General features: G+C 42.6%; 2 long non-coding RNA genes across 2 annotated transcripts; one reads left to right on the top strand and one right to left on the bottom strand.

Annotated features, from left to right (window-relative positions):
- The first annotated feature begins 27,223 nt into the window (after window positions 1–27,223).
- On the top strand, window positions 27,224–28,104 carry LOC145865709 (uncharacterized). The gene is made up of 3 exons (XR_014383067.1): window positions 27,224–27,598; window positions 27,708–27,788; window positions 27,940–28,104. It is a non-coding gene; the product is annotated as an uncharacterized LOC145865709 (long non-coding RNA).
- Window positions 27,598–28,469, bottom strand: LOC145865711 (uncharacterized). Its single transcript, XR_014383068.1, has 2 exons — window positions 28,288–28,469; window positions 27,598–28,139 (listed from the first exon to the last, which is right to left on the bottom strand). It is a non-coding gene; the product is annotated as an uncharacterized LOC145865711 (long non-coding RNA).
- Between the last annotated feature and the right edge of the window lie 43,620 nt (window positions 28,470–72,089).

The raw sequence follows: 72,089 nt of genomic DNA on the forward strand, positions 1-72,089 counted from the left end.
AAGACTCTCGTTAATCTAACCACACTGTCCGATTTCAAAAAGGCTTTACAACGAAAGCAAAACATTAGATTATGTCAGCAGAGTACCAAGCCAGAAATAATCAGACACCCATTTTTCAAGCTAGCATATAATGTCACAAAAACCCAGAAGACAGCTAAATGCAGCACTAACCTTTGATGATCTTCATCAGATGACACACCTAGGACATTATGTTATACAATACATGCATGTTTTGTTCAATCAAGTTCATATTTATATCAAAAACCAGCTTTTTACATTAGCATGTGACGTTCAGAACAAGCATACTTCCGGGGAATTTACTAACAATTTACTAAATTACTCACGATAAACGTTCACAAAAAACATAACAATTATTTTAAGAATTATAGATACAGAACTCCTTTGTGCATTCGAGGTGTCCGATTTTAAAATAGCTTTTTCGGTGAAAGCACATTTTGCAATATTCTCAGTAGATAGACAGGCATCACAGGGCTAGCCATTTAGACAGCGACCAAGTTTAGCACTGACCAAAGTCAGATTTACTATTACAAAAGTTTGATTACCTTTGTTGTCTTCGTCAGAATGCACTCCCAGGACTGCTACTTCAATAACAAATGTTGGTTTGGTCCAAAATAATCCATCGTTATATCCGAATAGCGGCGTTTTGTTCGTGCGTTCCAGACACTATCCGAAATGGTAAATCAGGGTTACGAGCATGGCGCAATTCGTGACAAACAATTTCTAAATATTCCATTACCGTACTTCGAAGCATGTCAACCGCTGTTTAAAATCCATTTTTATGCCATTTTTCTCGTAAAAAAGCGATAATATTCCGACCGGGAATCTCCTTTTAGGTAAACAGAGGAAAGAAAACAAAGCATTCGGTCGACGCGGGCACGCGCGTGAGTCTCACAGTACTGTAACCAGCCACTACCCAAACGCGCTACTTTGTTTCAGCCAGAGCCTGCAAAGCCACGATTCAGCTTTTTGCCGCCTCCTGAGAGCCCATGTGAGCCGTAGGAAGTGTCACGTAACAGCAGCGATCCTTTGTAATGGATAGAGATGGCAAAGAAGGCCAAGAAATGGTCAGACAGGGTACTTCCTGTACAGAATCTTCTCAGGTTTTGACCTGCCATTTGAGTTCTGTTATACTCACAGACACCATTCAAACCGTTTTAGAAACTTTGGAGTGTTTTATATCCAAAGCCAATAATTATATGCATATTCTAGTTACTGGGCAGGAGTAGTAACCAGATTAAATCGGGTACGTTTTTTATCCAGCCGTGTCAATACTGCCCCCTAGCCCTAACAGGTTAAGCCTGCCCACACCATAACCCCACTGCCACCATAACCCCATCACCACCTCTGTTCACAATATTGACATCACCAACCCACTCGCCCACATGATGCCATACACGTGCGGTTTTGAGGCCAGTGGGATGTACTGCCAAATTCAAAAAAATAAATGTTAAAGGCGGTTTATGGTAGAGAAATTAATATAAAATTATCTGGCAACAGCTCTGGTGGACTTTGCTGCATTCAGCATGCCAATTGTACACTACCTCAAAACTTGATACATATGTGGCATTGTGTCGTGTGACAAAAATGCACATTTTAGAGTGGCCAATAATTGTCCCCAGCACAAGGTGCACCTGTGTACCCAAGGGCGGGTAAAATCAAGCCCTGCCCGACGCAAGGGTGGACATGGAGGCGAGTGCACCCATATCTATCAGGACCTGCACACACACCGCTCACAGCATGAAATCAAACCTCAAAACATACAGTAAATTGAGAAAAGCAAAACATACAATAATCCCATCCCCACCCCTGATTGGAGGACCTCAAACATTTATACTCTACATTTGTGTATATTATTCTTCCAACACTCATCAATTCCACCCTTCAGACAGCCATAGATCAACCAATCTTCCCCAATAAATTGTCATTCTACCATTTCCTCTCGCAATACATCCCTCCATTCTCCCATGGTGTCCCACTAGGGATTTGAACCTCCCCATCTGCAACACTTCTGCCAAAATTGCCCCAAAAATAAACACTTTACCCAAGAGCACAATGATTGACTGTCTGTAGTCCTCCAAATCTCCCAGCAATACAGTTTGCAGGTCTAACCACACCCTGATATTATGGCTTAACATCAATTCCTGGACTCCAAAAACAAACCACCGATGGACAGTACCAAAATAGATGCTCTATTGATTCTGTTTACGCATGCGGAGTCTATTTTTTGCTCACTTAACTTGAAAAAACATTATCTTGGAGTCGGTAACACCATGAATAGATATGTAAACTGTGATATCACTACATAATTAATCCATGTATTTTTCCCATAGATGGACTGATGTTTCTCTTTCCATGATTTCATGATCATATCTATTTTGCAAAGTTTTCTATCAAAATTGATAGTTGCAAGATCATTCAAATTTTCAGAAACGTGCACAACAAGCATATCAACTGCACCAGTGGAGGCTCCTCAGAGGAGGAAGGGGAGGACCATCCTCCCCAGAACATTTTTTTAAACATTTCAAAAGTGATCCTTTTAAGATAAAACTATACTAAATATAATCACATGTCACCAAATAATTGATTAAAACACACAATTTTGCAAAGAAGGTCTACAGTAGCCTCAACAGCACTCACCATGGTGTAGCCGGAGGACAGCTAGCTTCTGTCCTCCTCTGGGTGCATTGACTTCAACACTAAACCTAGGAGGCATACAGTAATTATGCCAACTTCTGGAGGATGTGCTCCAACCTATCAGAGCTCTTGCAGCATGAACTGACATGTTGTCCACCCAATCAAAGGATCAGATAATTAATCTGTTCCTGAAAGCATAAGCTACAGCTAGCTAGCACTGCTGTGCATAACATGTGGTGAGTAGTTGACTCATAGAGAGAGAAAGACAACAGTTCAACAGTTTTGAACAAGCTAATTTCTGCCAAAATGAAGGAGAAGCACTTAGCTAGCAAATGCACCAAGGTATTTTAGCCTACTGAAACACCCTGCTCAAAAAGAGAGATGCTATGTTAGCCAGCTGTCTATGATAGAGCTCCAGATCCTCTGTGGAGATGGGAGAACGTTCCACAAGGACAACCATCTCTGCAGCACTCCACCAATCAGGCCTTTATGGTAGAGTGGCCAGAGAGAAGACACTTCTCAGTTTAAGGCACATGACAGCCCGCTTGGAGTTTGCCTAAAGTCACCCAAATGACTCTTAGACCATGAGAAACAAGATTATCTGGTCTGAAACCAAGATTGAATTCTTTGTCCTGAATGCCAAGTGCCACTTTTGGAGGAAACCTGGCACCATCCCTACGGTGAAGCATGGTTGTGGCAGAATCATGCTGTGGGGATGTTTTTCAGCGGCAGGGACCAGGAGACTAGTCAGGATCAAGGGAACAATGAACAGAGCAAAGTACAGAGAGATCCTTGATGAAAACCAGTTCCAGAGCGCTCAGGACCGCATGCTGGGGTGAAGGTTCACCTTCCAACAGGACAACAACCCTAAGCACACAGCCAAGACAATGCACGAGTGACTTCGGGACAAGTCTCTGAATGTCCTTGAGTGGCCCAGCCAGAGCATAGACTTGAACCCGATCTCACATCTCTGGAGAGACTTGAAAATAGCTGTGAAGCGACTCTCCCAATCCACCCTGACAGAGCTTGAGAGGATCTGCAGAGAAGAATGGGAGAAACTCCCCAAATACAGATTTGCCAAGCTTGTAGTGTCATACCCAAGAAGACTCGAGGTTGTAATCACTGCCAAAGGTTCTTCAAAAAAGTACAGAGTAAATGGTCTGAATACTTACATAAATGTGATATTTCCATTTTTTATTAAAAAAAAATGTGGTGGAAAAAAACTATTGAATCCATTTTAGAATAAGGCTGTAACATAACAAAATCAGGAAAAAGTCCAGGGGTCTGAATAATTTCCTAATGCACGCTATATACCATATTAGGTTTGTGTTGCTTTTGGGAGAGCAACAAAAACAAATGATAGCAGGTATTGGGAACCCCGGCCAAATTATTACTGTTCAGATGTGCTAACCTCAACCCCACACTAAATTAGTGTATTAGTTTACCCAGGCGCAAGGAATTTTAATAGCGTGTATTTTTAAGCATCTCAATATCTCATATACCAGTGTGAGCGAACAGCCTCAGAGTAGAAAAGTCTCTAAAGTGTGCATCTTCCACAGCCCAATAAGAGATTACCTTAACAAGACCTTCACTTGTGCGAGATGGCAGAGTGCTCATGCCACTGGCATGAGCTTCGGACTGGGCTTGTTGAGTTGGCTACTTGCGCAAGAAGGCAGAGCGGCTAACCGTGCCTTCTTAAAAATTTAAATAATATGAGTCGCCTGCACATTAATGCAGATGACCATTGGCTTCCCTGAAAACAAGTATTGACATAAGGAGTAATACGAGTCTGTTAGAGGTCATCATGCTGGATGGGGATGGTGATGGAGGCTCAGGCATCCCTTCCAGTGATGTGAAGCTGACCTTGGACCTGGTGCCAGTAAGGATGGTCTTCATAGATGTGGTAAGACCCTCCCTTCTTGATATGTGTTCCCCTGTAGCATTCCCGGTCTTCGCTCCACTTTCTCTATGGGCCCTCTCCGGCCATAATCTCCTCCCACATCCACTTTTCCCGATAGTCCATATTATTATCCCGTTGCTCCTTACCCCGCTGCTTGGTCCTTGGTTGGTGGGAGATTCTGTCACATACTTCTTCGTCAGAAGATAAAGAGAAATCATTGTCAGACCAATACGCAGCGAGATCGTATGTACTCATCTTCTTTATTAAGGAAAAGAAGGGAAAACAAAATAAACACGTACACAAAACACAATGACGAATAACAGTCTGGTAAGGCACAAGGCTATACACAGAACAATCTCCCACAAACTCCAAACACAAACACATACCTAATTATAGGACTCTCAATCAGAGGCAACAAGAAAACACCTGCCTCCAATTGAGAGTCCAACGCCCAATACCTAAACATAGAAATACTAAACTAGAAAGAACATAGAAATACAAACACATGGAACATAACCCAAAACCTGGAAATAATACATCAAACACCCTTCTAAACAAACCACCACCCCGAACCACATAAAACAAATACCCTCTGCCACGTCCTGACCAAACTACAATAACAAATAACCCCTATTACTGGTCAGGACGTGAGTATACTGTGATCAATTTCTGTGATCAATTTCTGGTAGTTAAAACGTCAAAAAGCATATTTTTACTTATGGAACTCTGAGGTCGTCCCATTGTTTCCTATAGTTAAAACAGGGGTATGTGTGTCTGATTCGCCAAATATCTCAATATGTATCTTTTGGATTTTTTTTCGAGCCAGACACCATTTTAACCTCTTGACGGTCGCCTAGGATAGGGGGCGCCACAGCGCATTTTGAAAATAATTCGTGCCCATTTTACCTACTACTCAAACTCAGAAGCTAGGATATGCATATAATTAATACTTGTGGATAGAAAACACCCTAAAGTTTCTAAAACTGTTTGAATGGTGTCTGTGAGTATAACAGAACTCATATGGCAGTCAAAACCCCGAGACAGATGGAAACAGGAAGTGGAATTCTGAATTGCGAACTCAACTTCATCACGTTGCCTATTAATCACACCGTGAGCTATGGTTCATTGAGCACTTCCAATTGCTTCCACTAGATGTCCCCAGTCTTTACAAAGTGATTTGAGACTCCTACTGTGAAAACTGACAGAATGACACGCTGTGGAACGTGGTCACATGGAGAGGGCCATCACCATTATGATGCCGGCGCCCCTGGTTACCCTCCCCTTTCGAAACGTTTTGAAACACAATGCAATCATCCTCCTTGAATCTTATTGGCTCTCTTGTTGAAAAACGCCCTGAAGATTTATGTTATACAACGTTTGACATGTTTGAACGAACCTAAATGGAAAAAAAATGCATTTTCTCGAAATGGCTGTCCCGTGGCCGACGGAGCATTTGGATCAGCTTTCAGACGCGCTAACAAGAACAAGCTCTTGGAACATAAAGGAGTAATTTTTTCGAACGAAAATACATTTGTTGTGGACCTGGGATTCCTCCTGGAAGTGCTTTCTGATGAAGACAACCAAAGGTAAGGGATTATTGACAATAGTATACAAGACTAGATGTGATATGCGATTGTTCCAAGATGGCGCTGACCTGTAACGTTAGCCTATTTTTCAGAGTATCGCATCCAGTATCATCGCAAAGTATGATTACCCAGTAAAGTTAATTTTAAATCTGGCATTACAGGTGCTTTCAAGAGATATTCATCTATAAATCTTAGAATGACAATATTACATTTTAAAAATGTTTTCGAATAGTAATTTAGTAAATTGTAGCTCTGTTTCATCGGATGCATTTGAGGGAAAATAGTTAGTCAACGTTACGCACCGATGTAAAATGCTGTTTTTATATATAAATATTAACTTTATCGAAACAAAAGAATGCATGTATTGTGTAACATGATGTCCTAGGTGTGTCATCTGATGAAGATTGTCAAAGGTTAGTGCTGCATTTAGCTGTTTTTTGGTTATTTGTGATGCATGTGGTTGGTCGGAAAATGGCTATGTGCCTACTTTTACGATATACTCCTCTAACATAATCTAATGTTTTGCTTTTGCTGTAAAGCCTGGATCGGCGATGGCTAGAAGGCCAGTGACGTTGACCACCGAACGTCGCCCGAACAAGGAGAGGGACCGACTTCGCCGGAAGTCATGACAATAAGGGTTAATCTTCTAAGCATTTGTAAGTGCATTTATGAATGGTTAACTGGAGGTAAATATTGGCTCACTATTTGGCAAACACTAACCAGTTATTGCAGTAATTTGTCTAATGTGATATAACCATTTATTAATTAAGTGATAATGCCAGAGAAGCTGATGTTTGGAGGATATATTGGCATGGGTGTTTGTCATGACTTTACTTTCATTAATATGATGACTGTTATTTATTTAATCCACTAACTATGTTTAATTGTTATCCGATTAAATTAATCAGGTAACAATTAACTCATTAGGATTTGGGGCACCACAGAAGAAGTTGTTTAGAGAGTTACCATCTCCCAAATTAAACTATATAAGGTATTTTACCTATAACATCGATAAACAGTCATCTTATTAATCATTACTTCTTATCAAATACTCATTATGAACGATCATAACCTTCTTGGATAAGCAAAACCCCCAGCATTGCTCATTATTCAGTACTACACAAATTGGTTTAATTCTTTATTGACTAGCTCAATAAATAATAACATAGAATACACACACACACTTACATGAGACAAAGTTCCCTAGCAGACTGACAAAGTATGGCAGCTTATACACAATGAATGAAGAGGGGTCGGGGGGAGAGAGAGAGAGAAAAATTACACTTATCGTGGATACATTCGAGGACTGTCCTCACATTAATCATATATATACCTTGCATACGAATCGCTGCCCGTTTGGAATAAGAAATCATGAATGTATTTACTTGTTGAATGCCGTTCGTTTGCCGTTTATCTCTGTCGCAACCAAGCCTTCTTGGAAAGGGTTTCGATTAGGTCTCCTGTGGGTGTAAGGCTCTGATTGTCCACAAAAGGTCACAATGTCCTTCTTCATAGTTGTCTGGTCTCCATGGGGTGTTTCCTCAGAACAGCTACTTAACTGTACCAGTGATTATCTGAGAGGGGAGTTCTCTCTCCACCTCGGGTAGATAGAGTTTGAACCCCTTTACACGCGCAGCTGCAGACTGGCGGTGTCCTGGTCTGGTAGCTGAATTCATTTTCTTCACCTCGTGTTGAGGTTGAAAGTTTCAACCATTTCAAATGTGTAGCTCCCCGTCTCACGTTTCCTGGTCTAAAGATTGATTCCTTCTTCCAAGCCTTTATGCACTCTTGGTCAAAAGGGGCGTTCCATCATGCTGACAAGCTCTCTGACCTTCCTATCTTAACAAAAATACTTTCCTAATTTTCCTTATTATATAGACAACGTATTGGATGAAAACAGGGTATCTTTTCCAAGTTACAGTATCTCATCCATACAGTTTTTAATGACATCACAACATGAAAACAATATGACAATAGTTTTCTACTTCTCCCCACTGACCATTTCCCACATTCTTTATGTGAGGATTACTGTTCCATTATCCACGTTTGGACGTTAGAGTTTTGGGGTGGACAAAAGTTTCTCTAGACAAAGGCATTCCTTTAGTTGATACTAAAGGGTAGAGAGAAAGTTTTCTCCTGTGTAAATTTACAACCGTGTGTGGAGGTGTCAAAGCCCCCTCCGTTCCCTCCTCCCCCCTTTGCGGGTGGGAGAGGGTCTGGTTATTGTCAGTCAATGCCCAGCTGATCTGACCCATTGTGATCCTCACAGGACAGACATGACATGTTGTTAGGCCTGAGATGAAGTCGAGGGCCGGCAAACCATGCCAATATATTCTCCAAACACTGGCTTCGAGGGCATTATCACTTTTATACAATGGTTTACCAACATAATCAAATAATGATTGCCATATTTTCATTAAAAACGTTATTTTGATACATTTATTCATACTATTTCACACACATCTAGGGTTGCTACCCAAGCTGGTTGGTCGTTCGTTCAATCGGTTCGGTTTCCAGAGACGTAACCCAATTGTTCTTTTTGTTCTGTATCTATGGGATGCTCGACAGTTGTTCGTTCTAAATGTTCTATTGCCATATTGGCTGGCAATGGTCTTATCCCTTGCTTGCTAGCTCGCCAACTACAGCTAACTTACAGTCACGTCAAACTTTGCAGCCAGAATAACAACATTTGAATTTAAGCTGTTTTATAGTGACATTTATTTGGATACAGTACATCCATAACAATGAGCTAATGATGTGTGATTTCACCTGGCATAGAAAATGTGCTCTCTCGTCAGGATACTGTTGTTCAAGAACTAGCCAACCTCACAGCTAACACAATCACTTCAAACTGAAGCTGGAAAGAATTCAAACTAGCTGTACTTTATTTAGTTTTCTATTAATAGTTATTTGTATATATCCATAAAAATTATGCTGATTCATGATTTTGACCGGCTGAGAAAAGCTGCCTACCTGTCTGTCTCATCCTGATTCCCGACACATTCATTATTATGGGACAGCTGGAGATCCAATTTGAATATTGAAACAATGTTACAACTGTCGGAGAGACAGACAGCAAGATTTATACAAATCTCCACTGTTGAACACTGAATGTTAGTTTTACATTTTTTTTTAGATAATGTCTAGATGCCTTTTATAGTATTTCAAGTTTATAAATTGCCTGGCTTGGCTTATGAGACAGTGGATTGGCATTCAGATGGACAGAGTAAATAGGCCTTTTGATGTCATAGTTTTCGCCGGTGGTAATTTATGGAATAGACACTGGCTGGAATGTGATTTTAACCAATCAGCATTCAGAATTAGATCCACCGCTATGTATAATGGTTTATAATGCATTTGCAAATTATCAAATAATTGTTAAAAATGTAATTATAACCCCTTTACAAATCAAACTTATTGTAAAGTGTTACCAGACATTCTAAGGTTTGTATCATTCACAAATAAAGTTGCCAAATAAATCTAGCGTATAGGACCTGTTTCAAATTATCACTTTTACGCTCAACACAGCTACTTCATATGCACACTAGCTCTGGAATGGGAAAAATATCCTTTCTATTTTATTCAGGTAAATTCAATTATCATCTTCTTAACATAAAACCATATAATATAAAATAATGGCACGGGACGTATAACCATATCTTATCTGTTAAATGAGTGTCATGAGCGTCGTAAGGATTGGACCAAGGCGCAGCGGGTAAAGTGCTCATCTTCTTAATTTACTTAAAGACGAAACAGTCCCATAAGGCTCCCAGGCTATACAGGAAAACAACCACCCACCAAAACACAAGTGAAACAAACACAACTAAATATGGCCTCCAATTAGAGACAACGACAACCAGCTGCTTCTAATTGGAGGTCATTGCCAAAAACCCAACATAGAAATAGAAAACTAGATATAAACATAGAAATAGATAACATAGAACCTAAACCCCAAAACACCGAAACACACAAAACAAACACCCCCTGCCACTCCCTGACCAAACTACAATGACAAATAACCCCGTTTACTGGTCAGGACGTGACAATGAGCAAGCCTACAGCCTACATATATAAGGGCTCAGGGCCAGACCCAGATGCAGACATGGGAGGCAGATGGTTTGAGTATTTGATATTTATTAGTTCCAAAAAGGGTAGGCAAGAGAATGGTCGTGGACAGGCAAACGGTCAAAACCAGATCAGAGTCCAGGGGGTACAGAGTGGCAGGCAGGCTCGAGGTCAAGGCAGGGAGACTGGTCAGGCAGGCGGGTACGTAGTCCAGAAAACAGGCAAGGGTCAAAACCGGGAGGACTAGCAAAAGAGAGAATAGCAAAAGCAGAAGCACGGGAAAAACACACTGGTTGACTTGAAACAGACAAGACGAACTGGCACAGAGAGACAGGAAACACAGGGATAAATACACTGGGGGAAAAAAGCGATACCTGGAGGGGTGGAGACAATCGCAAGGACAGGTGAAACAGATCATGGTGTGACAGTACCCCCCCTCCTAGGGGCGCCACCTGGCGTCCTATCCGGGTGCATACCTGGCTGACCGGGGTGTCGGCAGTGTAAATCGGCAATGAGGGCCGTGTCCAGGATGTCTTTAGCAGGAACCCAGCACCTCTCCTCCGGGCCATAACCCTCCCAGTCAACCAGGTACTGGAAACCCCTGCCCCGTGGTCGAACCCTCAGGAGGCGTCTCACCATATACCCTGGCTGGCCATCGATGACCCGGTGGGAGGGATGGGCCTAGAAACAGAAGACAGGGGACTTAATCCTGGACACATGAAAAGTGGGGTGAACACGGACGATACGGGGCAACAACAGATGGACAGTAGTGGGACTAATGACTCTAGAAATGGGGAAAGGGCCAATGACGATGGATTATTTTTGACCAAAGCAACATTTGTTATTGAAGTAGCAGTCCTGGGAGTGCATTCTGACGAAAACAACAAAAGGTAATCAAACTTTTATAATAGTAAATCTGATTTTGGTGAAGGCTAAACTTGCCGGGTGTCTAAATAGCTAGCCCGTGATGGCTGGGCTATGTACTTAGAATATTGCAAAATGTGCTTTCACCAAAACGCTATTTTAAAATCGGACATATCGAGTGCATAGAGGAGTTCTGTATCTATAATTCTTAAAATAATTGTTATGCTTTTTGTGAACGTTTATCGTGAGTAATTTAGTAAATTGTTAGTAAATTCCCCGGAGGTTTGCGGGGGGTATGCTAGTTCTGAACGTCACATGCTAATGTAAAAAGCTGTTTTTTGATATAAATATGAACTTGATTGAACAAAACATACATGTATTGTATAACATAATGTCCTAGGGTTGTCATCTGATGAAGATCATCAAAGGTTAGTGCTGCATTTAGCTGTCTTCTGGGTTTTTGTGACATTATATGCTAGCTTCAAAAATGGGTGTCTGATTATTTCTGGCTTGGTACTCTGCTGACATAATCTAATGTTTTGCTTTCGTTGTAAAGCCTTTTTGAAATCGGACAGTGTGGTTAGATTAACGAGAGTCTTGTCTTTAAATAGCTGTAAAATAGTCATATGTTTGAGAAATTGAAGTAATAGGATTTTTAAGGTGTTTGAAAATCGCGCCACAGGATTCAACTGGCTGTTACGTAGGTGGGACGAATTCGTCCCGCCTGCCCTAGAGAGGTTAACAGACTGCACTTAACACTTTCATCATGCACATTTTGAGGCTATAGCATCTTAGCCTGTTAGGGCTAGGGGTCAGTATTGACACGGCTGGATAAAAAACATACCCGATTTAATCTGGTTACCACTCCTACCCAGTAACTAGAATATGCATATACTTATTACATATGGATAGAAAACACCCTAAAGTTTCTAAAACTGTTTGAATGGTGTCTGTGAGTATAACAGAACTCAAATGGCAGGTCAAAACCTGAGAGATTCCTTTACAGGAAGTGGCCTGTCTGACCATTTCTTGAACTTCTTTTCCATCTCTATCTTTTACTAAGGATCTCTGCTCTAACGTGACACTTCCCACGTCGTCCATAGGCGCTCAGAGCCCGGGAAAAAACAGAATGTCGTCATTCCAGCCCCAGGCTGAAACACATTATCGCCTTTCTCAAGTGGCCGATCAAGGGACTCTGGGCTTATGCGCGTGACCCGACCGCCCCCGCCTTTGTGATTTTTTCCTCTGTTTGCCGAAAAGGAGATTCCCTGTCGGAATATTATCGCTTTTCTACGAGATAAATGGCGTAAAAATGGATTTTAAACAGCGGTTGACATGCTTCGAAGTACGGTAATGGAATATTTAGAATTTTATTGTCACGAATTGCGCCATGCGCGCGACACTTCTTTACCATTTCGGATAGTGTCTGGAACGCACGAACAAAACGCCGCTATTCGGATATAACGATGGATTATTTTGGACCAAACCAACATTTGTTATTGAAGTAGCAGTCCTGGGTGTGCATTCTGACGAAGACAACAAAAGGTAATCAAACTTTTATAATAGTAAATATGATTATGGTGAGTGCTAAACTTGCCGGGTGTCTAAATAGCGAGCCCGTGATGCCTGGGCTATGTACTTAGAATATTGCAAAATGTGCTTAAACCAAAAAGCTATTTTAAAATCGGACATATCGAGTGCATAGAGGAGGTCTGTATCTATAATTCTTAAAATAATTGTTATGCTTTTTGTGAACGTTTATCGTGAGTAATTTAGTAAAATGTTAGCGAATTCCCCGGAAGTTTGCGGGGGGTATGCTAGTTCTGAACGTCACATGCTAATGTAAAAAGCTGGTTTTTGATATAAATATGAACTTGATTGAACAAAACATGCATGTATTGTATAACATAATGTCCTAGGGTTGTCATCTGATGAAGATCATCAAAGGTGAGTGCTGCATTTACATTTACATTTTAGTCATTTAGCAGACGCTCTTATCCAGAGCGACTTACAAATTGGTGCATTCACCTATAATATCCAGTGGAACAACCACTTTACAATAGTGCATCTAAATCTTTTAAGGGGGGGGGTTAGAAGGATTACTTTATCCTATCCCAGGTATTCCTTGAAGAGGTGGGGTTTCAGGTGTCTCCGGAAGGTGGTGATTGACTCCGCTGTCCTGGCGTCGTGAGGGAGCTTGTTCCACCATTGGGGTGCCAGAGCAGCGAACAGTTTTGACTGGGCTGAGCGGGAACTGTGCTTCCTCAGAGGTAGGGAGGCGAGCAGGCCAGAGGTGGATGAACGGAGTGCCCTTGTTTGGGTGTAGGGCCTGATCAGAGCCTGAAGGTATGGAGGTGCCGTTCCCCTCACAGCTCCGTAGGCAAGCACCATGGTCTTGTAGCGGATGTGAGCTTCGACTGGAAGCCAGTGGAGAGAGCGGAGGAGCGGGGTGACGTGAGAGAACTTGGGAAGGTTGAACACCAGACGGGCTGCGGCGTTCTGGATGAGTTGTAGGGGTTTAATGGCACAGGCAGGGAGCCCAGCCAACAGCGAGTTGCAATAATCCAGACGGGAGATGACAAGTGCCTGGATTAGGACCTGCGCCGCTTCCTGTGTGAGGCAGGGTCGTACTCTGCGAATGTTGTAGAGCATGAACCTACAGGATCGGGTCACCGCCTTGATGTTGGTGGAGAACGACAGGGTGTTGTCCAGGGTCACGCCAAGGCTCTTAGCACTCTGGGAGGAGGACACAAGGGAGTTGTCAACCGTGATGGCGAGATCATGGAACGGGCAGTCCTTCCCCGGGAGGAAGAGCAGCTCCGTCTTGCCGAGGTTCAGCTTGAGGTGGTGATCCGTCATCCACACTGATATGTCTGCCAGACATGCAGAGATGCGATTCGCCACCTGGTTGTCAGAAGGGGGAAAGGAGAAGATTAATTGTGTGTCATCTGCATAGCAATGATATGAGAGACCATGTGAGGATATGACAGAGCCAAGTGACTTGGTGTATAGCGAGAATAGGAGTGGGCCAAGAACAGAGCCCTGGGGGACACCAGTGGTGAGAGCACGTGGTGCGGAGACAGATTCTCGCCACGCCACCTGGTAGGAGCGACCTGTCAGGTAGGACGCAATCCAAGCGTGCGCGGTGCCGGAGATGCCCAGCTCGGAGAGGGTGGAGAGGAGGATCTGATGGTTCACGGTATCAAAGGCAGCAGATAGGTCTAGAAGGATGAGAGCAGAGGAGAGAGAGTTAGCTTTAGCAGTGCGGAGAGCCTCCATGACACAGAGAAGAGCAGTCTCAGTTGAATGCCCAGTCTTGAAACCTGACTGATTAGGATCAAGAAGGTCATTCTGAGAGAGATAGCAAGAGAGCTGGCCAAGGACGGCGCGTTCAAGAGTTTTGGAGAGAAAGGAAAGAAGGGATAATGGTCTGTAGTTGTTGACATCGGAGGGATCGAGTGTAGGTTTTTTCAGAAGGGGTGCAACTCTTGCTCTCTTGAAGACGGAAGGGACGTAGCCAGCGGTCAAGGATGCGTTGATGAGCGAGGTGAGGTAGGGGAGAAGGTCTCCGGAAATGGTCTGGAGAAGAGAGGAGGGGATAGGGTCAAGTGGGCAGGTTGTTGGGCGGCCGGCCGTCACAAGACGCGAGAGTTCATCTGGAGAGAGAGGGGAGAAAGAGGTCAAAGCACAGGGTAGGGCAGTGTGAGCAGGACCAGCAGTGTCGTTTGACTTAGCAAACGAGGATCGGATGTCGTCAACCTTCTTTTCAAAATGGTTGACGAAGTCATCCGCAGAGAGGGAGGAGGGGGGGGGGAGGGGGAGGAGGATTCAGGAGGGAGGAGAAGGTAGCAAAGAGCATCCTAGGGTTAGAGGCAGATGCTTGGAGTTTAGAGTGGTAGAAAGTGGCTTTAGCAGCAGAGACAGAAGAGGAAAATGTAGAGAGGAGGGAGTGAAAGGATGCCAGGTCCGCAGGGAGGCGAGTTTTCCTCCATTTCCGCTCGGCTGCCCGGAGCCCTGTTCTGTGAGCTCGCAGTGAGTCGTCGAGCCACGGAGCAGGAGGGGAGGACCGAGCCGGCCTGGAGGATAGGGGACAGAGGAAATCAAAGGATGCAGAGGGGGGGGGGGGGAGGGTTGAGGAGGCAGAATCAGGAGATAGGTTGGAGAAGGTTTGAGCAGAGGGAAGAGATGATAGGATGGAAGAGGAGAGAGTAGCGGGAGAGAGAGAGCGAAGGTTGGGACGGCGCAATACCATCCGAGTAGGGGGAGAGTGAGAAGTGTTGGATGAGAGCGAGAGGGAAAAGGATACAAGGTAGTGGTCGGAGACTTGGAGGGGAGTTGCAATGAGATTAGTGGAAGAACAGCATCTAGTAAAGATGAGGTCAAGCATATTGCCTGCCTTGTGAGTAGGGGGGGAAGGTGAGAGGGTGAGGTCGAAAGAGGAGAGGAGTGGAAAGAAGGAGGCAGAGAGGAATGAGTCGAAGGTAGACGTGGGGAGGTTAAAGTCACCCAGAACTGTGAGAGGTGAGCCATCCTCAGGAAAGGAACTTATCAAGGCGTCAAGCTCATTGATGAACTCTCCAAGGGAACCTGGACGGCGATAAATGTTAAGGATGTTAAGCTTGAAAGGGCTGGTAACTGTGACAGCATGGAATTCAAATGAGGAGATAGACAGATGGGTCAGGGGAGAAAGAGAGAATGTCCACTTGGGAGAGATGAGGATTCCAGTGCCACCACCCCGCTGGCTCGATGCTCTAGGGGTATGCGAGAACACGTAGTCAGACGAGGAGAGAGCAGTAGGAGTAGCAGTGTTATCTGTGGTGATCCATGTTTCCGTCAGCGCCAGGAAGTCTAGGTGAACTCAGCCTTGTTGGCCGCAGACCGGCAGTTCCAGAGGCTGCCGGAGACCTGGAACTCCACGTGGGTCGTGCGCGCTGGGACCAGCAGGTTAGAGTGGCAGCGGCCACGCGGTGTGGAGCGTTTGTATGGCCTGTGCAGAGGAGAGAGAACAGGGATAGGCAGACACATAGTAGACAAGCTACAGAAGAGGCTACGCTAATGCAAATGAGATTGGAGTGACAAGTGGACTACACGTCTCGAATGTTCAGGAAGTTAATCTTACGTTGCAAAAATGTTATTGACTAAAATGATACAGTACTGCTGGCTGGTGGAGTAGGCTAGCTAGCAGTGGCTGCGTTGTTGACTTTGAACGTGTAGCTGGCTAGGTAACCTCGGTAGTTTCAGTACTACACCTTGTCATGATACAAAGCAACTTTGTAGCTAGCTAGCTAACATAACACTAATCAAGACGTTCCTTGTAGTGTATTTAGTTTCAACAATGCTGCTCGTCGGTAATAGTTGGCTAGTTGGCTAGGTTACCTACTATTTAGCTGTCTTCTGGGTTTTGGTGACATTATATGCTGGCTTGAAAAATGGGTGTCTGATTATTTCTGGCTTGGTACTCTGCTGACATAATCTAATGTTTTGCTTTCGTTGTAAAGCCTTTTTGAAATCGGACAGTGTGGTTAGATTAACGAGAGTCTTGTCTTTAAATAGCTGTAAAATAGTCATATGTTTGAAAATCGCGCCACAGGCTGCAAGTGGCTGTTACGTAGGTGGGACGCAAGCGTCTAGCCCATAGAGGTTAAATTACCCTACTGATGGACTGATGCATATGAAAACACTGTCACCTTCAATCTCATCGTTAGAAGCAATTCTGTTAATTGTGTAATAACACAAGGTCAATAGATAGTAGGTACCAGTCAATAAACCAGACAGACAATGCTTACATCAAAAGAGATATACATACAAATGGTGTATTCATTATGTTGTCATGTAAATAAATAAATAAAATAAAAATTTGTGTAAATGATTTAGAGCTGGACAGTGATGCACACTAACAAATGGACTTGGAGCGCAGTGTGTGTGTGTGTGTGTGTGTGTGTGTGTGTGTGTGTGTGTGTGTGTGTGTGTGTGTGTGTGTGTTTGTGTGAGGCAGTGAGTGAGTAAGTGGGTCCTGTGTGAAAAAGTGTGATGTACAGTATCTGGGATAGATATGTGATATTCTTCTTCTAATCAAGTAGCTATCAGGAATGCATGAACAAAAGCCATTAAACAGGATCTCTTCTGCATGCTATCCCACATATCCCACATTTCCCACAGACAATCTATGATCATTAACAAGAGCTTTAGGCCATATCCTCTCCTGAATCAATTTAATGAAAGTTAACCAATTTTAGATAGCTAAATACACTTAAATATAAATAGGAGACGCTGAGCAAATTTCAGGTCTGCTGAGCACAAACTTGAGGTTGTAAAAACTTCCAGCATTTATTTACTGTGACCACTGAGACTGTAACCACTTTAAGTTACAGTTTTAACCGTGGCCAAGTGGCTGCTGTGGCTATTTTATCAGAATGTAGGACTATCAGAGTGGCCGACCATCAAAACAATGGAGAAATTGCATCCCATAACATTTTAACACGGAAATAATTGTTCTATCACCAATGAGTTGTGTTCAATGTAGGCCTACATTGAAAAAAACATGTAGGGCTTGACATTAACCTTCCTGTCCTTTAGACAAAGAGGTGACTGAAAATGTTGTGGTGTTGTTTGATGCAAGAAACCACTTTACTAAATAAAATGTTTATTATTATTATTCCCTTATCATTATTACAGGGAATCAGACAAATTATTCAACCCTGTCTTTAAGACAAAAACAAAATTTCTTTACTTGACTCACTTTTCAAACATGTCTAGAAATATATACGTTTTGTGCTCTTGTAGGAAGCAATCACTCCCTTATTGCTGACTACAAATGTTCTATAAGTGGGCTAATAACTCAAGAATTTGCAAAGGATATGAACAAAATCTGCACTCGTGGCTACATGCAGATCTCGTTTTGATCTCAAAACAAGTGCCTGGAGGTGTGTTGGGTCATTGTCCTGAATAAAAACAAATTAAAGTCCCACTAAGTGCAAACCAGATGGGTTGGCGTGTCGCTGCAGAATGCTGTGGTAGGCATGCTGGTTAAGTGTGGCTTGAATATTTTTATAAATCACTGACAGTGTCACCAGCAAAGCACCTTCACACCTCCTCCTCCATGCTTCACGGTGGGAATCACACATGCAGAGATCATCCGTTCACCTACTCTGCGTCGGATGTTTGGTTCCAATACAGCGGTTGGAACCAAAAATCGCAAATATGGACTCATCAGACCAAAGGACAGATTTCCACCGGTCTAATGTTTATTGCTCATGTTTCTTGGAGCAAGCAAGTCTCTTCTTCTTATGTGTCCTTTAATAGTGGTTTCTTTGCAGCAATTTGACCATGAAGTCCTGATTCACACAGTCTTATCTGAACAGTTGATGTTGAGATGTATCTGTTACTTGAACTCTGTGAAGCATTTACTTGGGCTGCAATCTGAGGTGCAGTTAACTAAAATAAACGTATCCTCTGCAGCAGAGGTAACTCTGGGTCTTCCTTTACTGTGGCAGTTCTCATGAGAGCCAGTTTCATCATAGCGTTTGATGGTTTTTGCGACTGCACTTGAAGAAACTTTCAAAGTTATTGACATTTTCTGCATTGACTGACCTTCATGTCTTAAAGTAATGATGGACTGTCATTTATCTTTGCTTATTTTAGCTATTCCTGACATAATATGGACTTGGTCTTTTACCAAATAGGGCTATCTTCTGTGTACCCCCTACCTTGTTACAACACAACTGATTGGCTCAAACACATTAAGAAGGAAATCAATTCCACAAATTAACTTTTAACAAGGCTCACCTGTTAATTGAAATGCATTCCAGGTGACTACCTCATGAAGCTGGTTGAGAGAATGCCAAGAGTGTGCAAAGCTGTTATCAAGGCAAAGAGTGGCTACTTTGAAGAATCTAGAATAACACTTTTTTGGTTACTACATGATTCCATATGGGTTATTTCATAGTTTTGGTGTCTTCACTATTATTCTGCAATGTCGAAAATAGTAAAAAGAAAGTAAAACCCTTGAATGAGTAGGTGTGTCCAAACTTTTGACTTGTACTGTATACCTACTGTACTGTGCCAGAATGTATCCACACCCCTTGACTTTTTCCACAATTTGTTTTGTCACTGGCCTATACACAATGCCCCATAATGTCAAAGTGGAATTATGTTTTCGACATTTCTATGTATTAATTAAAAAGGAAAAGCTGAAATGTTTTGAGTCAATAAGTAGTCAAACCATTTATTACAGCAAGCCTAAATAAGTTCAGGAGTAACCATTTGCTTAACAAGTCACATAATACGTTGCATGGACTCACTCTGTGTGCAATAATAGTGTTTAACATGATTTTTGAATTACCTCGTCAATGTATCCCACACATTTAATTATCTGTAAGGTCCCTCATTTCGAGCAGTGAGTTTCAAACACAGACTCAACCACAATGACCAGGATAAAAAAATTAATGGAATAGAGCTAAGCACAGGAAAAATTCTAAAGGAAAACCTAGTTCAGTTTGCTTTCCAACAGACACTGGGAGACAAATTCACCTTTCAGCAGGTCAATAACCTGAAACACAAGGCCCAATATACACTAGAGTTGCTTACCAAGACGACATTGAGTGTTCCTGAGCGCCCTAGTTACAGATTTGACTTAAATCGGCTTGAAAACTTATGGCAAGACTTGAAAATGGCTGTCTCGCAAAGATCAACAACCAACTTCACAGAGCTTGAATAATTATAAAAAGAATAATGTGTAAATATTGTACAACCCAGGTGTGCAAATCTCTTAGAGATGTACCCCAAAAGACTCACAGCTGTAATCACTGCCAAAGGTGACTCCATTATGTATTGACTCAGGGGCTTAATAAGATATATTAGAGATTTATTTCTCAATTTATTTTTTTACAAATGTTTACATTTGTCTTCCAATTTTTGAGTAAAAAAAAATTACAATTAAATCCATTTTCTTCCCGCTTTGTAACACAACAAAATGTAGAAAAAGTCAAGGCGTGTGAATACTTTCAGAAGGCACTGTACATACAGTACATACTCACGCAGCCACAGGAAATGGCATCTAGGATTTTGATACCAGCAATCCTCCGGTTGCCAGCTCACTTCCATCCAAATTTTTTCCCATCAGACCCAGAATTCAAACTGGCAACTTTCCAGTTGTTAGCTTGCCTCTCTAACTGCTAGGCTAGCTGCAACCCATACTCCCATACTCCCATAACTTAATGAGAGCCATTTGTTTAACTGTGTCTCCCAGTTAAGCAATAAGGCATAACAAACCATGGATTTCTGTGAATAAACCATGTCTAAAGGCTATTATTAGGTATGACAACTGTGGTTTCGTAACTTACAAGCAAACAAATGATCGGATTTATTACAGCAGCCACAGTATAGAGCCACCTACAGTTACGCTATCCCTGTACTGAATACGACATATGTGATCCATTGTAGATTATACTATGAGTATGTTCTTGATGTGGGGTTGCTGTATTGCTGTTTGGCCATACAGCGTGTTAGCTGTGATGATAATTTTAGAATGTTTACCTTTAAAGTGGCGTAGTTGGTGGTCATGCAGTGGGAGTGTATTATGATATTAGAGTGTGTGCTTTGCTGTTATGCTGGCCATACAGTGTATTAGATGATATTAGAGTGTGTGTTACGCTGGTTGGCCATAGAGTGTATTAGCTATGATGAGGAGGAAATTAAGGGCTCGTGCCATTGAGGTTATACACTGGGCCATACGATGACAGATAAACCTTTAACCAGCTGTCACGTCCTGACCAGCAGAGGGCGTAATTGTGTTAGTTTTGGTCAGGATGTGGCAGGGTTTTTGTGTGTGTTAACCTCTTGGGGCTAGGTGGGACGCTAGCGTGCCACCTGTGGTGCACTCCATCAACAGCAGGTGCATTTCAAGAGCGGCAAATTTGAATCCAAATAAATGTCAAAATTCAAATTTTTCAAAAATACAACTATGTTACACCATTTGAAAGATAAACATCTCCTTAATCTAACCACGTTTTACGATTTCAAAAAGGTTTTACGGCGAAAGCATAAATTTAGAGTATGTTAGGACAGTACATTTACAAGAGTTGTGTGTAATGTTTTGTCAAGTCAAAGACAGGGTCACCAAAACCATAAAACCAGCTAAAATGATACACTAACCTTTTACAATCTCCATCAGATGACACTCCTAGGACATTATGTTAGACAATGCATGCATTTTTAGTTCTATCAAGTTCATATTTATATACAAAAACAGCGTTTTACTATGGCATTGATGTTGAGGAAATCGTTTCCCTCCAATAACCGGCAGTCAAGTCAGCGTCAGAAATTAAATAATTAAAATTAGAAAACATTGGTAAAATATTATATTGTCATTTAAAGAATTATAGATTTACATCTTTTGAACGCAATCAACTTGCCAGATTTAAAAATAACCTTACTGGGAAATCACACTTTGCAATAATCTGAGCACTGTGCCCAGAAAAATACGCGTTGCGATACAGACTAGACGTCATGTTGGGGAGATCTAAAATCGAAAATACTATGTAAATAATCCATTACCTTTGATTCTCTTCATCAGATGTCACTTCCAGGTATCACAGGTCCATAACGAATGTAGTTTTGTTCAAAAAAGCTCATCATTTATGTCCAAAAATCTCCGTCTCGTTAGCACATGATGTAAGCCAGCCGGACTTCTCGTCATGAACGAGGGGAAAAAATATATTTCCGTTCGTTCAAACATGTCAAACGTTGTATAGCATAAATCATTAGGGCCTTTTTTAACCAGAACATGAATAATATTCAAGGTGGACGAATGCATAGCCTTTTATAACGTATTGGAACGAGGGTACCCAACATGAAGTAGCGCGCCAGGTGTCTAATGGGACATCACCGTTCCATGGCTCTTGTTCGGTCAGATCTCCCTCCAGAAGACTCAAAACACTTTGTAAAGGCTGGTGACATCTAGTGGAAGCAATAGGAAGTGCCAAAATATTCCTAAACCCCTGTGTTTTTCAATGGGAGAGGTTTAAAGTCAATACAACACATCAGGTATCCACTTCCTGTCAGAAAATGTCTCAGGGTTTTGCCTGCCAAATGAGTTCTGTTATACTCACAGACACCATTCAAACAGTTTTGGAAACTTTAGAGTGTTTTCTATCCATATATAATAAGTATATGCATATTCTAGTTACTGGGTAGGATTAGTAACCAGATTAAATCGGGTACATTTTTTTTATCCAGACGTGCAAATGCTGCCCCCTAGACCCAACAGGTTAAGTGTTGTGTTGGTGATTTGACTCCCAATTGAAGGCAGGTGTGTTGAGTTGCCTTTGATTGGGAGTCCTATATAGTAGTGTGTGTTTTTCTTTGGGTTTGTGGGTAGTTGTTTTTGCACTGCGTTTTGTGTGCCTGCAAAACTGTTGCTGTCGTGGTTATTATTGGTTTTCCTGTGGATGCTTTACGCTGATTCATAAAAAATATGAGTATCCACATTCCCGCTGCGCCTTGGTCCATTTTTGAAGACAGTTGTGACAGAACTACCCACCACAAAAGGACCAAGCAGCGGAAGAGGAGGGAGCCACAGGAGAACAGCATGGATGGATGGACGTGGGCGGAGTTAAGGATGAGCGTTTCCAGGGCTATGGAAGAGTTAAGTAAACTCGAGAGGCAGACCCAAGATTTTTTTTGGGGGGGGCACAAGGGCAGTTTTGCGGGGCAGGAATGGAGCCCCAAGCCAGCTCCCCGCACTAGCCCTGAGGTGCGTGTCTCCAGGCTGGCACGTCCAGTATCAGGCGTCCAGCATCAGGCGTCTAGTGTGTCAGCCCAGCCTCGCCAGTCAGGAGCTGCCAGAGCTTCCCGCCAGTCAGGAGTCGCCAGAGCTGCCCGCCAGTCAAGAGTCGCCAGAGCTGCCCTCCAGTCAGAAGTCGCCAGAGCTGCCCGCCAGTCAGGAGTAGCCAGAGCTGCCCGCCAGTCAGGAGTCGCCAGAGCTGCCCGCCAGTCAGGAGTCGCCAGAGCTGCCCGCCAGTCAGGAGTCGCCAGAGCCGCCCGCCAGTCAAGAGTCGCCAGAGCTGCCCCCCAGTCAAGAGCCGCCAGAGCCGCCCGCCAGTCAGGAGCCGCCAGAGCCGCCCGCCAGTCAGGAGCTGCCAGAGCCGCCCGCCAGTCAGGAGCTGCCAGAGCCGCCCGCCAGTCAGGAGCTGCCAGAGCCGCCCGCTAGTCAGGAGCTGCCAGAGCCGCCCGCTAGTCAGGAGCTGCCAGAGCAGCCCGCTAGTCAGGAGCTGCCAGAGCCGCCCGACTGCCCGGAGCTGCCAGAGTGGCCCGACTGCCCGGAGCTGCCAGAGTGGCCCGACTGCCCGGAGCTGCCAGAGTGGCCGACTGCCCGGAGCTGCCAGAGTGGCCCAACTGCCCGGAGCTGCCAGAGTGGCCCGACTGCCCGGGTCTACCAGAGTGGCCCGACTGCCTGGATCTGCCAGAGTGGCCCGCCTGCCCGGATCTGCCAGGGTGCCCCGTCTGTCCTCCGGCCCAGCCCGAGTGGCCCGCCTGTCCTCCGGCCCAGCCCGAGTGGCCCGCCTGTCCTCCGGCCCAGCCCGAGTGGCCTGCCTGTCCTCCGGGCCCAGCCCGAGTGGCCCGCCTGTCCTCCGGGCCCAGCCCGAATGGCCCGCCTGTCCTCCGGCCCAGCCCGAGTGGCCCGCCTGTCCTCCGGCCCAGTCCGAGTGGCCCGCCTGTCCTCCGGCCCAGCCCGAGTGGGCCGCCTATCCTCCGGCCCAGCCCGAGTGGCCCGCCTGTCCTCCGGCCCAGCCAGAGTGGTCCGTCTGCCAGGGTCAGCCCGAGTGGCCCGTCTGCCCGGCGCAGCTATCGGCGCCACCGAAGTGGGCGACGCCGAAGGTGGAGCGAGGTCCACGTCCTGCACCTGAGCCACCTCCAGGATAGGTGGGTTGGGGAGGGAGGGTGTAGCACAGTGCCGTCGTTAACGGCAGCCACCCTCCCTTCCCTCCCTTATTGTTTAGGGGGATATTTTTTGTTGTTTGGGGATTTGTTTTTTCTTTTAGGTGTCACGTCCTGACCAGCAGATGGCGTAATTGTTTTAGTTTTGGTCAGGATGTGGCAGGGTTTTTGTGTGTGTTAAGTGTTGTGTTGGTGATTGGACTCCCAATTGAAGGCAGGTGTGTTGAGTTGCCTTTGATTGGGAGTCCTATATAGTAGTGTGTGTTTTTCTTTGGGGTTGTGGGTAGTTGTTTTTGCACTGCGTTTTGTGTGCCTGCAAAACTGTTGCTGTCGTGGTTATTATTGGTTTTCCTGTGGATGCTTTACGCTGATTCATTAAAAATATCCACATTCCCGCTGCGCCTTGGTCCATTTTTGAAGACAGCTGTGACACCAGCGTGATGCATTAAAGGCCCCACTTACTAACGCCACTGTTTTGTATGGATTTTTTTTTGTATGGATTGATTCCAGCCCTAAACATATTTGAAACCAAACAAGGAAAGATGGCGTGATGAAATGACAAAACATAATGAGAAGAGAAAAGAGGAGAAGAGATAAAGCACCAAAAATCTATTTGGGAAAACAGCCAGGGAATGTCAGGCGAAGTGTATACGTCAATCATAAATCTTGATTAGACTTATGTGAGATTTAATGACATGCTATAGCTAACAGTAGTGCAATGTTGTTGTAGCTAAGGTCCTGTGGATAGAAGATGTTGAAATATGATGGCATAAGCTTTGAGGAAGGGGAGTATGAGGGGGAATAAACCCTGATGAGGATGTAATTTAGGAGGCATCCGAAATGGCACTCTGTTCCCTATATAGTGCATTACTTTTTACCAGGGCCCATAGGCCCTACCATAGGGCTCTGGTCAAAATTAGTACACTTTATAGCGAATAGGGTGCTATTTGTGACATTACCCTAGTCTTACTTTCCATTAGCAAGATTAAAGAATGTCAGATCACCTGCCTAGATGAGTGTGGGTTGATCAAGGAAATATCTCAGTGTCAGATGCCTTTCTTCAGACACAGTTATCTCCCATGACGGTCCCGTCCCCCTCTCTGATCTTCCTGCTGTATTTTGTGATTGACATTTTACATATCTGCTTGGCTGACTAATGCTCAGTAGCAAGCAAGCGAGGCAGGAAGGTCCGTGGTATTTGTTGCTCTGTTCCACGGCCACCTGGAAGCTCACACAGCATGAAGGGAGAGAAATGTATTTAAAGAAAAATAATAACAACAAGAGAAAGGCTGATGTGCATCCATAATGGTACCCTATTCCCTACAGAGTGCAATACTCTCCTATTTTGTCCTCAATTGCTCCTCTATTGTTCCAACAAGCAAGGGGGTGGCCGATGAAATCACATCTGAACATCAGACCAACTCCTTGCATGGCCTAAACCTTGAAGTTTGCAGTTGTCTAAAAAAAACTATTTGGTAGCACTTTATTATAAATCCATCTAATAAAGCATTTATAATGGATTAGTAAATACTATTAATCATTACTCCATTCATAAGATGTTTAATATAGGTCTTAATTAACCATTTAGTCTTTTTGCATGGCCTCATCTAGTGTGTGGACATGCACAATCCCAGTTTTCCAAATCTCACACGGTGGAGCCGTCACTGGCTGACCACCTCCACCTCACATGCCATGCTACTAACACTGCCAGTACTTCCCTCCCTGGAAAGATGGCGCACGCTTTTAACCCTTTCACGTGTGAGTTCCAAATATCTCTACAGTTGCCACAGCGTGAGTTTTTTTGTGCACGTGATGTTAGAATGTTCTCTCCATTCCAGAATGTGATTGTTACGTAACAGTGCATTTAATCCGCGCTGCCCTCAAACCAAAGCACGCAGACTGTTTTTATTTATAGGCTGTTTCAACTTCAATTTCAAATGATTTTCTAACAAGTTTTTATTTTCTAAGAACAGTTTGAATTTAGGTGTGTTCCGCCTCCTCATTCATTCACATAAAAATAGTCATTTTTACTTTTGCGGACAATTGAATTTTTGGGACATTTCTGACCCGGACAAAATTCCCCAAGCACTTTCCAATTGTTTGTGCAGTTCAAGTCTGCAGACATTTGCTAATCTCCCGTCAGAACAGGATCTGCACACGTGTTCACATTTTCCATCTGTTGCCCTCATTGTTTTCGTTACTAATAATAACTTTGGAAATGTGTGAGTTTCTATCAAAGTAAGTGCATTATTACATTGTAATAGTTTATGTATGTCGTTTCTATTGTAGCGTACTGTATGTATGGAGCATAATAGATTTGTGTATATTCTTTATAACCGCGGACACGTGAGGTAACGTTACTCATTTTATAACCTTTATGTTATATTCAATCGTGCTTAGGTAGCTAGCTACATTTTTCTATCAGCTCTGTAAAACAATGCTAATTGCGTCAGAGAAGTATTATCTTGTGTTGTATTTTGAAGCTACATGGCCTTATGACTCCCTAGTGGCGCAGCGGTCAAAGGCACAGCACGGTGCTAGAGACGTCACTACAGACTCCCTGGTTCAAATCCATGCTGCGTTTCTAAATAAGTGCCTTATTACGTTATAATAGTTTCTGTATGCCGTAGCGAGAATAATGTATACTTCTTATAAGCGAGGGGACGTTACTCATTTTATAACTTTTCATTTTAGTCATTTAGCAGACGCTCTTATCCAGAGCGACTTACAGTAGTGAATGAATACATTTCATACGTTTTTTTTTTCTTCCGTACTGGCCCCCTGTGGGAATCGAACCCACAACCCTGGCGTTGCAAACACCATTGCAAACACCATGCTCTACCAATTGAGCCACAGGGAGGCCCACCTTCATGGTGTTATATTCAATCGTGCTTAGGTAGCTAGCTACATTCTTCTATTAGCTCTGTAAAACAATGCCAGTTGCGTCGGAGAAGTATTAGCTTGTGTTGTATTTTGAAGCTACATGGCCTTATGACTCCCTAGTGGCGCAGCGCTCAAATGCACTGCATCTCAGTGCTAGAGGCATCACTACAGACACCCTGGTTCAAATCCAGGCTGTATCACAACTGGCTGTGATTGGGAGTCCCATAGGGCAGCGCACAATTGGCCCAGCGTTGTCTGAGTTTGGCCGGTGTAGGCCATCATAGGTAAATAATAATTTGCTGTTAAATGACTTGCCTAGTTAAATAAAATAAAACATATGACCATGGTATGTTTATTTGGTCTATTCAGCATGGCTCTGTTCTGCCCTGCCTTGCCCCCTTGTGGAGCTCAAAAGTTAGTTTCTTACTGTTATAACTCAAATCTGTGATTTTGTCAATGCAATAAACTATTTTTATAGCTGTGTTTATTATGTTATTTGTAATATTGTTTTATTGCTATATCCTTATATTGTATTCTAATTAATAATTCCTCTTTATTCTGTACTTTCAGAAACCACAAACAGTATTTGCCAATATCATAACTGGACATCTTTCGAGCTGAAGATTGAGGACAGCTTTTGTATGCTAACGTTCTCTCCTTAACAGTTTTACTGGATGGAAACACAGCAAGAAAACACATAGGCCAATATGTAATAGTCGTCTATTTTATTGAAGTATTGGTAGTTGGTTCAACAACAACTTGTTTTACTAGAGGACAAAAAATTTAATATGCATAACCCATATTTAATATTCATGCAGTGACTGAACAACAACTGCATTTCCACCCCCACCTCTAAAGGCATAGTATCATGGCAGGTCACCTGTCAAGTCACCTGTCAGGTCAGTCAGTCACTTATTGCTGCAGATGTGCTCAATAATGCTTGAGCATGTGATACTCCTCAAAGCATGGTGAAATACATAGAGGTGTATCACAAGCTAAACACATGTATTTTGTCATCTTCCTCTGCTTACTTCTCCTGGCGCCAGACAGGCAGACTTTGCAGTGCCTCCGTGTGCGACTACCTTGAGCAGCAGTTTGAGGGACTTTGCAGGGAAAATGCCGTGCAGTGAGGCGTAGGGGATTGTCTAAAGCAGGGCGACCCCCAGTGGAGGGGCGCCGAGGGGTGTGGTGCTCCTCCAACAGCTCTCTCATGAGGTTCTCTCTGTATTTTTGGTAGGTAATTACTTTACCTATGAGGGAGTGGGGAGGATGAGGAAAGTTAGAGGATGATGAGGCAGTGGGTAGGTTGGTGAGATATTGTCACTGTAATTGCATAATGGATTTGTATGTGAACTGTACATCCAATTACAAAAATACCTTGTTCAGTAATCATCTCACCTGTTAGTTGGCGGTGAACTATGCTGCCGTTGAGGACAGCAGTGTCGATCAGCTGGAAAAATATCTTCTTATCCTCTATGGGCTAGGTGGGACGCTAGCGTGCCACCCGTGGTGCACTCCATCAACAGCAGGTGCATTTCAAGAGCGGCAAATTTGAATCCAAATAAATGTCAAAATTCAAATTTTTCAAACATACAACTATTTTACACCCTTTGAAAGATAAACATCTCCTTAATCTAACCACGTTTTACGATTTCAAAAAGGTTTTACGGCGAAAGCATAAATTTAGAGTATGTTAGGACAGTACATTTACAAGAGTTGTGTGTAATGTTTTGTCAATTCAAAGACTGGGTCACCAAAACCATAAAACCAGCTAAAATGATGCACTAACCTTTTACAATCTCCATCAGATGACACTCCTAGGACATTATGTTAGACAATGCATGCATTTTTAGTTCTATCAAGTTCATATTTATATCCAAAAACAGCGTTTTACTATGGCATTGATGTTGAGGAAATCGTTTCCCTCCAATAACCGGCAGTCAAGTCAGCGTCACATTAAATAATTAAAATTAGAAAACATTGGTAAAATATTATATTGTCATTTAAAGAATTATAGATTTACATCTCTTGAACGCAATCAACTTGCCAGATTTAAAAATAACCTTACTGGGAAATCACACTTTGCAATAATCTGAGCACTGCGCCCAGAAAAATACGCGTTGCGATACAGACTAGACGTCATGTTGGGGAGATCTAAAATCGAAAATACTATGTAAATAATCCATTACCTTTGATTCTCTTCATCAGATGTCACTTCCAGGTATCACAGGTCCATAACGAATGTAGTTTTGTTCAAAAAAGCTCATCATTTATGTCCAAAAATCTCCGTCTTGTTAGCACATGATCTAAGCCAGCCGGACTTCTCGTCATGAACGAGGGGAAAAAATATATTTCCGTTCGTTCAAACATGTCAAACGTTGTATAGCATAAATCATTAGGGCCTTTTTTAACCAGAACATGAATAATATTCAAGGTGGACGAATGCATACTCTTTTATAACGTATTGGAACGAGGGTACCCAACATGAACTCGCGCGCCAGGTGTCTAATGGGACATCATCGTTCCATGGCTCTTGTTCGGTCAGATCTCCCTCCAGAAGACTCAAAACACTTTGTAAAGGCTGGTGACATCTAGTGGAAGCAATAGGAAGTGCCAAAATATTCCTCAGCCCCTGTGTTTTTCAATGGGATAGGTTTAAAGGTAATACAACACATCAGGTATCCACTTCCTGTCAGAAAATGTCTCAGGGTTTTGCCTGCCAAATGAGTTCTGTTATACTCACAGACACCATTCAAACAGTTTTAGAAACTTTAGAGTGTTTTCTATCCATATATAATAAGTATATGCATATTCTAGTTACTGGGTAGGATTAGTAACCAGATTAAATCGGGTACATTTTTTTTATCCAGACGTGCAAATGCTGCCCCCTAGCCCTAACAGGTTTTAAACCACTTGGTCGTTTTCCGAGTGCATTCCACAAAGCTGTTTATCATGTCCGCCTTATCCACGGCCCCCATTTTGAGGTTATAGTCTAGCACACAATCTGGTTTTATCTTTCTCTCTCCCGTCAGGTGGTCCACCTTCCCTGTGGCCGACATGGTTGCTGTATGGACAGTGGAGAGGACATGGACGTCTCTTTTGTCATGCCACTTTACTGCCAGCTGTTGACCGTTCTCCTGGAACTCCACCTCCCCTCTCTGCATCTTCCTGCATCCGAATGCCGGCATCCCCTTCCTGTTCGACCTGACTGTGCCACAGGCCCCTGTGCTGTTGGAGAGCAGATGCTGGAAGAGTGTGGGACTGCTGTACCAATTGTCCACGTACAAAGTGTGTCCCTTGCCGAGATGAGGAGCCAGCATGGTCATCACCACGGACCCAGACACCCCAAGCCCCTCATAATGTTTGATGTCAGTGGTAGACCCTGTGTACACTATAATATCCAGGACATATCCTGTCTTCACATCGCACATGACAAAGTACTTGACCCCAAACCTGTGCCTTTTGGAGGGAATATATTGACGGAACGCCAGCCTACCTTTCCATAACATCAGGGACTCATCAATGCATAGGTCCTTGTATGGCACAAAGACCCGACCAAATGCTGATGTCAGGCTGATAAGAACAATTCTTATTTTGTATAACGGGTCACTTAGGATGGCAGTAGCATTGTTGACGAAATGCAGGCATCGCAGCAGAATTAGGAAGCGGTCTTGGGAAAAGAGGGTGGCAAAGAAGGGAGTTGCAAACATAGGATCTGTGCTCCAGTAGTCTCTTAGGGAGTTCTTCTTTACTATCCCCATGAGGAGGACTGTCACCAGGAAGGTATACATTTCACTAATTGTGGTTGTCACCCATTTAGCGAGTTTCCCCCTCACTCCTGGCTCTCTCTTCTGCTGTAGCTCCAAGGCATAGCGATTGGTCTCCTGTACTATGTTTCCCACGAGCTCCTCTGTCAGAAACAACTTGAAGCACTCTGCCTCAGTTGGAAATGGCAAGGGGCGTTGCACTCCAGACTGGGACTCGTCAAAGCAAACAGCAGGGCCAGGAGGGGTGAAATGGCTGGCGGCCTTCCAGCTACCACAGAACTCTTGTACTTCATCCACTGTCGGTCTGCCTCCATCACCACCAGCATCTTCAAAGGGACCTGGTACTTCGTCAGTGGACAAGGGAACCTCAGATTCAGGGTTCTCAATGGCTACAAGGTCGGGGGGCAGCTCCTCACTGTCACTGTCAGAATCTGATTCCTGACTTTCATACTCAGACTCATTGTCAGAATTTAAAAAAATCTCCAGAATTTCCACATTTGTGAGTTGTCTCCTTTTGAAAGACATTGCTAATGCTACAGCTTAGCTCACGAGCTACATACATAAACAACAACACTGAATGGCTCAGAGAGGGTACGTGATTGACTGCCGGCATGCGTCACTTGTATCAATAAATCACCATCAGAAAATGTTTTGTGTGGTAATTATTTGTGTATTTACTGTTTTATTCACATGTTTTCAATTCTAGGTGACAAATCATGCATTCCGATTCTTGCATAGATTGTAATGGGCACATATTATGTGTGTAAAATACTTATTTGAAGGTTATACTGATTATGATGAGCTAAGCTAATTCCAGCTATGTGTATGGAGCCATGTTTGTTGACATACAATGCATTCTGGGTTTCACGTAATCGTCTGACCAAAGATGTTATAACAAAATGAGGTGAGTAAGAGTTCACTCATTTTTTGAGGACTTCTGGAAATGAATGGTGGGATGTGAACGACAGTAGACACACCCCTTCAACGTGCATACTATAAACAGACCGAACTCATCTTGTCTGTTATTATCTTCGGTTTTTGTGAGGAAAAAAATGCATGGCTGCGCGCTGAAACTAATCGTCGGATTACTTTCGATTTCTAGAAAGTGTTTTATATAATTATTTTGATCAACGGTGAGCAAACCCGTGATGTGATTAATTGTAAATAGTAATTGCTATTAGCTAATTCATAGTGTAGTTTATGTCAGCCGAGAGTTAGAAAATATGACCGCTTGTGTTGCGTCAATCTTTCCTCAGCGCTAGGACAAATGTAGCCTACATTTTTTCCGGTTAGAATGATTGTGTTATGCTATAGATACTTCTGTGAATATCTGAACATTGCATCCAAAAATAAACTGCTCACATTCTGGACATAACTTTGTAAGGACTGTGTTTGTGTGAATAGTTTCTGAAAAAAGTGTGGCCAGCTGCGCGCTGAAACTAATTGTCGGATTACTTTCAATAATTGTACATAGTAATTGCTATTAGCTAATTCATGGTATAGTTTACGTAAGGACTGTTTGTGTAAATAGTTTCTGAAAAAAGTGTGGCCAGCTCAAATGTTGATTGTTGCGTCATTCGAAACTGGCCGTTCTAAATGAGCATTCTAAATTAGTGTTCTAATCACACAGGGTGTGATCGTATGCTTCAGGGACCACTGTAGAACGATCACACCCCGTGTGATGGTACGTGTGAAAGGGTTAATATGTATATGTATATATTTTCCATGAGTTATAGAAGCCTCTTTCCAGTCAATCAGAGCACTTAAAGTAACCTCTATATCGATGGTTTACCAGGCCGAGTTACTGGAGGAGGGGGTTCAAGCAACTGGATTGGATACCCTGAATCCAGATGCTTTTAGGTGAGATCTGTATGATTACAGACCTGATCCCCTTTCCTCTGGTAATGCCATCCAAGGCTGTGGTTGCACAGCCTATCCTGCAAACCTGGGCCCCGTGGCAACCTGTTAGTCACTGCAACTCACCCCAGCCTTATAGTGGTGAAGAGGCAACAAGCTGGCCTTGGGGAACCAAAACCCAGCGACAAAGCATTTTAATTACTTTTTTATTAGGTTTCACATTAGCTATCGCTACAAAGTCAGCTGATCTTCCCGGGGTCCAACACAAAACTTAAAAGACATTACAAACAATTACATTTACATGACAAACATTTAATAAGTAGACATTACAGACAATTAAAATAACTCAAATAAAATAAAATTTTATTCGTCACATGCTTCATAAACAGCCGGTGTAAACTAACAGTGAAATGCTTACTTACATGTGGCCCTTCCCAACAATTCAGAGTGAAACAATATAACAATTATAACACGTGGCATGAATACACAATGAGTAACGATAACACGGCTATATACACGGGGTGCCAGTACCAAGTCGATGTGCAGGGGTAGGAAGTAATTGCGGTAGATAGGTACAGTTGAAGTCAGAAGTTTGCATACACTTAGGTTGGAGTCATTAAAATTTGTTTTTCAACCACTCCACAAATTTCTTGTTAACAAACAATAGTTTTGGCAGGTTGGTTAGGGCATCTACTTTGTGCATGACACAAGTCATTTTTCCAACAATTGTTTACAGACAGATTATTTCACTTATAATTCACTGTATCACAATTCCAGTGAGTCAGAAGTTTAGATACACTAAGTTCACTGTGCCTTTAAACAGCTTGGAAAATTCCAGAAAAGGATGTCATGGCTTTAGAAGCTTCTGATAGGCTAATTGACATAATTTGAGTCAAGTGGAGGTGTACCTGTGGATGTATTTCAAGGCCTACCTTCAAACTCAGTGCCTATTTGCTTGACATCATGGGAAAATAAAAAAAAATCAGCCAAGATGCGTTCTGTCTCCTAGAGACATACTTTGGTGCGAAAAGTGCAAATCAATCCCAGAACAACAGTAAAGGACCTTGTGAAGATGCTGGAGGAAACAGGTACAAAAGTATCTATAGCCACAGTAAAACGAGTCCTGTATTGACATAACCTGAAAGGCCGCTCAGTAAGGAAGTAGCCACGGCTCCAAAACCGCCATAAAAAAGCTAGATTACGGTTTGCAACTGCACATAGGGACAAAGATCATACTTTTTGAACAAATGTCCTCTGGTCTGATGAAACAAAAATATAACGGTTTGGCCATAATGACCATCATTATGTTTGGAGGAAAAAGGGGGAAGCTTGCAAGCCGAAGAACACCATCCCAACCATGAATCACGGGGGTGGCAGCATCATGTTGTGGGGGTGCTTTGCTGCAGGAGGGACTGGTGTACTTCACAAAATAGATGGCATCATGAGGGAGGAAAATTACGTGGATATATTGAAGCAACATCTCAAGACATCAGTGAGGAAGTTAAAGCTTGGTCGCAAATGGGTCTTCCAAATGGACAATGACCCCAAGCATACTTCCAAAGTTGTGGAAAAATGGCTAAGGACAACAAAGTAAAGGTATTTGAGTGGCCATCACAAAGCCCTGACCTCAATCCTATAGAAAATTTGTGGGCAGAGCCGAAAAAGCATGTGCAAGCAAGGAGGTCTACAAACCTGACTCAGTTACAACAGGTCTGTCAGGAAGAATGGGCCAAAATTCACCCAACTTAATGTGGGAAGCTTGTGGAAGGCTACCCGAAACGTTTGACCCAAGTTAAACAATTTAAAGGCAGTGCTACCAAATACTAAATGTTGTGTATGTAAACTTCTGACCCACTGGGAATATGATGAAAGAAATAAAAGCTGAAATAAATCATTCTCTCTACTATTATTCTGACATTTCACATTCTCAAAATAAAGTGTTGATCCTAACTGACCTAAGACAGGGAATTTTTACTAGGATTAAATGTCAGGAATTGTGAAAACTGAGTTTAAATGTATTTGGCTAAGGTGTATGTAAACTTCCGACTTCAACTGTACATATAGGTAGGGATAAAGTGACTAGACAACAGGATAGACAATAAACAGTAGCACAAGCATATGTGACGAGTCAAAAGAGTTTGTGCAAAAAGTGTCAATGCAAATAGCTATTGGTTAACTATTTAACAAACTATTTAGCAGTCTTATGGCTTGGGGGTAGAAGCTGTTCAGGGTCTTGTTGTTTCCAGACTTGGTGAATCGGTACCGCTTGCCATGCGTTAGCAGAGACAACAGTCTATGACTTTGGTGGCTATATTTTTAGTGCCTTCTTCTGACACCGCCTTATATAGAGGTCCTGGATCGCAGGGAGCTTGGCTCCAGTGATGTACTGGGCCATAAGCACTACCCTCTGTAGCGCCTTGCGCTCAGACGCCAAGCAGTTGCCATGCAAAGCGGGGTTGCAGCCAGTCAAGATGTTCTCAACGGTGCAGCTCTACATCTTTTTGAGGATCTAAGGGCCGATGGTGAATCTTTTCAGTCTCCTGAGGTGGAAGAGGAGTCATCGTACTTTCCTCATGACTGTGTTTGGTGTGTGTGGACCATGTTGATTCCTTAGTGATGTGGACAACGAGGAACTTAAAGCTCTTGACCCTCTCCACTCTAGCCCCGTCAATGTGGATGAGGGAGGTTCGGCCCTCCATTTCCTGTAGCCCATGATCTGCTCATTTGTCTTGCTGACGTTGATGTAGAGGATTTTGTCCTAGCTCCACACAGCCAGGTCGCTGACCTCCTCTCTATAGGTTGTCTCATCGTCATCAGTGATCAGGCCAACCACCGTTGTGCCCTTAGTAAACTTAATGATGGTGTTAGAGTCGTGCTCAGCCACACAGTCATGGGTGAACACAGAGTACAGGAGGGGACTTAGCATGCTTCACTGAGAGTCCCCTGTGTTGAGGGTCAGCATGGCAGATGCATTGTTGCCTACCCTCACCACCTGGGGGTGGCCCGTCAGAAAGTCCAGGATCCAGAGGGAGGTGTACAGTACCAGGGTTGTGAGCTTAGTGATGAGCTTAGAGGGCACTATGTTGTTGAACGCTGAGCTATAGTCAATGAACAGCATTCTCCCGTATGTGTTCCCCTTGTCCAGGTGGGACAGGGCAGTGTAGAAATTGCATCATCTGTGGATCTCTTGGGGCGGTATGCAAATTGGAGTGGGTCCAAGGTGTCTGGGATGACAGTGTTAAATGTGAGCAATAACCAGCCTTTCAAAGCATTTCATGGCTACAGATGTTAGTGCTACGGGGCAATAGCCATTTAGACAGGTTACCTTGGCGTTCTTGGGCACAGGGACTATGGTGGTCTGCTTGAAACATGTAAATATTACAGACTGGGTCAGGGAGAGGCTGAAAATGTTAGTGAAGACACTTGCCAGCTGGTCAGCGAATGCTCTGATTATGCGTCCTCATAATCCGTCTGGCCCTGCGGCCTTGTTAACCTGTTAGGGCTAGGGGGCAGTATTGACACGGCTGGATAAAAAAACATACCCGATTTAATCTGGTTACCACTCCTACCCAGTAACTAGAATATGCATATACTTATTACATATGGATAGAAAACACCCTAAATTTTCTAAAACTGTTTGAATGGTGTCTGTGAGTATAACAGAACTCATTTGGCAGGCAAAACCCTCAGACATTTTCTGACAGGAAGTGGATACCTGATGTGTTGTATTACCTTTAAACCTATCCCATTGAAAAACACAGGGGCTGAGGAATATTTTGGCACTTCCTATTGCTTCCACTAGATGTCACCAGCCTTTACAAAGTGTTTTGAGTCTTCTGGAGGGAGATCTGACCGAACAAGAGCCATGGAACAATGATGGCACATTAGACACCTGGCGCGCGAGTTCATGTTGGGTACCCTCGTTCCAATACGTTATAAAAGAGTATGCATTCGTCCACCTTGAATATTATTCATGTTCTGGTTAAAAAAGGCCCTAATGATTTATGCTATACAACGTTTGACATGTTTGAACGAACGTAAATATATTTTTTCCCCTCGTTCATGACGAGAAGTCCGGCTGGCTTAGATCATGTGCTAACAAGACGGAGATTTTTGGACATAAATGATGAGCTTTTTTGAACAAAACTACATTCGTTATGGACCTGTGATACCTGGAAGTGACATCTGATGAAGAGAATCAAAGGTAATGGATTATTTACATAGTATTTTCGATTTTAGATCTCCCCAACATGACGTCTAGTCTGTATCGCAACGCGTATTTTTCTGGGCGCAGTGCTCAGATTATTGCAAAGTGTGATTTCCCAGTAAGGTTATTTTTAAATCTGGCAAGTTGATTGCGTTCAAGAGATGTAAATCTATAATTCTTTAAATGACAATATAATATTTTACCAATGTTTTCTAATTTTAATTATTTAATTTGTGGTGTTGACTTGACTGCCGGTTATTGGAGGGAAACGATTTCCTCAACATCAATGCCATAGTAAAACGCTGTTTTTGGATATAAATATGAACTTGATAGAACTAAAAATGCATGCATTGTCTAACATAATGTCCTAGGAGTGTCATCTGATGGAGATTGTAAAAGGTTAGTGCATCATTTTAGCTGGTTTTATGGTTTTGGTGACCCTGTCTTTGAATTGACAAAACATTACACACAACTCTTGTAAATGTACTGTCCTAACATACTCTAAATTTATGCTTTCGCCGTAAAACCTTTTTGAAATCGTAAAACGTGGTTAGATTAAGGAGATGTTTATCTTTCAAAGGGTGTAAAATAGTTGTATGTTTGAAAAATTTGAATTTTGACATTTATTTGGATTCAAATTTGCCGCTCTTGAAATGCACCTGCTGTTGATGGAGTGCACCACGGGTGGGACGCTAGCGTCCCACCTAGCCCATAGAGGTTAATGTTAACCTGTTTTCAGGTTTTACTCACATCAGCTACGGAGAGTGAGATCACACAGTCGTCCAGAACAACTGGTGCTCTCTTGCATGGTTCAGTGTTGCTCGCCTCAAAGCGAGCATTGATTCAATTTATCTCCTCGGGTAAGCTTGGATCAATGGGCTGGGTTTCCCTCTGTAATCCATGGTAGTTTACAAGCCCTGCCACATCCAATGAGCGTCAGAGCCGGCGTATTAGGATTTGATCTTAGTCTTCTATTGACATTTTGACTGTTTCATGGCTCGTCAAAGGTCGTAGTGGGATTTCTGAATAGAGTCCAGAATAATGTCCCACACCTTGAAAGCGGCAGCTCTACCCTTTAGCTCAGTGCAGATGTTGACTGTAATCCATGGCTTTTGGTTGATACAGTGCATTTGGAAAGGATTCAGAAATCTTGACTTTTTCCACATTTTGTTATTTTACAGCCTTATTCTAAAATAGTTTTTTTTCCCTCATCAATCTACACACAGTACCCCATAATGACAAAGCAAAAACTAATTTTTTTTGTGATATTTTAGCAAATGTATGAAAAATTAAAAATGGAAACATCACATTTACATAAGTATTCAGACCCTTTACTCAGTACTTTGTTGAAGCTCCTTTGACAGCGATTACAGCCTTGAGGGTTCATGAGTATGATGCTATAAGCTTGGCACAACTGTATTTGGGGAGTTATTCACATTCTTCTCTGCATATCCTCTCAAGCTCTGTCAGGTTGGATGGGGAGCATCGCTGCACAGCCATTTTCAGGTCTCCAGCGATGTCCTGGCTCTGGCTTGGCCACTCAAAGACATTCAGACTTGTCCCAAAGCCACTCCTGCATTGTCTTGGCTGTGTGCTTGGGGTTGTTGTCCTCTTGGAAGGTGAACCTTCACCCCGGTCTGAGGTCCTGAGTGCTCTTGAGCAGGTTTTCATCAAGGATCTCTCTGTACTTTGTGCCGTTCATCTTTCCCTCGATCCTGACTAGTCTCCCAGTCCGTCACTAAAAAACATCCCCACAGCAAGATTCTGCTACCACCATGCTACACCGTAGGGATTGTGCCACATTTCTTCCAGACGTGACGCTTGGAATTAAGGCCAAAGAGTTAAATCACCAGCCACCAGGAGCACCTCCTCTGGATGTGATTTTAAAAATAGTTTACTTAGTGCCATCATCGGTTTGTGGTAGAAAATAGACAGTTACAAAAAATATAGATAAACTTTCTTTGTAAATAGTATTGTCTGCAGTTTATTATGAGGTATTCTAACTCAGGTGAGCAAAACCTTGAGAATTCTTTAACATTAGAGATTGCGCATAAGCTGCTGTGCACAAAAAACAGACCCCCCTTAACCTTACCCGAAGCTGCTGTTCGGTCTTGACGATGTATAGAAAAACCAGCTAAATATAGTGTATAGCCATGACTCTGAGAAATATTACAGTTCTTCAGGTCCTGTTGACAGGACAGTCTTAAACAGAGCTTGTCCAGTTTGTTCTATAGTGATTCTAAATTCACCAATAAAACTGAGGGTAGAAGCAGTTTATTTACTCACCGGCTTAGTTTTGTTAGGGAGCATGCTTATTTGCCTCTCTTGAGCCGTCTCTTCCTCTTTCGAGTCCCGGGGATTAGGGCCTGGTCCGGAATGAGCAGTACACCCACAGCTGCCGACTCACTGAAGTAGAAATCTTAATCGAAATCAAGGTTAGTGATCGCATATCAGAAGCTGTTTTCAGTCAGAGGAAATTAGGGTGGAAATATTTTGTACAAAAAAACTAAGACCAGTATGAAAAGAACAAAAAAATAACAGAATTGGTCAGGAGCCCGTAAGATGGCAGCTGTCTACTGTAGTGCCATCTGGTAATACATTAAACATTTGTTTTCTATTATTTTGTTTTGCTTTTAGTGTATTTTAGGATAAAAGATGGCGCCGTAGGATATGGCAGCCGTTTTACGGGCTCCTAACCAATTGTGCTCTTTTGTGTGTTTTTTCGCGTTATTTGTAACTTATTTTGTACGTAATGTTTCTGCCACCGTCTCCTATGACCGAAAAGAGCTTCCGGATATCAGGACAGCAATTACTCACCTCATACTGGACGAAGATATTTTCTTTTACGAGTCGGACACAAAGGAATTACTTCAGACACCTGACTAGGCCCAAAACCTCATCATTCCCATTAACCTGTTAGGGCTAGGGGGCAGTATTGACACGGCCGGATAAAAAACGTACCCGATTTAATCTGGTTACTACTCCTGCCCAGTAACTAGAATATGCATATAATTATTGGCTTTGGATAGAAAACACCCTAAAGTTTCTAAAACTGTTTGAATGGTGTCTGTGAGTATAACAGAACTCATATGGAAGGCCAAAACCTGAGAAGATTCCATGCAGGAAGTGGCCTGTCTGACAAATTGAGTTTCATCTTGGCTCTTTTTATTGAAGACTGAGGATCTTTGCAATAACGTGACACTTCCTACAGCTCCCATAGGCTATCAGAGCCCGGGAAAAAGCTGAACGATATCGAGGCAGGCTCTGGCTGAAACACATTATCGCTTTTGGCAAGTGGCCGATCAGAGTACTATGGGCTTAGGCGCGTGCCCGAGGCGACCGAATGCTTTATTTTCTTTCGTCTGTTTACCTAAACGCAGATTCCCGGTCGGAATATTATCGCTTTTTTATGAGACGCTTGCGTCCCACCTACTCAACAGCCAGTGTAATCCCGTGGCGCGTTATTCAAATACCTCAAAAATGCAAAAACTTCAATTTTTCAAACATATGACTATTTTACACCATTTTAAAGACAAGACTCTCGTTAGTCTAACCACACTGTCCGATTTCAAAAAGGCTTTACAACGAAAGCAAAACATTAGATTATTTCAGCAGAGTACCCAGCCAGAGATAATCAGACACCCATTTTTCAAGCTAGCATATAATGTCACATAAACCCAAACCACAGCTAAATGTAGCACTAACCTTTGATGATCTTCATCAGATGACAACCCTAGGACATTATGTTATACAATACATGCATGTTTTGTTCAATCAAGTTCATATTTATATCAAAAACCAGCTTTTTACATTAGCATGTGACTAGCATTCCTACCGAACACTGCCGGTGAATTTACTAAATTACTCACGATAAACGTTCACAAAAAGCATAACAATTATTTTAAGAATTATAGATACAGAACTCCTCTATGCACTCGATATGTCCGATTTTAAAATAGCTTTTCGGTGAAAGCACATTTTGCAATATTCTCAGTAGATAGCCCGGCATCACAGGGCTAGCTATTTAGACACTCAGCAAGTTTAGCACTCACCAAAGTCAGATTTACTATAAGAAAAATGTTATTACCTTTGCTGTCTCCGTCAGAATGCACTCCCAGGACTTCTACTTCAATAACAAATGTTGGTTTGGTCCCAAATAATCCATTGTTATATCCAAATAGCGGCATTTGTTCGTGCGTTCAAGTCACTATCCGAAAGGGTAAATAAGGGTGACGAGCATGGCGCAATTCGTGACAAAACATTTCTAAATATTCCATTACCGTACTTCGAAGCATGTCAACCGCTGTTTAAAATAAATTTTTATGCCATTTTTCTCATAAAAAAGCGATAATATTCCGACCGGGAATCTGCGTTTAGGTAAACAGACGAAAGAAAATAAAGCATGGGGTCGACTCGGGCACGCGCCTAAGCCCATAGTACTCTGATCGGCCACTTGCCAAACGTGATAATGTGTTTCAGCCAGAGGCTGCCTCGATATCGTTCAGCTTTTTCCCGGGCTCTGAGAGCCTATGGGAGCCGTAGGAAGTGTCACGTTATAGCAAAGATCCTCAGTCTTCAATAAAAAGAGCCAAGATGAAACACAACTTGTCAGACAGGCCACTTCCTGCATGGAATCTTCTCAGGTTTTGGCCTGCCAAATGAGTTCTGTTATACTCACAGACACCATTCAAACAGTTTTAGAAACTTTAGGGTGTTTTCTATCCAAAGCCAATATGCATATTCTAGTTTCTGGGCAGGAGTAATAATCAGATTAATTCGGGTACGTTTTTTATCCGGCCGTGAAAATACTGCCCCCTAGCCATAACAGGTTAAATGGTGCTCCGTGGGAAGTTCAAAGTTTCTGATATTTCTTTATAACCCAAACCTGATCTGTACTTCTCCACAACTTTGTCCCTGACAAGTTTGGAGAGCTCCTTGGTCTTCATGGTGCCCTTGCTTGGTGGTGCCCCTTGCTTAGTGGTGTTGCAGACTCTAGGGCCTTTCAGAACAGGTGTATATATACATTGAGATCATGTGACAGATCATGTGACACTTAAATAAAGTCCACCTGTGTGCAATCTAACTAATTATGTGACTTCTGAAGGTAATTGGTTGCACCAGATATTATTTAGGGGCTTCATAGCAAAGGGGGTGAATACATATGCACACACCACTTTAAAAAAAAATATATATATATATATATATATATATATATGTATATGTTTTTTTTCATTTCATGTCACAAATTTTGACTATTTTGTGTATGTCCATTACATGAAATCCAAACAAAAACCAATTTAAATTACAGGTTGTAATGCAACAAATAGGAAAATCGCCAAGGGGGATGAATACTTTTGCAAGGCATTGTATGCTGAGCACTTGTTGGCTGCTTTTCATTCACTCTGTGGTCCAACTCATCCCAAATCATCTCTATTTGGTGGAGGTCAGGTCATCTGATGCATCACTCCATCACTCTCATTGTTGGTTTAAAATAGCCCTTACACAGCCAGGAGGTGTGTTGGGTCATTGTCCTGTTGAAAAACAAATGATAGTCCCGCTAATTCCAAACCAGAGTGGATGGTGTATCGCTGCAGAATGCTGTGGTAGCCATGCTGGTTAAGTGTGCCTTGAATTCTAAATAAATCGCAGACAATGTCACCAACTAAGCACACCCACACCATAACACCTCCTCCTCCATGCTTTACGGTGGGAAATACACATGCAGAGATCATCCATTCACCCGCACCGCATCTCACAAAGACACAGTGGTTGGAACCAAAAATCTCCAATTTGGACTCTAGACCAAAGGACAGTTTTCCACCGGTCTAACGTCCATTAAACGTTTTTCTTGGCACAAGCAAGTCTCTTCTTCGGGGCCTTTAGTAGTGATTTCTTTTCTGCAATTTCACCATGAAGGACTGATTCAGACAGTCTCCTCTGAACAGTTGATGTTGAGATGTGTCTGTTACTTGAACTCTGTGAAGCATTTATTTGGGCTGCAATTTCTGAGGCTGGTAACTGTAATGAACTTATCCTCTGCAGCAGAGGTAACACTGGGGTCTTCTATTCCTGTGGCGGTCCTCATGAGAGCCAGTTTCATCATAGCGCTTGATGGTTTTTGCGACTGCACTTGAAGAACCTTTCAAAGTTCTTCAAATGTTCTGTATTGACTGACTTTCATGTTTTAAAGTAAAGATGAACTGTTGTTTCCCTTTGCTTATTTGAGCTGGTCTTGCCATAATATGGACTTTTACCAAATAGGGATATCTTCTGTATACCTTGTCACAACACAACTGATTGGCGCAAACGCATTAAGAGGGAAATAAATTCCACAAATTAACTTTTAAGAAGGCACACCTGTTAATTGATATCCATTCCAGGTGAGTACCTCATGAAGCTGGTTAAGAGAATGCCAAGAGTGTGCAAAGCTGTCATCAAGGCAAAGGGTGGCTATTTGAAGAATCTCAAATATGAAATATATTTAGATTTGTTTAACACTTTTTTTTGGTTACTACTTGATTCTATATGTGTTATTTCATAGTTTAGATCGCTTCACTATTATTCGACAATGTCGAAAATTGTAAACATAAAGTAAAACCCTTGAATGAGTAGGTGTTATAAAACTTTTGACCTGTAGTGTAGGTCGGGGTCCCTTGTAAGGATCCGACGGCCAGTGAGTAATCCCCCTCTACCATCAGTCCTTTTAGCCAACGTGCAATCATTGGAAAACAAAATGGATGAGCTCCGATCAAGACTATCCTACCAATGGGACATTAAAAACTGTAATATCTTATGTTTCACTGAGTCGTGGCTGAATGACGACATGGATAACATTCACCTGGCAGGGTTTTCGGTCCATCGGCAAGATATAACAGCTGCCTCCGGTAAGACAAGGGGTGGCGGTCTGTGTCTATTTGTAAATAACAGCTGCTGCACAAAATCTAGACTTTATGGAAGTCTTGAGGTTTTGCTCACCTGAGGTAGAATATCTCATGATAAGCTGTTGACCACACTATTTACCAAGAGAGTTTTCATCTATATTTTCCATAGCTGTCTATTTACCACCACAAACCAATTCTGGCACTAAGACGGCACTCAACGAGCTGTATAAAGCCATAAGCAAACAAGAAAATGTTCATCCAGAGGCGGTGCTCCTAGTGGTCGGGGACCTTAATGCAGGGAAACTTAAATCCGTTTTACCTCATTTCTGGACCATCTTTACTCCACACACAGAGACCCGTACAAAGCTCTCCCTCGCCCTCCATTTGGCAAATCTGACCATAACTCTATCCTCCTGATTCCTGCTTATAAGCTAAAACTAAAGCAGGAAGTACCAGTGACTCGCTCAATAAGGAAGTGGTCAGATGATGCAGATGCTAAGCTACAGGAATGTTTTGCTCGCACATACTGGAACATGTTCCAGGATTCTTCCGATGGCTTTGAGGTGTACACCACATTAAAAAAATATATATATTTCACCTTTATTTAACCATGAAGGCCAGTTGAGAACAAATTCTCATTTACAACTGTGGCCTGGCCAAGATAAAGCAAAGGAGTGTGACACAAACAACAACACAGGGTTACACATGGAATAAACAAACGTACAGTCAATAACACAATAGAAAATTATCTATATACAGTGTGACACATCAGTCACTGGCTTCAACAATAGGTGTATCGATGACGTCGTACCCATGGTGACCGTGGGTACATACCCCAACCAGAAGCCATGGATTACAGGCAACATCCACACTGAGCTAAAGGGTAGAGCTGCCGCTTTCAAGGAGCGGGACTATAAACCGGATGCTTAGAAGAAATCCCGCAAGGCCATCCGATGAAACATCAAACAGGCAAAGCGTCAATTACCATGACGTGTACTTCGAGCATGCGCTGACCAACTGGCAAGTGTCTTCAATGACATTTTCATCCTGTCCCTGACCGAGTCTGTGAAACCAACATGTTTCAAACAGACCACCATCGTCCCTGTGCCCAAGAACACTAAGGTAACCTGTCTAAATGACTACCGACCCGTAGCACTCACGTCTGTTGCCATTTTGAAAGGCTGGCCATGGCTCACAACAACAACATTATCCCAGAAACCCTAGACGAACTCCAATTTGCATTCCACCCCAACAGATCCACAGATGACGCAATCTCTATTGCACTCCACACTGCCCTTTCCCACTTGGACAAAAGGAAAACATATGTGAGAATGGTATTCATTGACTACAGCTCAGCGTTCAACACCAAAGTGCCCTCAAAGCTTATCACTAAGCTAAGGACCCTGGGACTAAACACCTCCCTCTGCAACTTGATCCTGGACTTCCTGACGGGCCACCCCTAGGTTGTAAGGGTAGGTAACAAGACATCTGCCACGCTGATCCTCAACACAGGGGCCACTCAGGGGTGTGTGCTCAGTCCCCTGTTCACCCATGACTGCATGGCCAAGCAAATCTCCAACACCATCATTAAGTTTGCCGACGACACAACAGTGGTAGGCCTGATCACCGACACCGATGAGACAGCCTATAGGGAGGAGGTCAGAGACCTCTCCCTCAACGTGATCAAGACAAAGGAGATGACTGTGGACTACAGACGAAGGAGGACCGAGCACACCCACATTCTCATCAACGGGGCTGTAGTGGAGCAGGCCGAGAGCTTCAAGTTTCTTGATGGGCCAAACACATCAACACAGTCATGAAGAGGGCACAACAATGCCTATTCCCCCTCAGGAGACTGAAAAGATTTGGCATGGGTCCTCAGATCCTCAAAAAGTTCTACAGCTGCACCATCGAGAGCATCCTGACCTGGTATGGCAACAGCTCGGCCTCCGACCGCAAGGCACTACAGAGAGTATTGGGAACGGCAAAGCCAAGCATCCTGCAATCTAGGACCTCTATATCAGGCGGTGTCAGAGGAAGGCCCAAAAGATTGCCAAAGACTCCAGCCACCCTAGTCATGGACTGTTCTCTCTGCTACCTCATGGCAAGCAGTACCGGAGTGCCAAGTCTAGGTCCAAAAGGCATCTTAACAGCTTCTACCTCAAGCCATAAGACTCCTGAACAGCTAATTAAATGGTAGCCAGACTATTTGCATTGCCTCCACCTCACCCCCCATTTTTACGCTGCTGCTACTCTCTGTTTATTATCCATGCATAGTCACTTTAGCTCTACCTACAGTACATGCACATATTACCTCAATCACCTCCACTAACCGGTGCCCCCGCACATTGACTCTGTACCGGTACCCCCTGTATATAGCCTCGCTACTGTTATTTCATTGTTGCTCCTTAAATATTTGTTATTTTTCTATTTGTATTAGTATTAGTATTATAAAATCTGTTTAGTTTATTTAATACTTTATTAACACTTTTTTTACTAAACTGCATTGTTGGTTAATGGCTTGTAAGTAAGCATTTCACTGTAAGGTCTACACCTGTTCTATTCGGCGCATGTGACAAATGCAATTTGATTTGATTTGATTGTTGTGACTATTGATGCGAATATTGATGTGTATATTGATGTGTATTATTGATGTGTATAGTATATATTGATGTTTTGATGTGTATTGATGTGTATGCAGGGCTCATCTGAGAAAGAGACCTCTGTCTCAGCATGACTCCCTGTCGAAATAAACGTTCAGTAAAATACTTTCAGTGGGATAATTATCTGGTCGATCACATTAGATGTTTTTTTTATTGTTTTCTTGAATGTGGTTTGAATTTTTGCCTGAGAAATGTGATTTGGTAAAGAATTCCATTCAGTGATGGCTCTGTATATTACTGTAGATTTGAGGAGATTTGTCCTTGGTCTGGGGTGTATCGGATGTCCTGAACTAGCCTGTCTGGTTTGGTGGTTATGTTCATTGCTAGTATACACTAATTGGTCAGAAAATTACTGTGGGTTCTTAAAAAATATTACGTTACTAAAGAAAATCAAAAGACTAGATATTAATTTGTGTTCAACGGGTAACCATTAGAGATAATGGTGCATTTGTTTGACATTCATACAGCAATGAAGAGCTAATCTGGTAGACCTGTTTTGAGTGAGTTGGAGATTTTTAAGATCTGTTTTTGCTGCAGATGACCAGAGTGCTGGATAGTACATACTCAAAATATGTTCTTGTTATAGCAATGTCATTACCAATTTTTAATCACAATGCTTTCTATATGTTTTAGAAATATTCAACACCAATTTGTTAATGTCAACCCACTCAGACACCATTCTTAGTTCTATGCTCAGTACATCTGTTAGCTCAGTATATACTGATGCAGCGCTATACATTGTAGAGTCATCAGCATACATAACCAATCTTGCTTTATTGATCACTGAGGATAAATCATAAGTAAAGATAGAGAAGAGGATTAGTCAGCTGTCTTGAGGAACACCACAGTGTACTGTAAATCTTTACTGTTCGAAAGGCAACCATTAAATAACTTTTCCTGTTATCCATACACTTTAGCCAATCATCTGTCATTTGTGCTAAGGCCGTACACGTAGAATGCCCTTCTCTGTATGCATGCTGGAAACCCGTTATCAGACCATTACATGGATTTGCACATTACACTTTTTTCCAATAATTTACTTAACACAGGCAGCAAGTTTTAAGGACCTGAGGAGGCAGATTTTATATGCTTACTCTAAAAAATGCTGGGTTGTTTCGTTGACCCAGCTGCTGGGTTGCAGGCGGTGGGTCACATTTTTTCCCTCGTCCCGCTTGGTTCACGCAGTCGGGCCTTTGTCCTCTCTACCTTTCCTTTTCGTGAGCAAGCGGCTGGAGATATTTTTTCTCTTGATAGCCCTCCTCTCTGGAGTAGGGCCAAGACAGACCATACACATAACTGCTCTAATGCTTAGGACATCCTAATAACCTTTGATGGCTTACGTCATTCCGTCGGCTGCTCGCATTAACATCTGCTTACCATGTGTATGTGACCAATACAATTTGATTTGATTTGATTTGCTTTCTCTTACATGGCCAGCTAATGGTGATAACGTGCTGCCTGTTACCTGCTGCCTGCCTGCTCCCGGTTCTTCCCTTTGACACCTTTGACCAGCTTCTGCCTCCGTTAACCTTAATCAAGGCATTAACTTTCTCAACCTTCAGTCCGTCGATCTACTCATGATGATTAATGATGTTGTTTTTAAATTGCTTGTTTTTTTGTAGTTGTTGCTTTACAATGTTTTGTTATTTCTTTATGTAATGAATAGCTCTATAGAAGTTGAATAAATTCTACATTTTTATTAATTAAGGGCGCAGTCCAAGAGGATCAAGTATGTTTTACAAGAAAAACTATGCTCAAATGCCTCGGACGCATTACGAGGTATCCCAGTTAACTGGAGCACAATCTCTGCCCTCCTGCGGTTTTATCACACTGGGGTGCACATGACACACACGCAATGACAAATTAACAGCCTATGAGAGACCGATTATTGCATCTATCCAGACTCCTAGACTGAAAGGAGTTTTCTCATTCGGGCAAAACGTCATTCTCCATCCTCACTCCTACTCTATCCTCCATGACCCGGAAAGCGATAAGTCTTCGAGTGGTCAAAGAGTGTGTCAATTCATTTGTAGGCAAACGGAAGAGTGTCCTTCCCTCCTCGATAGCCACCTTTCATCGAGGATGCTCATGTATATCCTACTGTGTACTCATGTGTATCTGCCACACCCCCTTTGAATCATATTTATTTTGTCAAAGGAGAAAAACATGTACACATTTAAAAACAATATGCTACTTATTGTTTTATCTGTAAAATATCTTGCACAACTAACTTAATTTGTTTAGATCACTTTACACATGTATCCACATTCCCTCTCCTCACAGACTCTCCTCGATTAACTTTGATCTTTTTCAAAAAGAGGCGAAAGAAGACAGTGGAGAAAGGATGCAGGTGGTGAGCAAATCTAATTGATAAAAGGCCTTAGAAGTGACAACCCTATGAGGGTTTTTGGAGACATCCCTACATGGTGATAACGCACTATTAGGGGTTGAAGCGCTGGCATGCCCTGTCAAGGATGCTGCCCTATGATTTTTCCTCCTCTATGCCTAGCACTCCCCACTCCAATAAGCAGAGTAAGGTAACAGGCTTATCCCTCATCTTCGAGCCCCTTGATAACCAAGGAGGCCCTGGTTGGCAGAGATCACTCTCCTGATTTACAACCAGTCCTGGAAGATACCGTTACACAGGGATCTTCTGACCCAACTCTGAGCATGGCCTGTGAGAGGATGAATCAGAATGCTACAGGCCTGCCAGTCAAGATCATAGAGACGATCCAGAGTGCCCCTTCTACACGCTCACTGTATGGAAACAAGTGGTACGTTTTTGAGAGGTGGGGTGGCCTAAACCAATCAATTCTTACCAATGTTCTGTATCCAATGTTTTATGCTTTATTGCAGGACCTTTTTGAACAGATGGAAAATCTCCACTTCCAAGGTCCAATTAGCCGCTATCTTGGTCTGCCATACATGCAGTTACACAGTAGGGTAACACCCTCTATTATGTCATTGATGAAGGGTGGCCTGTCAGTCCACCATTCGTGCCTACAGTTTGCCCCGGCGTTCTCCTAGGTAACCTTGTTACCCAACCCCGCCTTTATGCGGAAACTATGGTTGTCTCACCTTAGAACTTGTGGTTTTCCACCCGCCGCTCTTCCCATTGTTTGTGTCCAGTATGCGCGAAGCGCATTTGCTTCTATGAAGCGCGAGTATTGCGTAAGCCACAACACCATGCCTGGAAATTCCTGGCGGTATCGACAGCCATGGTCGTCGATGCCCCTTTGTGTTGCCGTAATGCCCCCTAAAAAAATCCATGCCTTGCGGCCAAAGTGGCCATTGTGCCCTTGGGCTGAATATAATAATTATAATGCCTTTTCTCTGCTGCCAATGGCAGTGCTCTGAAGCACCTCTCACTGATATGGCTCTCTCAGATATCTAAATTCTTATTAGCCAATGCCTGTCACGTGATCGTGTCCTTCTCACAGGCATCACACCTCCAAAGTAGGCTACAAGAGAAGACAGACACATCAGTATTTCGAGACGCATATTGAAGATGTTAGAAGAACTGACCACATTTACTTTTCATCAGCCAACAAAATGAGTAGGCCTAACGAACAGCAAAAGCACTAGCCTATGTCAATCTACTGGTAATAGTGCAAAATTGACCTATTCTATTGGTCAGCTATAACGATTGTCGTGTGTGGAGGACCAAGACGCAACAGGGAAGTGTATACTCATCTTCTCTTTTTCATATATAAGAAGGAGAAACGAAATAAACACGTATACAATTAACAGAAACGACACTAACAGTTCTGTCAAGTGACAAGCACAAAACAGAATACAACTACCCACAAACCACAATACAAACACACCCCTAGTTATAGGACCTTCAATCAGAGGCAACGATAGACAGCTGCCTCCAACTGAAGGCCCCAACACCAATTAACTAAACATAGAAATACAAATGACTAGACAGAACATAGAAATAAACTAACGTAGAACAATAACCAAAACCCTGGACTAATATATCAAATACCCCTCTCTACATGGACACATAGACACAACCACCCTGAACCACATAAAAGAAATACCCCCTGCCACGTCCTGACCAAACTAAACACTAACAAATCACACCTTTACAGGTCAGAACGTGACATCAGCTTGTCCTTCTGTGTGAGAAATAAATATTCCAAACAGACTCTGGGACACTTGTGGGACGTGATAGATCCCAAATGAATACAAAAAACCTTTTCAAAGCAATGAGTCTGATGCAACAGATTAGAACGTTTAGCTTAAAATGTTGATAAACTATTAGGCTATTTCTTCACATTATAAGCACAGTAATGCACACATGGCAGTAGTCTATAAGTGGGAATGTTCCAAAATTCAATTAGCGGAAAACCCCTTTCTCAAAAATGCATGCAAATGCGAAAGGTTTCATATGACATAGATGACAATATCCTTTCATTTAGAAAGAGGGAAGATCTAAAGACGCAACTAGAAGCATGGGTTGCTAATATGAGTAGGATTGTGTCTTTGGCTGCTGGACAACAAAAGAAAGATGATAACATGAGAGAAATACTGGTTTTAATGGCATATGAGGAAGTGTTTATACAATCATCCCTTTAACATTCTTATGCCTCATAAAATAAAATAAAAACATCCAGGTTTTAAACCATTACGTTGATGGTTAAATAGGTTCAACATTTTGACTGCCTCAGCTCAGACTGCAAGGTGGGTGATGTTGCAATGCGCAACAGGCACTGGCCTTTCTCTCCTATCGGAAAGAACAGTGCCTCAAGTATTTAGACAGAATCAAGCCATTCGATTTTAATAATACTTCTACATTATATTTGTCAAACATTACTGCCGTCAAAGTTTGGCTAGATTTTCAGGCGCCTCCCTCATGTCAGCATCAGTCTGGACATGACAATCTGTAGCTAATACACATAGGCTATCACGTACACTTCGATATGTAGGCTAATTATTTATGAACATTTACATACACTTTTGTTTTTCTTAATAATAGAATAGCCACTGTTTTTCAAATCTATTTAATTGGCTATTTTGGTTAATAGCCTCGGTGCCCTAGCAGATGGCCTTGGTGACCTGGCACATTGGTAACATCTTGAAGGCCAAATGGCTTTGCCCTAAAATCACAACTCCATATTTGGAATGTGTTCCTAATGGTTTTTATTTCTCAACATGATTTTGATTAAAATAAACTTGAATAAACTAAAAGATAAGAATTATAAGAAGGTATTTTAAAAGAATCTTAGATGAGCTAAAATAAAAGGATAACATCATATTATCATATTAGGATAATATCATAATATCATTATTTTAGCTCATACCTGCATACCCTAGATTAAGCTTGGTTGCAAATGGGTTTTCCAAATGGACAATGACCCCAAGCATACATCCAAAGCTGTGGCAAAATGGCTTAAGGACATCAAAGTCAAGGTACTTGAGTGGCCATCACAAAGCCCTGACTTCAATCCCATAGAAAATTTGTGGGCAGAACTGAAAAAGCGTGTGTGAGCAAGGACGCCTACAAACCTGACTCGGTTACACCAGCTCTGTCAGGGGGAATGGACCAAAATTCACCCCAACTTATTGTGGAAAGCTTGTGGAAGGCTACCCGAAACGTTTGACCCACGTTAAACAGTTTAAAGGCAATGCTACCAAATACTAATTGAGTGTATGTAAACTTCTGATGTGATGAATGTGATGAAAGAAATAAAAGCTGAAATAAATAATTCTCTCTACTATTATTCTGACATTTCACATTCTTAAAATAAAGTGGTGATCCTAACTGACCTAAGACAAATCATTTTTACTAGGATTAAAATGTCAGGAATTGTGAAAACTGAGTTTAAATGTATTTGGCTAAGGTGTATGTAAATGTCTGACTTCAACTGTATAGGGAATAGGGGACTATTCAGGACTCGACCACAGACTCAGAGAAGAGATGACCTTTGTAGTTTTGAACTGCCATCATTGAAGTCGTTTGTGGTGACGAGGGGCACAAAGGCATTGTACAAAACAAAGTAATCAGTGATAGGATCGTCTCTAACTAATCAGAGTATCAAAGCCAATGACGAGTTTTCTAACCACCGCTTTACCCCCGTGTGTCTGGCTCTGGCCCAACCCATCGGTTTCTGGACCAATCAGACGGCCCCAAATGTGTTTGTATTCAGTGCGGTATCGGGGAGGTACTCAGATCCATACTCATTGCAGAGCAAAAACAGACATTTGTGGGCGTGGCATAGTGTTTGGACAAACCCAGCTCTGGGAGGGAAGGTACAGGCAAGCAAAAAAGCAGTGTAGCGAATGACAAAGCAGCGGAATAATTTAGTGTGAGTCATCAGGCTAGAGCAGGGTGGTTTAATTAGACACCCCAGCTCTCTTTCTCTCTCTAATCGTCTACACATCACTCAGAGTGATGAGAGAGAGGTGAACTCAGTGTCACGCCGTTGCATTTTATGTCCAACATATTAATAATGCTTAGAAGTAGAATTTATAAATCAATAATCCATACCACACAAATTATAGCCAAGCCCGTATGAAAGATTGAGCTGCTTCATGACCGGAGTGGACAAGGTCACACATGCCCATAATTAGACAAACACATAGCCCTGAGATCCATCAAAATCAATTAAATGAAAAGCCATTCAAATTTAGTTCCATTCTCAAATGAGGATTTGAGCAACTCAGAAGGGCAAATGAAGTTCAAGTTCAATGCTAGCAAGTCTCAACTTTCATCATATGACAGTGAGGAAACAGTGAGGGACATGGAAGTACAGCGCTGAAACAGTTACGATTTGTCCGTGTAAATGAATGGCGAGGAGTGATTGATATGTGCAAGGATTTTGTGTTATACAATTGACCAGTGTAATATTGAGCCAGTATTTATGATAGTGGGAGGGTGAAGAAGAGGGAGAATAACCTGTGAGCGAGAGAGAGAGACAGAGGAAAATAGAGAGAAGGGTGTAGGGAGAAGAAGATAGGGAGAGATAGAGAAAGAAACTGCTGCTCATGCATGAGAATATGTATTTTAACAGCAAATGTATTTCACGTTATGTATATCAGACAATGGAAATGTGCTAATTGTGTCTTTTTGTAGGCACTAACATTGCCATGGTTTGTTAGACAAAGACTATGCGAAAATGAATGTTTTTGTAGAGTTTTTGGATAAATGCCAAAAATAAGATCTCTAGTTAACACAGGCTTAGGAGATCAAATACGTTTTGTTCTATGAGATCATTTATACCTGCATTTCTGTTTGTCTGTTGCCAGTTCGTCTTGTCCCGTCAAGTCCTCTCTTCTAGTTTTTGCTTTTCCTAGTCTTCTGGACCAGCTTCGCAACGCAGTCTCCTCCCAAGGAGACACCATTGGATAACACGAGGAGTTACTGCAAAGCCTTATGAAGGGACTCCATAAATTGCTGGAGCAATTCCGCGGATTCCCAACTAGGCAGCAAACCACAACAGCAATCCCCAAGACTCTCAGCAACCCCGGCACCAGCGGCTCTTCTTTCCAGCCTGCGCCGATGTCCTGAGAACCTTGCTTACATCCTCCAGAGCGCTATGATGGTTCTGGAAACTGCCGGGCATTTCTCTCCCAGTGCTCCCTCATTTTCGAACTGCATCCTTCCTTGTTCACCACCGACCACTCGGAGATAGCATGCCTGATAATGCTGATGTACGGGAGGGTACTCGCCTGTGCTATGGCGGTGTGGGAGCAACAGTCCAACGTTTACCTCAGTCTGTAGGAGTATGTGGCAGAGGTACGATAAGTGTTCGATTTTCTGTTGTCCGGGAGAGAGGGTGCTAGTAAGCTGCTCTAACTATGTCAAGACTCATAGTGTGGTAGACTACATGATTGATTTTCACACGTTGGAGGCTGAGAGTGCATGGAACCCGGAAGCCCTGTTCGACACGTTCCTTCACTGATTATTGGAGATGATTACAGACAAGCTTACAGCCCGGGAGCTGCCCATGGATCTCGACTCCTTCATAGCCTTGACCATCCGGATCGATGGGCGGCTAGGGGAACGTAGGAGGGAGAGGAGGTCGGTTCCCTGTCGCCCTCGCTCGTCCTCAAATTCCACCTCGCCTCCGAGGAATCCTGGAAATCCCCGAAGTCTACATTTTCGAGAGAATCCGGTGTCACCCAAGATCCCTTGGAAATCACTGAGGGCTATTGACACACTTCCTCCGGAGCCCATGCAACTGGGCAGAGCTAGATTGTCTCCTGCTGAGCGCTTACGCAGACTGAACACCAAGATGTGTCTGTATTGTGGAGATACGGGCCATTTCTTATCTACCTACCCCGAGCTGACAAGGTAAAAATAGGTCGTTCTGCCTCTGAGCAAGGCAGTTAACCCACTGTTCCCCGGCGCCAAAGACATGGATGTTGATTAAGGCAGCCCCCCGCACCTCTCTGATTCAGAGGGGTTGAGTTAAATCCAGAAGACACATTTCAGTTGAATACATTCAGTTGGACAACTGACTAGGTATCCTCCTTTCCCCTTTCCCCTTACCTTCTCATTAAAATACCAGGCTCATCAGTAGGTATGAGTACACTGGTGAGCCATATGGGGAGTTTCCAATCTCTCACTACTCGTAACCCCCTCTATGCTACCCTATTGTGGTGGGACCAGTCTGGGTGCTCATTGACTCTGGGGCCGATGAGAGCTTGATGGACTCTACCCTGGTGTCGGAGCTAGGTATCGCCACTCAACCCCTTTCCATCCCGATGGACGTCAGAGCGCTGGATGGGCGCTCTATTGGCAGAGTCACCCACAATATGGTTCCCATCAACCTGCGAGTGTCAGGCAACCATAGTGAGTCTATGCAGTTTCTGCTCTTGGAGTCCCCTCATGTACGCATGGTTTGAGGTTTTCATGGCTCCAGAGGCACAACCCCCTAATCGACTGGGCTACGGGTTCCATCATAGGTTGGAGTCCGTTTTGCCATGCACATTGTCTGAAGTCAGTGCAGCCTGCCCCGGAATATCTCCCTGCGGGCTTGGGTAAAGCCTCGGATCTCACAGCCATTCTCGTGGAGTACCAGGACTTAACCTCTTACATCTAGACGTTCCGCTAGCGGAACACCTGCTCCAATATCCAATGATGGGCGTGGCGCGAAATACAAACTCCTCTAAAATACAAAAACTTCAATTTTTCAAACATATGACTATTTCACAGCATTTTAACCTGTTTAGGATAGGGGGCAGTATTGACACGGCTGGATAAAAAACATACAAGATTTAATCTGGTTACCACTCCTACCCAGTAACTAGAATATGCATATACTTATTACATATGGATAGAAAACACCCTAAATTTTCTAAAACTGTTTGAATGGTGTCTGTGAGTATAACAGAACTCAAATGGCAGGTCAAAACCTGAGAGATTCCTTTACAGGAAGTGGCCTGTCTGACCATTTCTTGAACTTCTTTTCCATCTCTATCATTTACTAAGGATCTCTGCTCTAACGTGACACTTCCCACGTCGTCCATAGGCGCTCAGAGCCCGGGAAAAAACAGAATGTCGTCATTCCAGCCCCAGGCTGAAACACATTATCGCCTTTCTCAAGTGGCCGATCAAGGGACACGGGCTTATGCGCGTGACCCCGACCGCCCCCGCCTTTGGGATTTTTTCCTCTGTTTGCCGAAAAGGAGATTCCCTGTCGGAATATTATCGCTTTTCTACGAGAAAAATGTCGTAAAAATTGATTTTAAACAGCGGTTGACATGCTTCGAAGTACGGTAATGGAATACTTAGAATTTTATTGTCACGAATTGCGCCATGCGCGCGACACTTCTTTACTATTTCGGATAGTGTCTGGAACGCACGAACAAAACGCCGCTATTCGGATATAACGATGGATTATTTTGGACAAAACCAACATTTGTTATTGAAGTAGCAGTCCTGGGTGTGCATTCTGACGAAGACAACAAAAGGTAATCAAACTTTTATAATAGTAAATATGATTATGGTGAGTGCTAAACTTGCCGGGTGTCTAAAAAGCGAGCCCGTGATGCCTGGGCTATGTACTTAGAATATTGCAAAATGTGCTTTCACCAAAAAGCTATTTTAAAATCGGACATATCGAGTGCATAGAGGAGGTCTGTATCTATAATTCTTAAAATAATTGTTATGCTTTTTGTGAACGTTTATCTAATGTTTTGCTTTCGTTGTAAAGCCTTTTTGAAATCGGACAGTGTGGTTAGATTAACGAGAGTCTTGTCTTTAAATGGCTGTAAAATAGTCATATGTTTGAGAAATTGAAGTAATAGGATATTTAAGGTTTTGAAAATCGCGCCTCAGGCTAGCAGTGGCTGTTACGTAGGTGGGACGAATTCGTCCCGCCTAGCCTAGAGAGGTTAAAGATAAGACTCTCCTTTATCTAACCACACTGTCCGATTTCAAAAAGGCTTTACAACGAAAGCAAAACATTAGATTATGTCAGCAGAGTACCAAGCCAGAAATAATCAGACACCCATTTTTCAAGCTAGCATATAATGTCACAAAAACCCAGAAGACAGCTAAATGCAGCACTAACCTTTTATGATCTTCATCAGATGACAACCCTAGGACATTATGTTATACAATACATGCATGTTTTGTTCAATCAAGTTCATATTTATATCAAAAAACAGCTTTTTACATTAGCATGTGACGTTCAGAACTAGCATACCCCCCGCAAACTTCCGGGGAATTCGCTAACATTTTACTAAATTACTCACGATAAACGTTCACAAAAAGCATAACAATTATTTTAAGAATTATAGATACAGACCTCCTCTATGCACTCGATATGTCCGATTTTAAAATAGCTTTTTGGTGAAAGCACATTTTGCAATATTCTAAGTACATAGCCCAGGCATCACGGGCTAGCTATTTAGACACCCGGCAAGTTTAGCACTCACCAATATCAGCTTTACTATTATAAAAGTTTCATTACCTTTTGTTGTCTTTGTCAGAATGCACTCCCAGGACTGCTACTTCAATAACAAATGTTGGTTTGGTCCAAAATAATCCATCGTTATATCCGAATAGCGGCGTTTTGTTCGTGCGTCCCAGACACTATCTGAAATGGTAAATCAGGGTCGTGCGCAATTCGTGACAAAAAAAATCTAAATATTCCATTATCGTACTTCGAAGCATGTCAACCGCTGTTTAAAATCCATTTTTATGCCATTTTTCTCGTAGAAAAGCGATAATATTCCGACCGGGATTCTCCTTTTAGCTAAACTGAGGAAAGTAAACAACGCTTTCGGTCGACGCGGGCACGCGCCTGAGTCTCACAGTACTGTAACCAGCCACTACCCAAACGCGCTACTTTGTTTCAGCCAGAGCCTGCAAAGCCACGATTCAGCTTTTTACCGCCTTCTGAGACCCTATGGCAGCCGTAGGAAGTGTCACGGGACAGCTAAGATCCTCACTCTTCAATAAACAGAGACAAGAAGAACGACACCTTGTCAGACAGGCCACTTCCTGCCTGAAACCTTGTCAGGTTTTGACCTGCCATTTGAGTTCTGTTATACTCACAGACACCATTCAAACAGTTTTAGAAACTTTAGGGTGTTTTCTATCCATATGTAATAAGTATATGCATATTCTAGTTACTGGGTAGGAGTGGTAACCAGATTAAATCGGGTATGTTTTTTATCCAGCCGTGAAAATACTGCCCCCTAGCCATAACAGGTTAAGGGAGGTTTTCAACTCTGCCCGCACCATATCTCTTCCTCCGCATCAGCCCTATGACTGTGCTATCAACCTTCTCCCGGGCACCATATCGCCTCGGGGGCGACTTTATTCCCTGTTTGGTCCGGAGACCAAATTGATGGATGGGTATATTGAGGACTCTCTTGCTGCAGGGATTATGTGTCCATCTGCCTCCCCTATTGGCGCAGGGTTCTTCTTTTTTGGAGAAGGACAAGACCCTGTGTCTGTGTAACGACTACCGGGGTCTTCATGACATTACAGTTAAAAAAACGTTACCCGCTACCACACGAGTGGAAGACAGCCTTTAACATGACAAGCGGGCACTACGAGTTCCTGGTGATTCCGTTCGGACTAAACAACACTCTGCCAGTGTTCCATGCCCTGGTCAATGATGGGCTCCATGACATGTTGTACCGATTTGTGTTTGACTGCCTCGATGACATCCTCATTTCTTTCCGGTCAGCTCAAGAGCATGTCCACCATGTCCAACAGGTCCTCCAGCATCTCCTGGAGAATCAGCTTTTCGTAAAGGCAGAGAAATGTGAGGTTCATCACTCCACTGTGTCCTTCCTAGGTTATGTCATCGCTGCAGGTAATATTCAGATGGACCCTGACAAGTTGAGAGAGGTGGTGGATTGCCCTCAACCCATATCCAGAGTGCAGCTGCAATGTTGCCTGGGGGTTGCTCATTTTTACCATCGTTTCGTCCGGGGTTGCAGCATCCTTGCTTCTCCCCTCTCTTCACTCACCTTTCCCGAGGTTACGATCAAATGGTCTCCAGCAGCTGACCGGGCATTCTCAGACCTCAAGCAGTGATTCACTACAGCTTCCTTCTTAATCCATCCGGAACCATCCTGTCAGTTCGTTGTGGAGTTTACCTCGGAAGTTAGAGTGGGGGCTGTCCTGTCCCAGCGTTCTGTCCAAGACCAGAAGCTGCATCCCTGCGCATTCCTTTCCTATTGACTTAACCCTGTTGAAAGGATCTATGATGTGGGAAATCGAGAATTACTCACAGTTAAAATGGGATTGGAGGAGTGGATGCACTGGTTAGAAGGGGCGGAACATCCATTCTTGGTGTGGACGGACCATAAGAACCTGGAATATCACCGCACCGCCAAGCGCTTGTACTCCAGGCAGGCGAGATGGGCCCTGTTTTCACTTGTTTCCATTTCACTATCTCCTACCACCGGGGTCCAAGAATGTGAAGCCTGACACACTCTCACGTCTGCCCAGCTCCACTACTACAACATCGGACCCCGAGATCATCCTCCCTACTTCCTGTCTAGCGGTTGCTATCATCTGGGGAATAGAGAGTCTGGTATGCAAGGTGCAGTGTTCCTTTTCCTTCTGCAGTGTGTGTGCACAGAACAAAACTCTACGGGAAGCTCTGGCTGGCTTACTTCAACCACTCCCTGTTCCTCACCGCCCCTGGTCCCATATATCCTTGGACTTCGTCACGGGTCTCCTTCCTTCAGATGGCAACACCACCATCGTTACGGTGGTGGATAGGTTTTCCAAAGCTGCCCATTTTATCCCCTTTCCTAAGTTTCCCTCAGCTAAGGAGACAGCCCTGCTCATGGTGCAGCACATCTTCCGGATCCATGGACTTCTGGTCGACATGGTCTCTGATCACAGTCCTCAGTTCTCATCCAGGTTCTGGAAGGCGTTCTGCACTCTCATTGGGTCGTCGGCCAGCCTGTCCTCTGGATTTCATTCCTAGCCTAACGGCCAGTCGGAGCAAGCCAATCAGGACCCGGAGACAACTCTTCGTTGCCTTGTCTCCAGCAACTTGTGTGGGTGGAATATGCCCTCAACACCCTTACCTGTTCTGCTACTGGTCTCTTGCCTTTTGAGTGTTCCCTGGGATATCAGCACTCCCTCTTCCCAGAGCAAGAGGAAGAGGTCAGCATACCTTCTGCCCAGATGTTTGTGCATTGCTGTCACTGTACCTGGAAGAGAGCCCGGGCTGCTCTTCTCAAGACAATCTCTAGGTATCGACAACAGGCGAACTGCCACCAGACCCCTGCTCCCAGCTACCGCGTTGGGCAGAGGGTATGGCTTTCCACTGCCCCTTCGGGTGAAGTCCCGCAAACTTTCCCCCCCATTTTATTGTCCCTTTCCCCATCTCCAAGATTCTTAGCCCCTCTTCTGTTCATCTTCTGTTGCCCTGCACCCTCTGTATACATTCCCCTTTCCATGTATCTTGAATTAAACCCATGTCTCATGGCTCTTTGTCTCCTGTTTCCAGTTCGCCTTGTCACGTCGAGTTCTACCAGTGTGTTACTATGTTTCCTGTGCTCTAGCTTTTGCTTCCCTAGACTTCCCAGGCATTTCTGCCTGACCCTGATCCTGCCTGTCATCCTGTACCTGCCTGACTCTGATTTGGATTACAACTCTTTGCCTGCCTTGACCTACCGATTGCCTGCCCTTTGTACTGTAATAAACTCATACTATCCACCTCCTGTGTCTAATAAAACTGGTTCTGTATACACTGATTATATCAAACATTTGGGTATGGACTCTACAAGGTGTTGAAAGCATGCTGGCCCATGCTGACTCCAATGCTTCCCACAGTTGTGTCAAGTTGGCTGGATATCCTTTGGCTGGTGGACCATTCTTGATACACATGGGAAACTGTTGAGCGTGAAAAACCCCAAAGCGTTGCAGTTCTTGACACAAACCGTTGCACCTGCAACCTGCTACCATACCCCGTTTAAAGGCACTTACATATGTTGTCTTTCCCATTCACCCACTGAATGGCACGCATACACAATCCATGTCTCAATTGCATCAAGGCTTAAAAATACTTTTTCAACCTGTCTCCTCCCCTTCATCTACCTTATTGAAGTGGATTTAACAAGTGACATCAGTAAGGGATCATAGCTTTCACCTCGATTCTGGTCAGTCTGTGTCATGGAAAGAGCAGGTGTTCTTTATGTTTTGTTTACTCAGTGTATATTGAAGAGTGAAATACAATGGACTGGAACAATCCATTCCTCAATATACAAATAATAACAATATACAATCTCATGTCTGCTTTTGATAATATTTACTGTAGCACTATGTATACTCACTATGTATAATATATTCTCTATTGCAAATGAATGTAAAGTGCTATATCCATATTCCATATGCTCCACAAAATAATATTGTTGTCTCCCTAGAGAGTGCGTCTGTCTGGCTGTTGCTGCTGTCTCCTTACTAAGACAGATGATTTCCCTTTGACAGTGGAGGGTAACACATAGCTTGGCAGAACAAACAGAGAAATCAGAAATCAGGGAGGGATACACAAAGGTCAGCATCTGACGGCAGTGAGATATATTGAGCCCTGAGGACTGCTTCTTCAGACCAGTGAGACATGGAGTTACAGATTCATCCCTCGCTCTCCACTGTCTCTCTCTGATATTCTTAAAAGTTTTGATTAGATTAGCATTATAAGGTAATACTGTAGAAGCCTAATGTCTGCAAAACCAAACAATACAGAAGGACTATGTATGGTGCAGTCAATGATTCATATTTTCCATGTAAACTCTTGATTTTACAATTGGTAAAACTGACATGTAATTTAAAATGTCCTTGGCATTATTTATATGGGCCGTTCTGGCTCAGACAATATAAGAGTATACATACAGTACCAGTTAAAATTTTGTACACACCTACTCATTCCAGGGTGTTTTTTTATTTGTAGAATAATAGTGAAGACATCAGAACTATGAAATAACACACATGGAATCATGTAATGACCAAAAAAGTGTTAAACAAATCAAAATATATTTTATATTTGAGATTCTTAAAAGTTACCCGGCTTTGCCTTGATGAAAGCTTAGCACACTCTTGGCATTCTCTCAACCAACTTCATGAGGTAGTCATCTGGAATGCATTTCAATTAACAGGTGTGCCTTGTTAAAAGTTCATTTGTGGAATTTCTTTCCTTCTTAATGCATTTGACCAATCAGTTGTGTTGTGACAAGGTAGGGGTGGTATATAGAAGATAGCCCTATTTGGTAAAAGACCAAGTCCATATTATGGCAAGAACAGCTCAAATAAGCAAAGAGAAACAAGAGCCCATCACTACTTTAAGACATGAAGTCAGTCAATCTGGAAAAATTCAATAACTTTTAAAGTTTCTCCAAGTTCATTCGCAAAAACCATCAAGCTCTATGATGAAACTGGCTCTTATGAGGACCGCCACAGGAAAGGAAGACGCATAGTTACCTCTGCTGCAGAGGAGAAGTTCATTAGAGTTACCAGCATCAGAAATTGCAGGCCGAATAAATGCTTCACAGAGTTCAAGTAATAGACACATCTCAACATCAACTGTTCAGAGGAGACTTTGTGAATACGGCCTTCTTGGTCTAATTGCTGCAAAGAAACCACTACTAAAGGACACCAAATAGAAGAGACTTGCTTGGGCAAAGAAACACGAATAATGGACATTAGACTGGTGGAAATCTGTTCTTTGGTCTGTTGAGTCCAAATTTGAGATTTTTGCTTCCAACCGCCGTATCTTTGTGACATGCAGAGTAGTAGTATTCTACAATGTAGAAAATAGTCAAAATAAAGAAAAACCCTTGATTGAGTAGGTGTGTCCAAACTTTTGACTGGTACAGTACTGTGTATATATTCAAGGCTCGAATGCATTTCAGCTGCATACAAATGTTAACAACATACATCTCTTTTCTTAGTGGTTCTCAAGGCTACATATCCCTCTCTTGAGGAGTGACTATGTAGCTGTGTGTGTGTGTATTCGTATGCGTGTGTTTGTGCATTCATGTGTATGTCTCGGTCTCTTTGTGTCTTTGAGGTTCATTCAACAGGGATGGTCTTCCACTTGTCACAACCGTTTTCCCTCATGCTGTACTCTGAGCTGGAACCTGCTGCGAGAGTGATTTCCTGAAAAGCATTTCAGTCACAAGCAGGGGAGTGCTTCCCCCCACAGACACAAATGTGCCCTTCTCTCCCCGAAGCACTAGTGTTGCCATTAGTGCTGTCCTCCATCACATTACAGCACTGGCACAGGTATCCTAGGGTGTGTCCCAAATAGCTGCCTATTCCCTATATAGTACAATACTTTATAGACCCTATGGGCACTGGTCAAAAGTAATTCACTATACACCGTGTACATCACATTAGGAACAACTTCCTAATATTGAGATGCACCCCCTTTTGCCCTCAGAACAGCCTCAATGTGTTGGGGCATGGACTTTACAAGGAGTCAAAAGCGTTCCACAGGGATGCTGGCCCATGTTGACTCCAATGCTTCCCACAGTTTTGTCAAGTTGCCTGGATGTCCTTTGGGTGGTGGACCATTCTGGATACACATTGGAAACTGTTGAACGTGAAAACCCCAGCATCATTGCAGTTCTTGACACACTCAAACTGGTGCGCCTGGCACCTGCTACCATACCCTGTTCAAAAGGCACTTACATTTTTTTGTCATGTGTTTGTGTGTGTTAGGGTGGAGAATCTCTCTGTTAATCTCCCTACAGTCCAGACGTAGACACATATTCCATGTTCTTTCCATCCAACTTGAAATCGTTGTTTCTGACAGTAGCTGTATCAATTTGACATGTTTCACAGTAGCAGTTATTCAGTTTTTGTAACGGTCGTCGTACGTAGTAGACCAAGGCGCCGCGGGTTGAGTGCTCATAGTGACTTTATTTATTAAACACTGAACAAACAAAACAAGAAAACGATCAGGATTGCAGGCTAAACACACAGCTATGCAACAACAACTTCCCACAAAGGGACAGGTGAAACAGGGCTACCTAAGTATGACTCTCAATCAGCAACAACGATGTACAGCTGTTCCTGATTGAGAGCCATACCAGGCCAACACAAAGAAATACACAACATAGAAAACCATAGAAATACAAAACAAGAACATTACCCAAAAACCCCGGAACACATAAATCAAACACCCCTCTTACATAAATACATATCCCGTTAAACCCCGAACCACATAAAACAAATACCCCCTGCCACGTCCTGACCAAACTACAATAACCAATAACCCCTTATACTGGTCAGGACGTGACAGTTTTCCATAATGACTGATATCATTTGTTCTGGAATTGATGTATACAGTTGAAGTCGGAAGTTTACATACTGTCATGCCCTTGGTTCTCTATGGTATAGTAGGTCAGGGTGTGACTGGGGGTGTTCTATGTTGTTTATTTCTATGTTGTGTTCTAGTTTCTTTTTCTATGTTGGTGTTTTGTATGATTCCCAATTAGAGGCAGCTGGTAATCGTTGTCTCTAATTGGGGATCATATTTAAGTAGTTATTTTTCCCACCTGTGTTTGTGGGATCTTGTTTATGTGTAAGTGCCTGTGAGCACTGCAGTAGCATCACGTTTCGTTGGATTCATTTATTGTTTTTTGTATTTTGCTAAAGTTTCACGTTATAATAAAGATGTGGAACGCTACTCACGCCGCGCCTTGGTTCAATCATTATGACAAACGTGACACATACACCTTAGCCAAATACATTTTAACTCAGTTTTAAACAATTCCTGACATTTAATCCTAGTAAAAATTCTCTGTCTTAGGTCAGTTAGGATCACCACTTTATTTTAAGAATGTGAAATGTCAGAATAATAGTAGCGAGAATGATTTATTTCAGCTTTTATTTCTTTCATTACATTCCCAGTGGGTCAGAAGTTTACATACACTCAATTAGTATTTGGTAGCATTGCCTTTAAATTGTTTAACTTGGGTCAAACATTTTGGGTAGCCTTCCATGAGCTTCCCACAATATGTTGGGGGAAATTTGGCCCATTCCTCCTGACAGAGCTGGGGTAACCGAGTCAGGTTTGTAGGCCTCCTTGCTCGCACACACTTCTGCCCACAAATTTTCGATAGGCTTGAGGTCAGGGCTTTGTGATGGCCACTCCAATACCTTGACTTTGTTGTCCTTAAGCCATTTTGCCACAACTTTGGAAGTATGCTTGAGGTCTTTGTCCATTTGGAAGACCCATTTGCGACCAAGCTTTAACTTCCTGACTAATGTCTTGAGATGTTGCTTCAATATATCCACATCATTTTCCTCCATGATGTCATCTATTTTGTGAAGTGCACCAGTCCCTCCTGCAGCAAAGCAGCCCGACAACATGATGCTGCCACTCCCGTGCTTCACGGTTGGGATGGTATTCTTCGGCTTGCAAGCCTCCCCTTTTTCCTCCAAACATAATGATGGTCATTATGGCCAAACAGTTCTATTTTTGTTTCATCAGACCAGAGGACATTTCTCCAAAAAGTGCTATCTTTGTCCCCATGTGCAGTTGCAAACCGTAGTCTGGCTTTTTTATGGAGGTTTTGGAGCAGTGACTTCTTCCTTGCTGAGCGGCCTTTCAGGATATGTCGATATAAGACTTAATTTTTTTTGTGGATTTAGATACATTGTACCTGTTTCCCTCCAGCATCTTCACAAGGTCCTTTGCTGTTGTTCTGGGATTGATTTGCACTTTTCGCACCAAAGTCCATTCATCTCTAGGAGACAGAACGCGTCTCCTTCCTGAGCGGTATGACGGCTGCGTGGTCCCATGGTGTTTATACTTGCGTACTATTGTTTGTACAGATGAACGTGGTACTTTCAGGCGTTTGGAAATTTCTCCCAAGGATGAACCAGACTTGTGGAGGTCTACAATTTTGTTTCTGAGGTCTTGTCTGATTTCTTTTGATTATCCCATGATGTCATGCAAAGAGGCACTGAGTTTGAAGGTAGGCCTTGAAATACATCCACAGGTACACCTCCAATTTACTCAAATGATGTCAATTAGCCTATCAGAAGCTTCTAAAGCCATGACATTATTTTCTGTATTTTTCCAAGCTGTTTAAAGACACAGTGAACTTAGTGTATGTAAACTTCTGAACCCCTGGAATTGTGATACAGTGAAGTGTAAGTGAAATAATCTGTCTGTAAACAATTGTTGAAAAAATGACTTGTGTCAAGCACAAAGCAGATGTCCTAACCGACTTGCCAATACTATAGTTTGTTAACAATAAATTTGTGGAGTGGTTGAAAAACTATTTTTAATGACTCCAACCTAAGTGTATGTACATTTCCGACTTCAACTGTGCATTCACTTTGTGATATATGGTTCTTTGGTGTGCCAGTCTGCTTACCGGCCACTCTCTCTCTCTCTCTCTCTCTCTCTCTCTCTCTCTCTCTCTCTCTCTCTCTCTCTCTCACTCTCTCTCTCTCTACTACTACTTTTGGCCATCTGGCAACCTTATTCCCTCAATAGTGCATGTCACCCTATTCCCTATATACTGTAGTGCATTCGTTTTGGTCAGGGTCAGAGTAGTGTGCTATAGGGAATATGGTGCCAGAGTAGTGTGCTATAGGGAATATGGTAACCCTTAGAAGCATTTCTCTCTGGCGTGTACATTACACATGAGAGAAATGGTGATAAGACAGACCACTTATTTTCCATGGTTTATTGTAACAGGCTGAATATAGAATACTATGATTTATTAAAGTGCTGTATCCTGCAATAATTTGCTTGGGTTTTATTACAGCAGGTTTCAATAAAACTAATATACAGACAATGCAAAAATGATGGCAGTGGTGGTACAGTAGCTCATTATATACACTGAGTGTACAAAACATGATTGCCTCAGAACAGCCTCAATTCATCAGGGCATGGACTCTACAAGGTGTCGAAAGCATTCCACAGGGATGCTGGCCAATGTTGACTTCAATACTTCCCACAGTTGTGTCAAGTTGGCTAGATGTCCTTTGGGTGTTGGACCATTCTAGATACACACAGGCAACTGTTTAGTGTGAAAAACCCAGCAGCATTACAGTACTTAACACACTCAAACTGGTGCACCTAGCACCTACTACCATACCCCATTCAAAGGCACTTCAATATTTTGTCTTGCCCATTCACCCTCTGAATGACATACTACACAATCCGTGTCTCAATTCTTCTCCCCTTCATCTACACTTATTGAAGTGTATTTAACAAGTGACATTAATAAGGGATCATAGCTTTCACCTGGATTCACCTGGTCAGCCTATGTCATGGAAAGACATGTGTACCTAATGTTTTGTTAACTCAGTGTATAAGATATCTGATACACAGTATAATGGCCGGAAAACAACTAGCGAGAAAAAGGGTGCTGCACCCTTGTTGCAGCCCAAGTGGCAGCCTATTTCCTATATAGTGCACTACTTTTGACCAGAGTGCTATGGGCCCTGGTCAAAAGTAATACACTATACAATTTAGGGAATAGGATGTGATTTGGGAGGCAGAAAGTGTCACATCCCGTGTTAGTAGGAGACATGCAGGTCAATTATAGAGAGGTGTGCTGATGAATATTCCTTTCCAGAAGTCTGTGCATCACCGAGCACAGTGAGACGACAACAGTGAGTTAACCCCCTGGGCCCCAACCAGTCTCTGTCTTGTTTGTCTGCCTGTTTAGGTCCCCCCCACGCCTCAATTGCCGCGTCGCTGACTTGGCCCTGCTCAAAAGTAGCGCACTATATAGGGAACAAGGTGCCATTTTGGATGCAAGTTGTGACTCCACCTAGTCAACCACTGCCAACTATGTGGCGCGCTGGGCCGGGCTGGAAAGTGATGGGATCTGAATGCAGATGAGCACCTGACAAATTGCTTTTTGCCCAGAGGTTTCACAATGAGACTAAAAGGCCAGGGCTTGCATCCCAAATGGTACCCTATTCCCTATAGCCCTTCCAAAGCTCTGGTCAAAAGTGATTTCTTACATAGGGAAAAGGGTGCCATATAGGACACAGCCCAGGGTTATGTTCTGTCTGTTCTCCAGCGGGTATAGGGAGGAGTGATTTATAAAGACGTAAAGATACACTTTTGTCAGGTCCCTGGCAATTGACAGGCGCTCCATCAACGGCTGAATTTGGTTTCTTGGTCTACTAGAGGGCACAGTGTGGCAGACTGAGGGAGAGGGAGAGATAGGCATCCACTGGGTACATGGAGTAGCATTCCTCTCTCAGGACTGTTGTTGAAAGGCATGAACTTGAACCTATATGCTATGGAGAATAGGCTATATTGAGATCTATCTTTAAATTAACATACTGTGTGGACTAGGGTATACTAGAGTAATCAAACATTAATATATAGTTTATTCTGCATGGCCTTCTCTGTATGATTGATTTTATCCAGGCACAGCTATACAGATCATTAGGCTAATCTTAATTTTGTCCATTATCGCTAACCGGTTAACACTTAATTTTAGGCAAAAATATGTTACTAATTGTTGACTTGATAAATTGTTTTTACCCATAAGGAACACAATAGGAAACTCAAGCCATTTTACATTACTCATCATAATCATGTCTGTCTCTTTGCCTTTTGAGCAATGTTGAGTTTCTGGGATCTGTGCTGATCTAGGATCAGGTCCTCCTTGTCCCTTTAATCTTTAATAATCATAATCTAAAAGATGAAACGGATCCCAGATCAGCTCTCCTACTCTGATTGAGATGATTTGTAAATACAGGCCCTGTTGATGTGCTTTATGTCATTCAAAGGGGACAGACAATGAAAAAGATAATGAATAGAATGGTTGATGTGATGTAATGTTGAAAGTCCCTACTGTTGGCTTTGGAGAGCGCTCGTTTGTTCAGATTGTCAGATTCACGCTGTGAGTTTTCATGTTTCTCTCATAGTGGAAGCAATGTGAGAAAAATGGCGCTAAAAAGCCTGGCTTGCTCTGCAGTTGCACAACTTACATCCTCCCCAAATATTTGAAAGATAGTATGACTGCAATATGTTCATGTTAATGCTAGAAATGTGTTGAGGGATCATAGGCCAAGTCCCGAATGGCACCCTATTCCCTATATGGTGCACTACTTTTGACCAGAGCCCGATAGGGAATAGGGTATAATGTAGCGAATAATGTGCCATTTGGATAGCAACCATAATCAACAAAAGGAAAGTAATGATTATCATTAATTAATAGGAGAATGAGAGCATCTATGGGAGCTCTCAGTTGGGCCAATGTGGAAACATTAATCTTTCTGTAGACAAGCTGTTAATGTTTTTATCAGAGCCTGCTTCTGTCGGGGAATCTATGTCAATGAATAATGCATTTAATGATTACGTTCTGAGATGATGCATGTTCAGGACAGCACTGTACATGCACTAACTTTGTACAGGCACTTAACCCCTGTAGCTATGTGTGCTTAATTTAGACAACGTGATGTGAGTGGGTATTATGTGTTCTTCATTTGGACAACCAACGTGATGGTGTGTGTGTGGGGGTATGTACAGTAGTGTAGGAGAATATTAATATTTTTCCCCTAACATACTTGATTTATCGAGAATTTCTAATGGTTAAATTGTTTCAAACTGAAAGTTATGTCTGTCATACAAGCACTTAACCTGTCTGGGCCAGTGGGACGCTTGCGTCCCACCCTAATCAACAGCCAGTGGAATCGCGTCACTCTAAATGCAAAACCTCATAAATGCTATAACTTCAATTTCTCAAACATATGACTATTTTACACCGTTTTATAGATACACCGCTCCTGAATCGAACCACGTTGTCCGATTTCAAAAAGGCTTTACAGCAAAAGCAAAACATTAGATTATGTCAGCAGAGTACCCAGCCAGAAATAATCACACAGCCATTTTCAAAGCAACTAGCATGCATCACAAATACCCAAAACACAGCTAAATGCAGCACTAACCTTTGACAACCTTCATCAGATGACACTCCTAGGACATCATGTTACACAACACATGCATTTTTTGTTCGATAAAGTTCATATTTATGTATAAAAACAGCATTTTACATCGGCGTATGACGTTCAGAAAATCTTTTCCCTCAAATGCTTCCGATGATCAGCGCTACAATTTACAGAATTACTATTCGAAAACATTGTTAAAATGTAATATTGTTATTCAAAGACTTATAGATTAACATGTCTTGAATGCCATCTCTTTGCCAGATTTAAAAATAACTTTACTGGGAAATCACACTTTACAATAAACGACGTGGTATGCCCAGAAAATAAGTCTATGTTGGAGCCATCTTGGAACGATCAACCATCAAAAATACTATTGTAAATAATCCCTTACCTTTGATTATCTTTATCAGAAGGCACTTCTAGGAATCCCAGGTCCATAACAAATGTAGTTTTATTCAAAAGAGTTAATAATTTATGTCCCAATAGTGTTAGCGCGCTCCGAAGGCTAGTAAAAATGTACCGTGTGCGTCTGACTTGTCGTCAGGAATGAGCAAAAAATATATATTTAAGTTCGTTCAAACATGTCAAACGTTGTATAACATAAATCTTTAGGGGCTTTTTCAACCAGGGCTTCAATAATATTCCATTGGGATGGTTGCATTGTCTTTCAAAACGTTTCGTAAAGGGAGAGTACCCATGGGCGCCGACGTCACAATGGTAATGGCCCATCCCCTGTGACCAAGGTAAACATCCTCTCTTTCAGTCAATTTTGATGGTAGGAGGCTCAAACCACTTTGTAAAGACTGGGGACATCTAGTGGAATTGCAAGCCCCTGTGTGTTTCAATGGCAAATGTTTGAAGTGATATCCACACATCAGATTTCAGTTTCCTGTCAGGATTTGTCTCAGGGTTTTGACTGCCATATGAGTTCTGTTATACTCACAGACACCATTCAAACAGTTTTAGAAACTTTAGGGTGTTTTCTATCCAAATCAAACAATTATTTGCATATTCTAGTTACTGGGCAGGAGTAGTAACCAGATTAAATCGGGTACGTTTTTTTTATCCGGCTGTGCAAATACTGCCCCCTTACCCCTGAACCTTACATTTTAGTAATTTAGCAGACGTTACTATCCAGAGTGACTTAGTTAGTCCATCCATCTTAAGATACTGTAGCTAGGTGAGACAACCACATATCTCAGTCATAGTAAGTACATTTTTCCTGAATAAAGTAGGTATAATCAAAGTCAGAGGAGTTGGAAAAAGCAGGAAAAAGTCAAGTGAATGTGTTAATTCATTTGTACAATGTGATGTGAGTGGGGACAGTGTGTACTGTAGGACAATGAGAATGCGCTGCTGGTACTCTCTGTTTATTATCTATGCATAGTCACTTTAACTCTACCTACATGTACATATTACCTCAATTACCTCGACTAACCTGTGCCCCTGCACATTGACTCTGTACCGGTACCCCCTGTATATAGCCTCGCTACTGTTATTTTACTGCTGCTCATTCATTTTTTACTTATCTATTTTTTACTTAACACTTATTTTTCTTAAAACTGCTTTGTTGGTTAAGGGCTTGTAAATAAGTATTTTACTGTAAGGTCTACTACACCTGTTGTATTTGGCACATGTGACAAATACAATTTGATTTGGTTTGATTTTACCGATTTGATTAATTACAAGGTAATTATTAGTGGTTGAGAAGAGTTTTAATCTATCTGAAAGTTCTGTGAGTGTCAGTGAGAGAGTGTCGACTCAGGGATGGAGTAAGTTGATATTCATTCTGGTATAAAGCTGCTGTGAATTCTAAACGATATGACCTTTTTAATATGCCCTACTTTGCCACGTTTGCACCCCACACCAGCAGTTCTATGAAAGAGAGGATTGACAGGGTGGCACAATGTGCCCCACTCCGAAGGGAAGGATGTTCGTCCCAAATGGAACCCTATTCCCTACATAATGCAGCTCTATTGGTCAAAAGCAGTGCACTATGTAGGCAATATAGTGCCATTTAAATAGGGTGACTATTGAGACGAGCCCACAGGTTCTCTGAATAAGGATATATAACCCTAAAATATGTTCTAACATGTGCATACTGTATGATTAAATGTAAAAAATTGTGAAGTGGTGGTAAAAAAAATATTTTATGGTATGCCATGGTATCCTTTTATTAGAGCTTTTCAGTATCATATTGCTGCAGGGGTCCCTATAAAATACAATCCACATATAAGCTTCTTATAGTTTACAATGTCATTATAATACGTACAGTATGTGCTTTATTTGGCATTGGTAAGCAGTTACTAGACATATTTTATGTTTATTAAATCTTTATTTTGACAGGAACTCCATCCTGAGACCAAGGTATCTTTTCAAGATGAGCCCTGTTTAACGCAACAATACACATCAAAATACAATACACATTAAACTACACACCCATATACACATTAAAATACA

The sequence above is a fragment of the Salmo salar genome, chromosome 29 (assembly GCF_965601325.2).
Source record: "Salmo salar chromosome 29, fSalSal1, whole genome shotgun sequence".
Classification (NCBI taxonomy): domain Eukaryota; kingdom Metazoa; phylum Chordata; class Actinopteri; order Salmoniformes; family Salmonidae; genus Salmo; species Salmo salar.